This window comes from Lontra canadensis, unplaced genomic scaffold, assembly GCF_010015895.1.
Source record: "Lontra canadensis isolate GAN:19392208 unplaced genomic scaffold, GSC_riverotter_1.0 scaffold36, whole genome shotgun sequence".
Taxonomy (NCBI): Eukaryota; Metazoa; Chordata; class Mammalia; order Carnivora; family Mustelidae; genus Lontra; species Lontra canadensis.
The window spans coordinates 1,288,702-1,360,790 of NW_022631030.1; the positions used below are offsets into that span (position 1 = coordinate 1,288,702).

General features: G+C 45.8%; 1 long non-coding RNA gene across 1 annotated transcript; it reads left to right on the forward strand.

The window, feature by feature from the left end:
- The first annotated feature begins 23,164 nt into the window (after window positions 1-23,164).
- Window positions 23,165-38,059, forward strand: LOC116874343. The gene is made up of 3 exons (XR_004383970.1): window positions 23,165-23,176; window positions 27,159-27,162; window positions 37,986-38,059. It is a non-coding gene; the product is annotated as an uncharacterized LOC116874343 (long non-coding RNA).
- The last annotated feature ends 34,030 nt before the right edge of the window (window positions 38,060-72,089 follow it).

Consider the following 72,089-nt stretch of genomic DNA (forward strand, 5'->3'; position numbering starts at 1 on the left):
CTCCTCCCAGCAGCTTGAATCCACTCTTCACAAGGTCTCCAGGTGCTAACATCTGGCCCTCTTAGATAACTCCCTCCACCAGCTGGCATTTACTCTACCTGGCACCTGGGTCTTACCTGTTCACCCTGTCCCTGGCTGATCCTTCTCCTGAAGTGTACTGTGCAGTTGGATCCACGCTGTCTTGACCCACGGGACCCACGGGACCCACGGGACCCATGGGCCTTCTTTTTGCTGGCTTGAACTCTGACATTTCTGCAATAAAGGCTGCTCCTTCAGCCCTGCCATGTGATGCTGTAATGTCTACCTTCTCCCACCATGACCCCACCTCAAAGTTCATTTTCTTGCCTTTCTTGGTGGTGAGACACCATCAGCAGGTCCACTCCTGGGGAGTTATCAAGATCAAAACAGAGCTCCCTCTCACTTTCGTCTTGAACTTGCCCGTCTCCTAAAGGACCGTTGGCTTTCCAGGATGTCTCCTACAGGTCCCTTTCTGAGCACTGCCCTCAGATAACCAGAGATCTCCAGGAGAGAGCTTTCCAGGGTGAAGGTGACCGCGGTGGACAGGGAGAAGCCTCTAGAATGTGCATCTCTTCTCTCAAACACCCCCCACTCTAGTGCTCCCCACTCTATACAGTTGACTACTTGCATATTCTCAACCATACGATAATCACTGAAAAAGCAGGGACAGTACTTTGTCCATTGCTGTACAGTAGAATAGTCCAAAGTCATTCCAATGGCCTATGAAGTCCCACCCACGTGGCCACCCCTTCCCCTTTACCTCTCTGGCCTCACTCCTTCCCCTGACTGACCCTCTCCCTGCTCCAGACTTCCCACCGTTTTCTGAATATTGCAGGCCCACCACTGCGTCAGGGGCTCTGCCCTTGCTGTTCCACCTGCTTAAATGCACTTCCCCCAGAGATCACTAGGGTTTGCTGCCTCCCTTCCTACTGGGCCTCTATCAAACGTCACTCTTCACAAAAGACCATTTCTGATCACCCATTAAAAATACTACCAAACATACTCCCTGCCTCACTTACCCAATTTCTTTCTTTCTCTTAGGCACTTACCCACTGACATGAAAAATAGTTTTCCTCTCTCTCTGCTAGAATGCAGGCTTTACGCAAGTAGGAATTTTTTGTCTGTTTTCTTAACCACCCTATCCTACTGCCCAGAACAGTGCCTGGCACATAGTGGGCATTGAATCAACATTGGTTGAATAAATGCATCAATCGCCCTAAGAATTACGGCAGGCACCAGCTCTCACTCCTATCTCGGCTTACTTTTCCGGGGTTTAGGGAACTGGAGGAGCAAGTCTTGCCATGGAAGACTGCAGTTGGGTGTTTTTCTTTTTCCTCACTTTGGTTTCCTTTCCTTTCTTACCAAACCACCTAAATAAGCTTGTATGATTAAGAAGTGCCTTCCTTCCCAGCATCATTTAGTTCAGAAAAATATTTATCTGGGTCTGATGTTGGCAATACATCAAAATCCAATAATCATACCATAGTGCAATGCATTGAGGCTATGAGGTCCGTAACATAATAACATGTAATCTGCGCATCAGGATCACACAAGCGAATCTATAATTTCGTTTTATTTATTTTCTTAAGATGTGACAACCCCACGTGTCGCTCAGAACGATGGAAGTTGGGACCAGCAGAAATGCAGGAGATGTATGAGGCATGTCTGCCAAGTCCTGGGGATTCCCTTGGTCCGTGCTTGGAAGATAGGCCTGAGCGATTTCCCCTTTTCCTGCAGCAATATCTTACCTGCCTTCGGGAGAAAGACCCCACCTGTAAACGGATGAGCAGGTCTGTCTCTTTATGAGTGTGCGAATCTCCCATAGCGTGCCTCTCTGGGGTCTTGGGAACTGGTTTCTTAGCAGGAGCTGTTTTGAGGCTTGGATCGAGCAACCTGCGATCGAGAAAGCTCTAGCGTGGTCTGTGCCATGTGCGGGGCGGGGCGCAGTCTGGGAGATTTGAAACAGCAGCGGACTTTCCTCACTGAACAGTGGGCAGGAGCCTGCTGAAATGAAAGAATGCAAAGCAATTTCAAAGGCCTGCGAGTTGTGGTCTCAGGGTCAGGGCTGGACAGACCTGAACCTATTTCAGAGTCTTCAAGCCCCAAGGGAAGCTTCACCTGTCTCTTCCCCAAGGGATCCACTCCATCTTGTCACTGTTCTGAGTTGGCTGTCCCTGGACAAGTGGCTTCATGTTAAAGGCGACGATGACCATTGTTTATTAACACATGGCAGAAACTCTCTAGCGCCATCTCATTAACCCACAAGGCAGGGGCGCAGTTCCAGATCTGTCCAGCAGGAGCCTGAGATTCAAAGAGTTGAAATGATGAGGAAAATGAGTGTCGGAGCTAGGATGTGAGCCCACACCTGTGTGGCCCTCAAGCCTCTGCTCCTTCTACTTCATTGTGTTACAGTGCCCAGACTCGTCATCAGCACTGTCTTTAGCCCTGTGCAACCAGGGTTCCAGCACTGGCCTTCATCCTGCCCTTCTGTCCCCACATCTTTGGCACCCACAAGACATGACCACCGGGATTTCACACCCCTCATTTAAGCCAAGTTCTGGGTGCTCAGGGCACCTTACATAGTCCCGATCCCACTTCTGGGGGTTCATGGTCCTCTTTCCAAGGTCTGTTGGTGCCCACCCTTTGGCTCAAGGGTAGCCACAGGCTGCCATTTTGAAGGTAGGGCAAGTGAATGGAATTGGACATGTGGTCTGGGGTCTTCAACACATAGCACTCAAGGCTTCTTGTTGTCTAGGCTGGACCCAAGTATGGGAGGAAGAGATGGGTGGGTCCCCGTCAGTCTGCCCTCTTGCTGCAGGGACCACACACGCCATGCCTGCACCATCATGGTGCGCTGAGTGCATACAGCCTCTGCATGGTTGTCATGGTGCCCATTACATCCCGGGAGGGTCACCACAGCTCCAGGACACTGGAGGAGTCGGAGGATGAGGGAGAATCCACAGGTGGTAATCAACCCCAGGTGTGTCCTCAGAACCCCTCTCTGCCCCCTGATCTCTGTCCCTTGCCTGCCCTGGTCTGCCATGCTTTGTGGTCCCTCCTCCTTTCCAGAATGCTCCTCGCACAAACCCTGAAATTGACCTATACTTCAGGGACCAGCTTTTTGTACCCTGTAGGTTGCCCTACAACCTGCCCTCTAGTTTAGCTAACCTGACAGACATATTCCCGACAACATGGAGACCTCAGGGGGTTTTTCTCCAGGAGCAGGCTCTGGACTGTCTGTTATTTGCTGGTCAGATGACAGGGAAAGACTGTCCGCGGTAACTAAACATGGAGCATCTTCTCACTGCCCTTTGCTCTCCAACCATCCCTTACTGGATCCACGTTGACCTGGGCATTTATGAAGCTGTAGCACCTGGCTGCAAAAACGTCCTCTGAAGCTTGGAGCGGGCGCCTCTTGGGATAAAAGAACTTGTTCAGTGTGTGGGGTGTGGAGCTGCATTCGAAATCAGCTGACGACTCAGGTTCTCCCCTGGCGCCTCCCTCCTACCTCTCCACCTGCACCTTCCACCACTCCCCTAGTTAAACTCAGCCCCAGTTAGACTGGTTTCTTCCTAGACCAGTCCACACACTCAAAATATGTGTCTTGCTTGTGCCATTGTCCTGCTGCAAATGTCCATTCTTACATCTCTCATTTTGTGAGTATTTTGCCCATTTCTCAAAGTCCTCGTCAGTGGCAAGCCACACCCTATGAGATGTGGTTGAAGAAACTACAGTTGTTTAGTCAAGAAAAGAAGACAAGAAGACATCAAAGCTGGTGTGAAACCAGAGAATGGTCTTCTGGAAGAGGAGGCGGGTCTGGTACCTGGGACCCCACGAGTCCAGATCAGAGCCACCAGGAAAATAGCTCAGCTCAATGTAAGAAAGATCCTCCGGGCAGTGAAAGAAACCAAAATATGGAGCAGAATGACCCGAATAGTGTTGAGTTTCTGGGCAGGTACTGACGATGTTTACTGGGGGGTGGTGCTTTGGGGCTAAGGAAGACAAAATTTCATCACCAAGAGTAGGCTGGTCTACACAACTGTAAAGGTCCCCCAATCCCTGAGATCCAAAAGTCTTTAGTGTCTTACCCGCTCTGGGAGTTCTTCTTTAACCACTGCTGGCTTCGGACAGATCCATTTCTCTGGACGACTTAGAACTGAGACTCTTACGTTTAGTCATTATGAATGACCTTGTCTACTATTAGTTACACTAAGTAGGCTAAAAACTCCTTGAAGTTAGGGACCATTTCTTTGAATAGTTGCTCCTCCTGAATATAGTGGGGCTGTTCAATATGTGTGTCCCTTTACAAGGATCACCTCTTCTGACTGTAAAATAGGTTTGTACTCATTGAGGAGAGTTCAGAAGCTATAAAATATCAGGAAGAATACGGAAACTATCTCTAATCCCATCCTCCAGGAATAACCACTGACAAGCAGGCTTGTGTACTTCCTCCCAGTCTCTAACACATACTTACTTTTTGAAACGAGGAGGACAAACTTATGGGGGAACTTTGTGTTTTTCAGACTCACAAGCAAGTGGTAGCCAAGAAACTCCGTCAGACCTCTGGGATGGTAGATTTCGATCTGTCCAGAGCTTTCTGCTCTTTGTGCCTCCTCTGAAGCAGGGGAAGGGAGGAGCTCTGAGCTCACCCTGGGCTGCTGTCTGTTCCAGGTGAAGCGCCCAAGAGTTACTCAGTCTTTTTTGCAGCCTTTGCCTCCCTTTCGGCCCAAGGATGCTCCTCATGGTCAAAGGCACGCTCTCATCCTCCATAGTTACCCGGGGTGTCCAAGGGGAGGATTAGCCTGGCTGGAGGGGTATGTGTGTGTGTGTGTGTGTGTGTGTGTTTTCCTTTCTCCCTAACTCACTGAGAGCTTGGCAAGGCCAGGAGAGAGGCGCCTGATTATTTTTAGCCCCTTGTTCCTCAGAATGGATTGTGCATAACAAAAGAATGCTAATGCTCAGTGTCTTTATGAAAGCACTCGAGTTCATCAGCTTTGCAAAGAAGTGAAATTAAATCAAGATTTAATTGGGATATGCATGTTTTATTCATGCTACTAACCACAGGAGAAGCCAGCAAGCTGAAGGTAAAAAAGAGGGGAAAAAATCTTTTGAAAAGTTGTTTCTCTCTGATTAAATAGAGATAGTTTCCAACTTCAAAGGGAGCAGGCCTTTAATGTATTTTAAATGCTCAACTACGCTTGGCCTGGCCAACTCTGTGGCTGGTGGGCGACAGCAAACCGGGCATGACCTGCTCCTGCCTTCGTGTCTGGCTTCTGGAAACATCTACACGGCTCTGGGTCCCACCCTCTGTGCTTCGGTCTGAGGCCCTACAAACCGCTGTCCCAGAACCCTGGGAAGAGGTGGGCTCGGCTCAGAGGATCTAGAGTTACGCCTTGGATGGCAAGTACCCAAGTCAGAAGGACAAATAACACCAGAGAATAAGACTTACCACCCAAGTCAGAAGGACAAATAACACCAGAGAATAAGACTTTTCCCCTTCATTAGACATTTCTTCCCTGGTCGGGGACACATTGAGTACCTAGCTAGCTGTGTCATGTACAAAGATAAAGCGGTCCCAGCCTGAGCCTCTTGCACCTAACAATATAGGACGAGAGATTAAACAAAGACCTTAAATAACATGGAAAAAAGAGAGAAAAGGCAAAGGTTGCCGGAAAGGTTTCAGATGCTTTGAGAGATCAAAGAAAGGAACAACTCCACAGCGAGAGCAAAGAGAGCTTTATGGAGGAGGTGGTGTTTGAGCCGGGCTAGAGGAATGTCTCGAATTCCTGTGTGTGCAGATGGGGAGAAAGTGTTCCAAACAGTGTGACTGAGTCAAGTTGGTGGTGATGGAAAGTTTGAAGGGTGTTTCGGGGGCGGACAAAGGGTCTAATTGGCCATGGCTTGTGAGACGTGTGGTGTAGCCGTGGGAGAATCTGGGAATACAGTTTGGGACAAAAGCATGGGGAGCCTTAAACTCAGGCTGAGCCATTTATAGAATGAGAGGAGTGGCTCAAGTTTAGGGGGTAGATGGCTCTTCCAGAATCACCAGTTCAGAGGTGCATAGAATTGGAAGATTTTCAGGATCATCTGGTCCAAAGGTGGCCGCTCCCATGGCTCACTACCTCGTGTGACTGTGGCCGGCATCACTCACCCATCTTGCCCCCTCCTTCTTTTGAAATCAGAGGAAGTCTTTTTTTGGGGGGTGGGTGGTGAGCAAACTGGTTGCCACTGCTGGATTCTGGCTCTCTGAATTTTTTCCCTGCCACTCTTTGATATTTCATACCCCCAAAACATCTACATGAAGTGGGTGGGACAGGTTTTTTTAGTTTTCCATAAAAGTGGGCTAGGTTATTTGGCTTTAATTACCCACTGAGAAAAAAACTTTGAGTCCTCTTAAAGTATCAAACAGATAACAAGATAGCATGGAATTAGCAAGAAATTTAATTAAGGGAAGACATGAGAGGCAAAGGCAAAACAGATGACATTTTTCCTTTAAGAACATTGACCAGTTTGGGGAATTTTGAACTTTTGTTTGAAATTCTTATGGATGAAAGATAACAGAAATCAAAATCCAAGGCTGTACAAGATTTGAAGTCTATTAGCTAACATGTTCCACAACAAGCTGGTATAAATATGAACCAGAAGCAACCCAGCCCTCTTGCCGATTTGTAGATCTGTTTCCCATCTCCAGGGTGGTTCAGGGAGCTTCAGGGCATGTACTTGGTATGGGATATCCCTATACTGGTAGATTCTTGGCACTTGGAAGAAGCAATGCAAGTTGTCTCCACTTTTTCTGTGGCCTCGAATTTTACAGATAATTATTTAAAGTCCAACAAGTATCATAGAATCAGAGATAACCAAGTCGCAAGAGAAAAAACCACAGTGGGTGCGAAGAAGAGAAACAAAAAACAACAGAAATGTATCTACAGGGACTTTAGTATTAGAATGACCAGACATACATTTTTATTTATTTACTTTTTTAATAATATTTTTTATTATGTTATGTTAGTCTCCATACAGTACATTATTAGTTTTTGATGTAGTGTTCCATAATTCATTGTTTGCATATAACACTGAGTGTTCCATACAATACGTGCCCTCCTTAATACCCATCACTGACTCACCCATCCCCCCACCCCTAAAACCCTCAGTTTGTTTCCCAGAGTCCATAGTCTCTCATGGTTCGTCCCCCCTTTGAATTCCCCCTCTTCATTTTTCCCTTCCTTCTCCTAATGCCCTCCACGCTATTCCTTATGTTCCACAAATAAGTGAAATCATATGATAATTATCTTTCTCTGTTTGAGTTATTTCACTTAGCATAATCCCCTCCCGTCCCGTCCATGTTGATACAAAAGTTGGGTGTTCATCCTTTCTGATGGAGGCATCATACTCCATTGTATATATGACCATACCTTCTTTATCCATTCATCTGTTGAAGGGCATCTTGGCTCCTTCCACAGTTTAGCTATTGTGGCCATTGCTGCTATGAACATCGGGGTGCATGTGGCCCTTCTTTTCACTATATCTGTATCTTTGGGGTAAATATCTAGTAGTGCAATTGCTGGGTCACAAGGTTTTTTAACTTTTTGAGGAACTGCCACACTGTTTTCCAAAGTGACTGCACCAACTTGCATTCCCACCAGCAGTGTAGGAGGGTTCCCTTTTCTCCACAACCTCTCCAACTTCTGTTGTTTCCTATCTTATCAATTTTTGCCCTTCTAACTAGTGTGATGTGGTATCTCAATGTGATTATGATTTGAATTTCCGAGATTGCTAATGATGTTGAATATTTTTCATGTATTTGCTAGCCATTTATATGTTCTTTTTGGAGAAGTGTCTGTTTATGTCTTCTCCCCATTTTTTGACTTATTTGTTTTTTGGGTGTTGAGTTTGAGAAGTTCTTTATAGATCTTGGATACCAGCCCTTTATCTGTAGTGCCATTTACAAATATCTTCTCCTATTCCATGGGTTGCCTCTTTGCTTTGCTGTGCAGAAGTTTGTTTGTTTGTTTCTTTTTAAGATTTATTTATTTGAAATAAAGAGACAGTGCACGTACACACACAAGCAGGGGGGCAAGGCAGAGCAAGAGTGAGAAGCAGGCTCCCCGCAGAGCAGGGAGCTCAACATGCAGCTTGATCCTAGGACGCTGGGATCATGACCTGAGCTGAAAGCAGTCACTTAACCCAGGCACCCCAGACATACGTTATAAAGCAATTATGTTTCTTCTGGGTTGGAGCTTGGATTCCCAGGGAAGCTGGGTTGACTCTGAGACAGACATTAAAGATCAGAAGGTTTTTCTGAGCATCAACATCTAATGGAGAAAGGAAAGAAATTAGGACTTGGGGGAGGGAGAAGTCAGGCTGGTCTTGGCCCCTAGCAGGAGGAGCTGTGAAGCTAAGATGGTTCATTAGAGATGCCCTGAGTTAGAGATAGGGAGTCAGGTCTGTAAATTCTCATGACAACCAGTCTGTAGCTATGGATCACCTCTGGAAGGAACCTCTTTCCAACTGAGGCAGTAAATTTCAAAGAGACTGTCAGGCAGTAAGATTCCCACAGGCTGAGTAAATTAATTCTTTATTCCTGAAATAAGATGGACACTGCAGCACAGCATCCATGGCACTGTTTAAGGAAATAAGAACAAGTGTAACTAAAATTTGTAGGACCAGGAAATGATAAAGATTATCATTAGATAATTTTTTGTTTGTTTGCTTGTTTTTTAAAAAAGAACTTCTGGGGCACTTCATGGTGCAGTTGGTTAGGCTTCCAATTCTTGGTTTTGGCTCAGGTCATGATCTCTGGTTTGTGAGATTGGGCTCCACACTCAGTGGAGAGTCTGTTTAAAGTTTCTCTCTCCCCTTCTCTCTGCACTCCCTGTTCTCTCCCTCTCTCAAATAAATAAATCTTAAAAAAAAAAGAAAGAAAGAAAAACTTCTGAAAATGAAAAATCTGACTATCAAAATTAAAAATCCAAAGGATGAATATAACTGTGAATTAAATAAAGTTAAAGAAAGAATTAGTAAATTGGAAAATATGTTAGAAGAAAACAGTATGTATGTCATGAAGAGACAGGTAAGTATGAAATGCAGAAAAGTGTTTAAGTAGTACACAGGATAGAAGAAGAATGTCTAATGTACATTTAATCTGAATCCCAAGAGAGGAGAGAATAAATAGAGCAGAAATAATATGTCAAGAGACGATGGGTAAAAATTTTCAGGACCAATGAACCTTGTGAATCTACAAATTCAAAAATCCTTGTAAATCTCAATTCAGACAAAGGAAACGCTTAGATATATCATAAAACACCAGAGAAAAAGAGGGACTCTTAATAGTGGTCATAAAAGAAAGGCAGATTGTTTTCAAATGAATGAGTTTGACAGTTGCTGACTTCTCAACAATCATAAAGGAGGCTAAATAGCAGAAATATCATGGCTTCAATATCCTGACAAAAGTTAATAGCTAATGAAAAATTCTATACCCAGTAAAAATATCTTTCAATAAGGAGGACAAATTAGGACATTTTTAGGTAAGCAAAACAGAGTTGTCCTCAACAGACCCTCAGTAAAAGACATTCCAAATGGTTTTCAGATTCCAAAATGTATTTCAGGCAGAAAGAAAATTATTCTAGGTGGAAGGTATGAGATACAGAAGGGAATTGAGAGAGGAAGTTTGTAAATAAGTGGGTAAAGTCACATGATCATTGAATGTACAAAACAATAGCAATGTAGTCTTGCAGTTTAAATTTAAAAACTATAGAATTAACAGAGTGTTAGTGTTCTCAGATTTTTGTATTGCCTGATATACAAGTCAAGATATTCACTTTTGGATTTGAAAAATTAAGGACACATCTTGTATTCTCTAGAATCTATTGGTCATGACTCAGCAGAGGAAAACAGAAGTAAAGCTTTTCAAGAAGAAAATAATTTCCATAATAATATTCTTTGCTATGAAATCCATTTTGTGTGATATTAATATAAGCACTCAAGCTTTTTGTAACCAGTGGTAGTATAGTATGTCTTTCCCCATCCTTTAACTTTATATAAAACTTACTATCCATTCATGATGACAAGAAAACACTTAGCAAAGTAGGAATGGAGCGAATCTTTTTCTTTTGATAAAATATATTTACCAAAACCTATAACATTGTCATACTTAACAGGGAAGGTCTGAAAGCTTTCCTTTTGAGGACAAGAACAACGCAAGGAATTACACAACAGCCACTTCCATCAATTCAACATTGACTAGAAGCTTTGGTCAGCACAAAAAGAACTTTCCCTCTCCTTGCCCCCTAGAAATGATTGAGAAGGAAAACAAAAGTTCATCACTTAAAAATGATATAACTATGCACATAGAAAATCTCCCTACTCCCCACCAAATCCATAGATGCATTTTAAAATTGAATCAGAGAGTTTTAACAAGTTTGCTGGCTGTAAAAGAAATATAAAACATTTGTTAGAATATTTGCATTGCTGTGTATGAAGACTTACTATAAAGATATGATACTTAAGTGTGTGCTGTGTTAGTGCAGGGATAGTTACAACAGAGCAATGACACAGAATAGCAAGCCAAGCAGTAGACTCTTGGTACAGCAGAGAAGGAGCACCATAGAGCATTGGATGAGAGACACACTTTCAAAAATGGTGCCAAGACAATTGGATATCCCTATGAGAGAAAAAGAAATTAGATATCTGTCTCTCATCATACACTAAAATCAATTTCAGATAGATCAAAGACCTGGTTATGAAGTCAAAATTATATTGCTTCCTGGAATTTCAGTTCCAGAACAAGATACTATAGATTGACTTTTTCCAGCTCCTCCTCTCCAAATATAACTAAATACCCAGAAATTATTAAACAGGAAATGATAAGAAGAACTCTGAAACCTTGAAATAAAAAGGCAGACTGGCTAGAGACCCTGGGACTTGAGGAATGACAATGTGATAAAGTCTCTGGTTTTCTTTTTATTTCTCACGTACCTTTGAACTGGGCACCAGAGAAGACTACCACTCCAGAACCATCGTCAGGTGTACACAGGAAGAAGAAGAAGGAGGAAGAGGAGAAGGAGGAGGAGGAGGAGGAGAAGAGAGAAGAGGAGAAGAAGGAGGAGAAGGAGAAGAAGAAGGAGAAGAAGAAGGAGGAGAGGTGGGAGGAGGAGGAGGAAAGCCTTCTGTCTTTAGCAAAGAACCAAGAAAAGGGAAGCCCAACGGAGATCTAGTAAAGAATCTCAATCCTTGCTCCATACATGAGGGCCCGGCAGTGGCAGCAGTAAAAACAGCCACCTCAATACCTTCTCCACAACTGGGACCCTGAGGGGTGGTTCCATTTGCTTGCAACAGCAGCAGGAAACCCCCAGACTATCCAGGCCCTGTTCCATGAACCAGGCTCAGTGGGTGGTCTAATCCAGGTGCATCAGTGAAGCCCTAGGCTGCCCCATTCCCCACTGCACAATGGAGGCACCAGTGGGTTATGCCCTCCAACAAGGCCAACAGTGAATCCTTTTGTCTCTCTGCCTCCAACCTAGTGACCAAAGACCCCCAGGCCCAAGATTTTTCTCTTCTCCACCAAATGTCTCCCAGTAACAGCAGGTGGCTTAAGGAAGTACCTTCTCCCACTCCAGACAGTGCTAGGCATTGAGTGTGTGTCCCAACAGCACAAGAAGAAACAGAACAAGCTAAAGGACTTTTAGATTTTACATTGCAGGACTCAGAAAACTAAACTTTCATTAGAACTAAAGCCACAAAAGCAGGGCAGAATCCATATGTGAAACTTTAAAAGGGTAACTGTCTGCTAAAATCAATTTAGATACTATCAAGAGTCCCTTAACATAATATCCAAAATGTCTGGAATACAACAACAACAAAATGATTATTCATACTAAGAAACCAGCAGAACACAACTTGAAAGAGAAAAAGATAATCAGCAGATGTTAATCCCAAGATATTGGAATTATCTGACAAGAGTTTTAAAGCGATTCCCATAAAACTACTCCAATAATCAATTATAAATTATCTTGAAGTAATAAAAAAGATAGAAAATCTCAGCAAAGAAATAGAAGTTATAAAAAAGAACCAAACAGAAATTATAAAACTCAAAAATACAATAACTTAAAAAAAAAAAAAAAACAACAAAAACCTTGCTGGATAGAATCAAATACAGAGTAAAGATGACAAAGCACAAAATCCATGAACTTGAAGACAAATCAATAGAATTTGTTCAATCTGAACAATCAAGAGAAAACAGGCTGGGGAAAATAAAAAGAGTAGTCTCGGGGATCTATTTAACAAATGGCTAACATTCATATTATTGGAGTTCCAGAAGAAATAATAGCTGACAACTTTCCAAATTGGTAAAAGACAAAACAACAACAACAACAACAACAACAACAACTACAGATCCATGAAGTTGATTGAACCCCAAATAGGATAAACCAAAAGAAATCCATAAAAGACACATCATAATTAAACTTCTGAAAACTAATGAAGAAGAAAAAATCTTAAAAACATCCAGAGAGAAATGACATATTATCTATAAAAGACCACCAATTTGAATGGCAGAGGATTTGTCATTTTTCAGTTTTTAAAAGAAATGTTAACCTTGAATCTGGTAACGGCAAGTCGTTTTTTTGTTTGTTTGGTTTTTTTTTGTGTGTGTTGTTGGTGTTGTTGTTGTTTTTGTAGACATAGACAAGCTCATTTTAAAATATTTATGGAAAGAGAAAGGCTCTAGACTAGCCAAAACAATTTTGAAAAAGAACAATAAAGTGGGAGAGACCCTCTCCCTAAGGTTGTCTTATTATATGGGTAGGGTATTCAAGAAATGGTATACTAATGTAGGGATAGACACATACATCAATATCACAGAACAGAGAACCCAGAAATAGATCTACACAAATATATCCAACGAATTTTTAACAAAGCAAAAGCAACTAATGAGGGGCGCCTGGGCGGCTCAGTGGGTTAAGCCTCTGCCTTCGGCTCAGGTCATGATCTCAGGGTGCTGGGATCGAGCCCTGCATTGGGCTTTCTGCTCAGCAGGGAGCCTGCTTCCTCCTCTCTCTCTGCCTGCCTCTCTGCCTACTTGTGATCTCTGTCTGTCCAATAAATAAATAAAATCTTAAAATAAAATAAAATAAAATAAAACTTCAAAAAAAAAAGCAACTAATGAAAAAGGGATAGCCTTTTCAATAAATGGTGCTGGGGCTATTCTCCACATAAGGTGGAGCTTGACATAAGCCACACATCTCCTATATAGATATCAACTCAAAATGGATCATGGACCAAGTTCTAGGAAGAAAAGCAAAGTTGAAAAACTTTGGGTTCTAAAACTTGACAAAGAGTTCTTAGATTCGACATCAAAAGCAAAATCCACAAAAGGAAAGGATAATCAATCGACCTGATTAAAATGAATAACTTTTGTTCTGCAAAAGACTTTATTAAGTGGACAAAAAGATAAATCAGACGGGAAGAAAATATTTGCAAAGCACGTGGCTAACAAAGAACTTGTATCCAGAATACATAAATAACCATCAAAACTCAACATTAAAAAAAAATCCAGTTAGAAAATGGGCAAAATACATGAACAGACATTTAATCAAAGAGCACACACAGATGACAAATAAGAACACAATGTCAGACATTATTAGCCATTAGAGAAATGCAAATTAAAACCATGAGATAATGTTACACACCTATCAAACTGTCTAAAGCAAAGAATAGTGTTAACACCCAATACTGGCATGGATGTAGAGAAACTGGTTCACATGTATATTGTTGGTGGGAATGTAAAATGGTGCAGCCATTTTGGAAAAGAATTTGACATTCCCTTTTAAAAAATAGACTTGTAACAAGTGTACACTTAGGCAGTTATTCCAGAGAACTGAAAACTCATTTTCACACAGAAGCTTGTACAAGAATATTCAAAGTAGCTTTATCTGTAATAGCCCCAAACTAAGAACTACCCAGTATCCTTCACCAAGTGGAAGATTAAATAAACCATGGTACATTTATATCATGGGTTACTACACAGCAGTGAAAAGGAGTGAACTTGATAATGTAGCATCTTGGATGACCCTCAGGGAAATTATGTTGAGTTTACAAAGCCACTGTTAAAAGAACATGAGGTGGGGCACCTAGGTGCCTCAGTGGGTTAAAGCCTCTGCCTTCAGCTCAGGTCATGATCCCAGGGTCCTGGGATCGAGCCCTGCATCAGGCTCTCTGCTCAGCAAGGAGCTTGCTTCCTCATCTCTCTCTCTGCCTGCCTCTCTGCCTACTTGTGATTGCTGTCTGTCAAGTAAATAAATAAAATCTAAAAAAAAAAAAATCATGTGCTGCATCATTCCAGTTATATCACATTCATGAAATAACATACTTACAGAGATAGAGAACAGATTAGCAGTTGCCCAGAGATAAGGACCAAGGGAGATGGGGAAGCTCTAAAAGGACAGCACTAAGTAGTCTTGTGATGATGACAGTTACGTATACTGTTATGGTGGTTGCTCCAGGGAGCTACACGTGTGATAATATTGCATAGAGGGACACAAACACACACCCATGCACACATAGGTGCCTACATGAGTGCCTGTGACACTAGTATAATCTGAGTAGGTCGTACAGATGGTAGCAATGTCTATTTCCTAGTTGTAATATTGAACTCTTGCCATGCAAGATGCTAATATTGGGAGAGGCTGGATGAAAGACTTGCCCATCCATTTTTTAGCCACTTCCTGTGACTACAATTATTTCAAAATAAAAAGTTTTAAAAATTAGATTTCTCTTAGATGATGAAATAGAATATCCTCATGGTCCCAAGGTAGGGAAGAAGTTTTGTTTTTGTTTTTGTTTTTTTAACAAGATACAAAAGGTACTAGGTATAAAGGATATTTCCTCAGTGTTCAATCTAACTCAGATTCCTTGTGGAATGTGATATTATTATTTATCAGGAAATCTCATTCTGAAATTATTTTCTCACTTGCCTTCTACATTACTTAAACTTATCCAAATTTTCCTTTCATCTCTTGGACTTCTTTATTCATTTGATAAACAAACACTGAGCACTTACTATGGGCCAGGAACTCCCTTAAGTTTCACAGTAGTGAACGAAACAGATTTTTCAAATTGATAGGCTTTATGTCCTGACAGGGCTTACGGTTTAGTGCTAGTTGGTGGATGAGAAGACAAAAAAATGTGCAAGTAGTTAAGTAAAAAATAGCATGTCAGTGATGAGTGTTATAGAAAAAAAAATCGTGGTTGGGAAATAAGATGCTGGGGAGAGAAATGTGGTCAGTTTTAAGTAGGATGGTCAGGGAGGTCCTCACAGAGGAATTTTTGGACAAAGAATTAAAGGAAAAGACTGTGCCATGAGGCTATGTTGGGGGAAGAGTGCTCAGAACAAAGCAGGAGAAAATCTCCAGTGCCTGGCCTCCTCGAGGACAGGCGAGGAGCCACCGTGCACGCGCCTGGGTCCCACCCCTTATCCACCGAATTGCAAACTCTAGAAGTAGGGAGAGCAATCTGTGTTTTCACCACCCCTCAGGAGATTCCGATGTCCACTAGTTTAAGAAACACTGCTCTAAATGATGTGCAAACCATCTGAGAGTCTGAGCAAAAAAATGACACGATCTGATTTACCTCTTGGCTTCTGCATTGGAAATACTTCATAGGAAGGGCAAGGGTGAACCTGGTCTCACCAGTCAAAAGGCTGTTGAGATGACCCGCAGGAGAGATGACAGTCTAGAGCCATCGTGGTGGAGGTGGGAGGGGGTTGCAATCACAGATTCCCAAAGGCTCAGCTCCAGAGGAATTGTTTTCTTTGGAGCTGGGTCACATGGTTTCACACGCAACTCCCACAGAGAAGATGTTCAGATGCATGAGTTCGCACTTTGCAGAGCTCCAGGATATTTTGTAAGGAAATACCACCACACTCTCGCTTCGCGGGACCACTCTGCCTACTTCAGTATCTGCGCTATATAAACTTATCCTGATTGAATCCCAAAGCAGTTTAACATTTTCATTTCTGGGCTCCCTGATCCCTCACAGGACCCATCAATCCCCTCATATCTAGGAAGAAGGTCACTCTGACTCCAAAGCCCATTTGGAAAAAAAAAGAAAGAAAGAAAGAAATTGTCATCTATTATCTCAAGAACAGAAGCCCTGGTTAGGAGGACAGATTCTGTCACTTTTCAATGGTGAGTTGCGCTTTCCCAAGAATGGCTGGACTTGGCATTTGTGGGATTGCTGCTGCCCATGCACCCACAAGCCTGGAACTGGTTTGGTTACAAATGTTGACAGGGATAGGTGATGAGGATGGAATGAACGTTTATAAGAATTACATGCATCTCAGAGTGTTTATTTATTTGATCTTTTTGAAATTAATCCTAGAGTGTCTACAACATGTAATGCTAAACACATGTCACTTACTTTGGACTTAACACAGTGCATGGAAATGTTTATCAGAATTAGAGGCACTCAAGAGTCTGTCACGGGGATAGACTATTGATACAATCTGCTTATGCCTTCTGAAACTTGCTTTTAGTCACGGACAACTATTTGTTGCTCTTTTAAGGGTTCGAGCGCTGAAATCGTTGTTGCGTTGTCTAAGAAGAATGAAATCGTTAATTGTGTTTACAATAAAATATGTGAATAAATAAACGGAGTACGTTAATATTTTATTAGAACTGTTAAGATTTGCCAGAGCTCCATTCATTCCACTGGGTACAACTAGTAGATTCTAAATCTCATGTCCAGTCCTACTGATTGTTAATGACTGCTTGGAGCTCCGTGAGAATTCGAAGACTGAGTCTGGCTATAGCACGAAAGAATCATGTTTAGTGGGAATTATCTGCTGTTGGCGGGAGCCCCACGGAAGGGGGTGGTTCTGCAGCCCCATAATATCCAACACTTCCATGGAAACAAGACTCAACTTAATTAAGATAAAGTCAGAATTTCCAAGACGAGATGTCTCTCTTGGCTTGCCACTCGGAACTTTCTCAGCATTCTCTACTATGTACTTGGCAGATGCCTCACTGTTTTCTAGTTGTCATTGTGTCTCTATAAAATACTCTGTTTGGCTTTCAGGGTCCTTGGGCTCTGTCTTGGCCTGCCCCCATGCATATTATACCCCCAGGTCTTCTGTGTTTACCCTTCATTTTAGTTAGTCTGGCTTCCTTGTTGTCCCATACAGAAATAATGATAATTTTGTCTCTGACTACTTGTCTAAAGTGACCAAGCAGCCTGAAATGTCCACCATCCTCCTCTCTGTCTGTTAAATCTCTATCCATCTTTTAAGATGTGGTACTATAGACTATGGAGTCTTTCCCGATTACCCTGATCCCTCTTCCCTGACATTCCTATTCTTGATTTCCTAGAAACTTTGGGTTAACCATGAGAGAGAGAAACCACAATATTTTCCTTAGAGCAAAAAAAAAAAAAAAAAAAAAAGATGAACTATCGAAAATTGAGTAGTGTTGAAAAGTCTGGGGGAGCATGCTCTAGACTGGGTTTCGAGAAAGACTTGTAAAATATTGCAGAATTTATCCACCTGGGAAGTTGCTTCCAATGCCCAATCTTAAAGGTAAGGAATCGAGATAAAACCCTAGAACACGTGGGTTAGGGACATGCCATTTTAGGTCAAATCCAGGAATTCAGCGTGTTACTTCCACTATAGCTATTATCACAAGAGCCACAGCAATCCTACTAGAACACACTAGAAAAAAAAAAAATAAGGGACATCCTGTGTGCCCTATATCTCAGCATCCAGGAAGCTAGTGCCTGGATTCTGAATCATGCTGCACAAATGTCATAATACCCCACTGACCTGCCTGCCAGCAGAAGATCGCAGATACCTGCAGAGGGGTCCTGCCTTTGCCTTCCAGATCTTGCATGAGTAGACATATTGTCTGAACCCAAATCATAAAATCCAGCTGAAAGAGCCTGGGAAATGTAGTTTTTCTTACTCTACCCTTTACAACACAGGAAGGCACACCAGAGAGAGGGGGGGATGGATGGGGACACCTCTCTGCCGTATTTGTCACGTTCATCACAAATTACTATATTTAAAAGCTGCAAAGCCAGTCCTGCCATTTCCCTGTTTAAAACCACTCATTGCCTCTTAATAGCCTACAGCATGAAGCCCTAATTCCTTAGCACTGCATAGAAGGCTCTCTGCTGCTCTCTATTGTAGAGGACAGCCTGTAATGCAGTATGCGGGGGAATTCAGAGTCAGGGGTGATTTTCTAGGTATTCATCGGATATTTTTTTTTTTTTTAAGAAGATGGTCATAGAAATGAAACTGTTTTCCTTTCCCCCTTAACTCCTCCAATCCAAAGAACCTAGCCACTAAGATATCACAACCGAGGAGCCAAGGAAAAGATCTATAATAAAAGTCGAAATCACGGAGTCCTGATGAGCATGAGAGTGAGGGAGGAGGTCAGAAGAATCATATCTCAAAACGCAGGGTATAAGAAAGCCAGGGTTTTGATTACTTTGCAAAACAACAGAGCAGGGGAGCTCTAGTGGCCTGAAGCTAGAAAAACCATCCTAGTCATCCCTCCATCAAAAGCCCTATTTTACATTTGTAGGGTTTTCTGATACCTTGGGTCACATCATGGGAACAGATGCGCAAGATAAACGGAGATGAAGCCCAGGCGCTCACAGACACGGTTCAAAGCTATGGCAGCTTGAGGCTGACCTGCTAGTGACCTTGTGCGTGCGGTGGGGAGGGACCCTCTGTGCTCGCGGCTCATGCTGCCGCCCGTGAAACAAATGCGAGGCACTATTTTTGCTTTTTGCCTTTATTGTGAAAGCACAACTCCCCTTTGGATTTCTTTCAGTTGGCGAAAACAGGTACCCATGTAGGTTTTTCATAAAACAGTGGCCCCATGCAACCTTTTAAGAAGTGGGGATCCTTGCCTCTACTGTTCTCTATAGCTGGTTATGACCCTGTAGCTCATGGTTAGGACTTCTTTGTCTTTTACCCATTTCATATATCCCTTGACTTTCGTTAGCGCCTGCACTAGTTGGGAATCTGTTTGGGGTGTGGGGCTGCTTTTACCCCATGCCTTCCTTTTGGAAGGAACTGAGCTGTTGACTCTGCCAGTAGAGATGCAGACAGACCTTCCTGAACTTTCACTGTTGCTGTTGAAGCCACACCAGCGCCATCTCAGGAAAGCCCCTGAGCTGACTCCTTTCTCTTCCCTCCTCCTCCTGTACAGAGGCAACCTCATTTTTTCTCCATACTGAGGATTAACCATCCATCTAACACTGCACAATTATTATTTTTTTTTTGGCATCTTCTCCCAAGAGTACAAGAACCCCGAAACATCCAGGAGGCAATCACGACTTCCGATTGGGTGGAATAATGTTTGTGTTTCTCCATGGACACGTTCCTCCATCCAGAGGTCACGCAGCATAGCGGGAAAGGGCAGGAGACCTGGATTTAAATCACACGTGCTCCGATTCCAGCCCCACCATGTACATCTCTGTGCTCAGTCTCCTCATGCACAAAATATGGACAGGATAGTTTACTCACAGAGCTGTTATGAGGACTGATAGCTGTCATAAGTATGCGGTATTCCATGTAGATCATAGGACGGAATGCCTGGCACGCGAGTGTTTGTTATTAGCTGCTGTCAGTGAGTGCTCGACAAGAGGAACACAGTTACGAGGACCGGAAGCAAACAAAAAACAATCAAGAGGCTCACTAGAGAGATCTGTGAGCCTTGCACAAGCCCTCCCCACTCCAAGCTCCAAGGTGTGTCACTTCTCCTCCAGCCCGAGTATTATATCAGTGAAGGAAATAGAATGAGGTACTGGTTGCTTATTGAAAGCAAAATGTTAGTGCAATCTCCCAAGATTATTCCACAACTGGGACAGATTTTTACAAAAGTCCACATCCTTATTTTTTCAGGCCATCTCTTTCTGGTTGATGGTGGCATGATAAGACAATGAATCCATAGGTATCGGCCCATTGTCTTCATTCTTTTCTGTGAGTTATTTGATAAGAAATAATGTGGGGACTGTCGTGATGACATCAAATGCATTATTTAGGTCACAGATGATATGGGGCAAAATCAGGTTGAGAAAAAGGAAATCCTAGTCCAGAGTAACTTTCTCTTCCAATTGGGGGGATGGTGGTGGGAAATCATTGTCCTTTCATAATGGACGGGTGTGTCATCAACCCACCAACACGAGGCTATATGGTCACCTTGAAATACGGTGCTCTATCACATGACAGGGTTGCTGGCTGTTGTTTCTACAAATGGATGGAAAAGCCCTTATTCTTAGTCTTTGTTCTGGCCAGCTTCTGTTTACATGGCTACATGGATCTGCTGTTTCATGCGTGAAATACTTCTATTATATTGTTCACTTCTTCAGAACATAGAGTATTCTCTGAAGAATGGAATCCCAACACAGACTTGCTTTGCTCATGAGGATTTGAGCAATGTTTTAACTTTCGGTTGTTGCCATAAAAAATTACCACACATTCAAAGTCCTAAAACAACACAAATTTATAATCTCACATTTTTGTAGGTTGGAAGTCTGACATGGATCTCATGTCACTAAAATGAGTGTCAGCCAGGCTGCATTTCTTTCTAGAAGCTCTGAGGAGAATCCGTTTCCTTGCTCATTCAGGCTGTTGACAGAATTCAGTCCCTTGAGGTTGTGGGGGCTCACTTCCTTGCTGGTTGTTGGCTGAGGGCTGGTCTCGGCATTTAGAGGGCCTTGCATTGCTTAGCTCATGCCCCAGTTTATCCATTTTCAAAGCTAGCAATTGTGGGTTGAGTTCCTTCCACACTTTTAATCTCTTCCGCCTCTTCTGTTGTATCCCTAAGACACTTCATCCAGAAAGTACTCTCCACATTTAAGGACTCTTTTGACTAAATCAGGTCTACCAGGATAATATGGGATAATCTTCCCAACTCAAGATCCAAAACCTCGACCACGCCTGCAAAGTACTTTTTGCTAAGTCACATAACGTACTCACAGGCTGCAGTGGTGAAGGCAAAGGCATGGGCATCTCCGGAAGGCCATTGTTTTGTCTACCACAAGCGGGCCCCACAGTGGCAAATGCTGGAGAAGAAAGCTGATTGACTGATGTTTATCTAATGCTCTGCAGCAGGAAGCTTCGATGGCTCTTTACATGGAACACAATATTTTACCAACCCTCCGATTTTTCTCCTTCCAACTCTCTAACTGGATAAGCTATTAGCAAGGACCCAGATCCTTAACTCAGTTCATCTCTCTTTCTAGGCAAAGTGGAAAATGAGATGTACTGGTCAAAGGCGAGTTAAGACATTTCTGAGAAAGTCATAAAGGTGTATACTTGTCCCATCAACTGAAAGAAAATTGCTTCTAGTGTCCTCCATTTGTTGGAAATTGCAGAGAGAAAAAAAAAAGCATTTGTCGGATTAATAACTTCATACTCAATACCGAGGCTGTACTGATTCGTTCTAATAAGGAGACTATGAAAGGAAAGGCAGCTGCAGTTAGAGGTATATATTTTTTTTTTTTTAGAGTTATACATTTTTAAGCTCACAACATCCACTGTCGGGGTTCATCTATCCTGGGCAGGATGAAACCAAAGACCCGAATGGGTCTGTGAATTAGAATAATCAATCTTATATTTTTCCAGATATTTGATGGTGACACTGATTTCCATGATGTTCCTAAGGGTGTGGTTTCTATTCTGATGTATTACTTTGGTAGGAAGCAGAGCAGGTAGAGAATTTCCTCTTGTCCCCTCCTGCCATGATATCTCTTCCTCCATCAGCAAAGGGGACTGAAGGAGGACCTCTGCTAGGTATATCCATTCCTTTAACTGCCATGGGTTTTAATTCCCATTGGTCCTACTACATAAAGTGACACAGGTCAAAACTCTGTTTGTCACTTGTCTTGCATAAGCCTCCATTCAGACCGTTAGATCACTGTGGTGTTCTGAGTACCTGAGCAATAATAGTCTAAGTTTATACCTGATGTCTAATACACATAAAGGATTTAGATACTTACCTTTCTCAGAGAGTAAATATCCATAAGTACCTTTGAAGGAGGGTAGGAGGAAAGATTTTAAGTATGCACTTAATATTTTCACAGGATCTTTCCTCAAGTGTATCCAGTCTTCTTTTTATTCAAGGGTTTCTGTGACTTTGAACTTGAGTTTAGTTGTGAAGGGGTGAAGGGTTGTGACCACCCTAACATAAAAAAAGGCTCTGCTTACTCAGTTATAGTCATCAAATAAGACTTTTGCAGGCCTGGCAGAGAGAGTAATGCCCACAAATATTCTACCTGGTCTATCCATTTCCCTGCCCCTTGTAGGTAAGTGGTGCCACGGGACCAGATTTGTTCAGTAGGCTGTGAGCAGAAGTTAACATGTTTAACTTCTGGCTGAAGCCTAAGAGATCAGGTATTAGTTCCCCATGTAGTCTCTTTGCTTATCATGGAAACTGTGAAATCAGATTACAAGAATGAAGCCGGCTCTGCCTCTGCGTCACTGCATGGTCAATAGCTCTGAAGAGTCACTCAGGCTGGTACCAGCCTCGGTATAAACGGGAAATAGACTTTTAAGTGCTGAGCCACTGACACTTGGGGGTCATTTTATTAGCACAGCATATCCTAATTCACTAGGGACCCCATCCTTACAGTCAAAGGACCCATGAGCAATCAACCACCATCAATGATCTTGCGGGTGCCACCGTTCTATTATCCATGATGGTACTTCTTTCTGTTATGGCAATCAAGCTCATCTGCCTCTACCAAAGAAGTTCTCTGCTTGTTTTTTTTCTATCCTGTAATCTTTCCATCATGTGAAAACCAGGGAACCTATTTTAACTACAGCACCTTCCTTAGCATCTCTGGAGTATGTAGAAGAACCACCAAAATATTTCTCAAAGATGCCATCACTTCCTTCATTAAGGTCTACCTCAAGGCTTCATTGAGGGGAGATTTTTCTGGGTCCTCTCTAGCAACTTAGGGAGTGGGTGGTACATTGTGATGAAACTACTTCAGACTTCCTACCCTCCCAGATTAAAATTCCTTTATCTACCTTAGGCCAAAATGTTTCTGGTGCCTCAATTTTATTTAGTGAGGCTCAACACCAAACACAGGTACGTATTAACTAATTACACAAACTGTTAGAACCCTTACCACTGAGCACACAAAAAACGGGATGGTTGGTAAGTTCATCCATATCGAAAATTTAGTCCAATATAAAGTTATGTTTTGTCCAATTTGATGAGGCCCCTCTAAATTCATTCCCACACATATTCCAAAGACTTTTGTAGATATAAGTCAAGAAAATCCTGCAATTCTTTTGGGGTAAGTTTCTTTCTTCCTTGATTTGATTTACTGTTTTCTCCTTAGAGTGTGCTTGGATCTGATTTGATTACATGTTCGGAGAAAAGAAGGGGTTAAAATAGAGGTAGAGAGGGTAGATCAAAAGGGAAATTGGCTTGTTATTTTAAGGCAACTCTCTTGGACATTGGACCCAGGAAGGTTGTTTCCAGGGGTATGGGGAGCTCAGTGACAGGTAGGGGTCCTGGGTACCAGGATGCCTCCAAATTCTGCCACATGCATCTAATCCTGTGTTTCAAAGTCGTCTTCTTTCCCGAGCAGGGGCCCAACTGAAGAGAGAAGTTGTTTAATTCAACAGATGTCATAATTTGGTAATTGGAAGGGGAAAAAGCTGGTTTTCACTTATCTTAATCCTACAGAGGAGACGAAAAAGAGATCCTTTCATACTTCCCCATAGAAAGCCTGAGATTTCAGAAGTTTAGGTGCATTGTTTTCTTTAAAAGAACAAAACAAAAAACAAAACAAAACATCAAATGCCAATATAAGTACTTTTCTTCCCCCTGTAGTTCTTGAATTTCCTTGGGCCTTGCCCTCCTTGAACACTTCATTTCAGATGACTAGAGTAATATTTCAATTAATTATTTTGCTACCGTGTACCATAAATGAGAATTCTATCCTGGAGTGGTAATAGAACTCACATTGCCTTCTGCCTCATCTAGCCTAGGTATCCAATCCCAGCTGGAGACGGATCAATTACAATGTGCTTACTACGAGCCAGGCACTGTTCTGAGAGGTTTTTGTGTCCGAACTTTTTAAGCATTGAAAGAACCCAAAGAGAATGGCACCGTGAATCATCCACGCTTAAGACTGAGAAACTGCTACACATGGAGTTTCGGTCACACAGCTGGTGAGTGGCAAAGCTGGTGATTCAAATCCAGGCCATCTAGCTCCCAAGACCATGTTTTTAACCGCTGTGTTTTGCTGCCTCTCGATTTGAAAGTGGGATTCTTATCAGTTGGTATGCTTTCGTTTGCAAGAAATAGAAACTAATTTTCACTATCTTAACAAAATGATGTTTTATTAGAAAGTCGTCAGAATTGACAGAAGCAGACTAGAATAACAAACAGGAATCGAGGTCCCTATAGTGGGCCAAGGAAGTACGATAACGGTTTTGTAGGGAAAGTCTGGCCAGGACAAGTTGTCGTTGTAAGTATTGCTACATCACCATTAACTTCATGAAAGTGTTCAAACCTCTCCGTCATCATCTTGCCACTCACTCAGTGTCAGAATCTGGGACAGAAGCCTCTGATTTGCTGAGTCTGTTCATTTGCCAGTGCTGTGGCTGCCAAGGAATGGACAGAGGAGGACTGGATCTTTGTGGCTTCCCTGGTGGAAGAGAGGTGAAGCCCAGCTTTACAAAGACACTAAGTACAATTAAGGGAAACTCACAAAATAGTAAAGAGTTTTCTCAGTAGACATCAAAATGCTAACTGTTTGCCATAACTTGTAAAGATCTAAATCGATGGGAACCCCACAATTTCATTTGTGCCTGAACATGCAAGGAACAGATATGGTTCAGTCTTTCCATCCTCCAAATCCTTCCCAACTTCATTATATAACTGAATAGACCTCAACAAAGAGGGGAAAACTAACTATCTCCATTCCCACCCTGAAACACACCAGGCTAGATGCAAATTCTAGCCTCAGTCCATCTAAAGAGGCTACTTTTTCCAACGACTTGGCAAACCCAGGACACACCCTAGACTATTCTGAGCTTAGAGCTTCTTCTCACATCCCTCTGTGGTACTGGTTGCCCATAGCCCTAGCTGTTCCAGCCCAAGTCCCAAACCACCAAACTCAGCCCATCTGGATTTCAGATAAATTCTGATGTGCTGGAGTCAGCAACCAGCTTTTAAGATATTCTGGGCTGGCCAAGATGTCAGAATAGGCCAACCCCCTGGATTCCTTGTACTCTTTCCCCTGTTTCCAATCAACCTGGTAGCACCATCAACTTGGGTGAGGCTATAGACAGACAAAATAAAAAAATAACTGAGAAGGTTCTGCTCTTTTTTCTTTTTACCATTGTCTTGGAAAACTCTTGCCCAATACCTATGGCTACTCACAGCTCTGGTCCAGTTATTCCCAGAAGTGAAATCAAAGCCCGTGCCTACAGAAGAAGCTTTGCCTGTAAGGAGCTGATAAAAGAACTCTGCCCGTCAATCTGTCTTTCTAGGGCCCAACTATGGATGTGAGAATGGGGTTTCTGAAACCTATACCAGCTTACTAAACCAATGGACAGAGTTCTTCATTCATAAATATTGATTGACAGTCACTAGACACATGATTACAGTCTATGAAGGAAGGTTCAAGGCAGACAAGGAGAACTGACCATCGATGAAACAGAGATGACGAAAAGGAGTAGAACAGAACTGTCTATACACTAGAGAAATCTTTGCAACCATAAAACAACGTTATCAAAAAACAAAAAGCGGTGGGGGTGGGGGCACCTGGGTGGCACAGTCGGTTAAGCTGTTGACTCATGATTTCAGCTCAGGCCATGATCTCAGGGTCATGAGATCAAGTCTTGTGTCATGCTCTGTGCTCAGTGAGGAGTCCCCTTGAGGATTCTGTCTCTCTCTTTCTCCTTCTGCCCCTATGACCCCACTCTCTCTCTCTGTCTCTATAATAAATAAATCTTCAAGAAATAAACAAAAAAGAGGAAACTGGGAAATCTCTATTATTATTCTTAACTTAGAAAAATCAACAAACCAGTTAATAACAAAATGCACGCAGTTCCTCTGGACCCGGGAGAGCATTAATCTGGTTTTTATCAGTAGATATGTTTTGTCTGTTCTTTTATACCACTTTGTGTCTGCCTTTTTCTGCTCAGCATAGTATCTTTGAGATCATCTGTATATAGTGCTGTGCATACGAGAAGCTTGTTCCTTTCTATTGCCGAGTAGCATCCCATTGTATAAATATACCACGATAATTTACCTATTGATAGGCACTTAGGATACTTTCATTTTTTGCAATAATGAATAAAGCAGCTATAAACGTTCATGGACAAACTTTCTCACAGAGACATGTTTTCATTTCTCTTATATCAATACCTAGCATTGCATTATATTGCCTGAGCTTCCTACCTTCAAGAATCAGATCAGTTACTTTCACATAAACCATCTCATCTAACTCTCTCCAGCTGCTCAGTGCAGGCGCTGACACCGGGACCCCTCTTGGTGACATTGAGCTGGTCCTCTTCCCACCACACTCGCTGTACCTTCCTCTTCTCCAGCAGCGTGCAAGCCCAGACCTCCTGAGCCGCCTTAACTCGGCTCCAGCAAAAAGAGCCACTTTGACATTGGCCCATTCCAGGGCGGGAGTGGAAACCAGAGGAGTGCAGGGAGCTGCCTGGGAGGACAGAGGTGTGCAGGCGGCGTGCCTGGCGCAATTAGAGGCGGATTAAGATGGAAACAGTGTGGGGGCCAGGCGTGATGTGTTTTTGCCGTCTTGTCTGGGATTAGTAGTAATATATCTGCTGGCGTGATGGACACATCTGCTTTCGTTTATTCTGAGTCCTGTCAAGCTCACAGGCCTGGATTAAAGCAAAATCACGCTGAGTGAACATTGCTAATTTAGCTCCTTTTTTTCCCTCTCTTTTTCTTCCCCATCTTCAAATTTTAATGTGAATGCAGCAAGAAGCCATTCCCTTCCGACATGATGATTTGGGAAAGGAGCCTCTAATTCCCACATCCTGAAGAGGAGGGGAGGGGTGGGGAGATGAGGAAGCCTGAGCCAAAAGATGAAGCCCCGGAGGGCAGGGGTATGTTGGGAAGGGAAGAAGAGAAGCAAGGAGAGAGAAAGGTGGCAGGAGGGAGTAGAGGAAATGTGAGTTTCCAGGGTACTGCCCGGGATGCTTAGCTCTGGAACATTTCCCCATGAAGCAACCAACAGCTTACATCCTTGGGGCTGGCTGCCGGCTTCCCGGGCCCCCTGACTGCTAGACCACTCCCTGCGCAAAAGTGCTTCAAGGCAGGGGGAGCACCTGCCCGTCACTTCACGTGCACCTGTCTCTTATCTGAGGGCGGGTTCTCGGCGAGTTTGTTTGCTGTGTTTCACAACTGGACATTCCTTTAACCCCACGTCTAGCTAACTCAGTCACGGCTTGCTGGCGGCTCAAGCTCTGCTTCTTCACTGTGAGTCAAAAGACTCCCGTCGCCGCCCCTGGAATCCCATTTTAGAGATTGTCTTCCCATGGTTTCCGCCCAGAGTCTCTTTATCAAAGTCATGTCTCCAGGCACTTTTTGTTGGTTGAGATAAGATCTTGAGATTTTCCCCTCTCTCCACCCCGCTGGGTTTTTTCTCGATAATACACTCCTTTTTGCTGTCCTCCGGCACTTAATAGTTTGTGGAGTTCATTCTTCTGGTTTCTCTCCAGTTTCTTATATTTTTTTCAACTTCCTTTTCCTTTTAACGTATTTGGGACAGCACCATCTTTGTTAACCGAGAAGAAACATGACAGAAAACACGTTTCGTTTCTTTTTTATTTTTTTTTGCTAAAACATTATAGCCAGTGGTAAAAATAATAATTACGGGCCAGGAGTAAATGTTGGGATGCCAGATGAAGGAGATTAAGGTATGAACGATTTCAAAAGAGAAATAAAATCAAGCAGAAGATCAACGTGGTGTCTTGGGACAAAGGGAGGAGGTGGCAAGGATGAGGCCAAGGTCAGGAGCACCGAGGGAGAAGTGAGAAGCAGAGCCCAGCCCAAACCATTCTCCCCAGGCCAGTCCAGCAGAGTGGGGGGCCATGGAGTGCGGCCGTCCCTCTGACTACTGCTCCACGCCCTCTCCAGGAAAATAAAATGCACTTGCAAAGGGCTAAATCAAATTCACCTTCAGGACCAGCAGAATCTGGCTAATACGATTTCAAGCTCCCGCTCCCCCTGCCTCCGAGCTCTGCACCTTCTTGCTGATGTCTCAGATTCTTTTAACAAGGGAAAGAATCTTTCACGCCACAATTAGGGATAAAAGACATAAAATGCAAACGCCTGGCTGAGCTCCAGTTGGAGAATAATCAATCAATCCTTGGAATATAAATTACTAATATCAGATTCTTTCCTGGTATGATACAGGGAAGAGGGCTAAAAGCGTAGATTATACTGACACCTGACATGGGGGTTGCCAAGAAGATGGGTGCCAAGGAGGGAACAAACCCTTCCAGGTGTATAACACCTTAAGGTCTGAAGTGTGTGCGTGTGTGTGTGAGTGCGCATGCGTGCATGTGTGTGTGGTGTGTACACTGTGTGTCACTTATCTTTCACAACTCTGGGAGGCAGGCATCTGTATTCTTACCATCATACAGAAGAAGAAACTGAGGCTTAGTTTGTCGGATAGTTGATCCCAGGGCCAAGCTAACTGGTGCCGATCTTCCTCGACTCACCATGGGGTTACATCCTGGTGAACCCATTGCCTGTCGAAAATATCCTGAATTGAAAATACATTCAATACACTCACCTACCGAACTTAATGGCTCAGCCTAGCCCACATGGAATGTGCACAGAACTCTTACATCAGCCTTCTGTTGGGCGAAATCATCGAACGGGAAGCCTATTTTATAAGGAAGGGTTGGATAGCTCATGCCTTCGGTCAACCGCTGTACCGAAAAGGACAAACAGTGTGGTGCATGGGTGCAGAATGGTTGAAAGTGGGTCGGTCATGGATGCCCAGCATCCCAACACAGGACAGTACCACATATTGCTAATCCAGGGGAAGATCACAATTTAAAATTCGAGGGATGGTCTCTACTGCATTCATATTGATTTTGCACCATTGCAAAGTCGGAAAATTTTAAGTCGAAGCATCGTTGGTGGGAGACCGTCTGCGTTTGAACCTGAGGTTCTGACGGCAAGCCCAGCAATTTTTAAAATATACCAAATGCTATGGAAAGAATCTGGCAACAAAAGAAATACCCTACAAACTTTTAGGATTCTGCCTCGGCTGAGATTTGTTTACTTTGAGATGGGAGAGGATGCCTGCATTGGTGGATGGAGTAATTTTAGTGTGGAGCTGCCAAAGCAAGCAGCCTGCTTTGCATGATTTATGAAGACTTTTAAAAAAATGAAGTTGAGTGTTGACTTTGTGAAACAGGAGCTTCATTTTCTGGGAATTTGTTATTTGAAGTACCTCCCCCCCCTTTTTTAGTGAATTTATCCTCTTCTCACAAAACCCCATTAACTTTTCCTTCCCAATCTCCTTAGTCTGGGACTTAAGCAATTTCTAGTTTGGTATGTATATTTATACTTATTTTTCTTTAATTTTTTTTTAAATTGAAGTCTAGCTCTTATACAGAAATATATATAAAACTTGTAACTATCGCTCCATAAATTACCATAAAACAAAGCCCTGCGAAGCCATCACCCAGACCGAGAGGTAAAACACCTCTCACAATCCCAAAATCCCCTTCCCACGCCCTCCTCCCATCGTCATTACCTTTTCTCTCCTCCCGAAAGATTACTCCTATCCCGGATTCTAAGATCATTGATTAGTAATGCTCAGTCTTGGACTTCATATAAACGGAATCTTACTATTATTTTGTGTGACTTACTTTGATTGGTATTAAATTATGTGAGAGTCATTCCTGTTTGGGCATGCACCTGTCATCTGTTTTCAATGTTGCATAGTGTGCCATGGTCCAAACCCACTGATTTATTTATCTAGTCTACTGTTGGTAGCATTTAGATTGTTTCCTCTTTGGGAATATCATGAATAACATCACTATGAACACCCTTGCTCAGGTACTTGGATAATATGTGTCTATATTTTCTGGGTATGTACTTGGGATTGAACCTGCCCTGTTGGAGAGTTTGTTTTGGAGCTAACAGAACGCTGTTTTCTAAGTGATCATACAGAGGTACGGTCCTATCGATGACATGAGTGTACTTAACTGCTTGACATCCTGACCAACACTTGCTAGTGCCAATCTTTGTAATTTCAATCATTCTGGTGGGGGTAATAGTATTTCATTATGGTTTTAGTCTTTATTTCCTTGACTACTAATAAGGTTGGCCATTTTCATATGTCAACTGGCCTTTTTTTTTAATCAAGTACATTTCTCGCCCATCTTTCTATTGTGTTGTCTTTTTTTTTTATTGACTTGTAAGAGGTATATATATATATATATATATATATATTTGAGGGTTTTTTTTTTTTATTGAGTCCTTTGTTGGTTTATGTGGATTACAAATAACTTCTCTGGCTTTGTGCCTGCCTTTTCCCTCTTAATGGGTCTTTTGAATAGAAGTTCCTAACTTTGATGTAGAACAGTTTATCAGTCTTTCCGTTCATGGTTGGTGTTTTCGTGTCCTTTTAAAGAATTCTTTTTTTTCTCCCAGGTTCATAGAGATAATGTCTTATAGTGTCTTATAGGAAGCTGTGTGGTCTTGCCTTTCACTTTTAAATATATAAACCAACTGAAATTGATTTTTGTATATGCTGTGATATAAAGGTCAAGTTTTATTGTGTTCCATATGAATATGAAAGTGCCCCAAACCATTCAGAGAAGAGATGGTCCCGTCTCCACCATCCTGCCATGTCAGACCCAATGCCCATTTGCATGGTATCTTCTTCTGCTGCATTGGTCTATCTGACTATCATTTTGCTAATATCACACTACCTTAATTATTGTAGCTTAATGATATATCCCTCTACCTTTTTGTTCTTTGTTAAGAAGGTCAGCTTCTTGAACTTTTGCACTTCCATATAAATTTTGAATAAGATTTTCAATTTCAAAAGGGAAAAAAGGAAGAAAGGAATATCCATTGACATTTTGATTGGGATCGAACTGAATATACGGCTAGATGGGGGATAATGAATATCTTTGCAATATTTGGTTGCACACACTTTTTTTCAAATAATATTTTACAGGGTATTTTTCTGTTTGTTCGCTCTTATTTTTGTTTTGCTATATGCACAGAACTTTTTCATATCTTTCATTACATTTATTCCTAGGTATTTTATACTTGCTGATGTTATTTTGAATGTGTTATGATTATCTAAAGAATAATCTGTATTCTCTTTGCTGATATTATGCAAACCTCCTTGATTTTTGTATTTTGACCTTGTATCCAGCAGCCTCTTTGAATCATTTAAAAATTCTGATTACTGGGACACCTGGGTGGCTCGGTGGGTTAAGCCTCTGCCTCCGGCTCAGGTCATGATCTCAGGGTCCTGGGATCGAGTCCCACATCGGGTTCCCTGCTGAGCAGGGAGCCTGCTTCCCCCTCTCCCTTTGCTTCTCCCCTTGCTTGTGCTCTCGCTCCTTCTCTCACTCTCTGTCAAATCAAGAAATTCTTTTAAAAAAATTCTGATTACTTATCTATATATTCTTTTGGATTTTCTATATACAAAATAATAATATATGTAAATACTGACGATTTTAGTTATCTCATTACAATTGTTACCTTTTTTAATTGTACTGGCTAGAATCAGTAGTACAACTTTGAACAGAAGTTATATCCTTGTCTTCTTTCCCTCTGCAAAGGCTTCAAAGGGAAAGCTTCAATATTCCCCGTTAAGAATAATGTTTGCAGGGGGCACCTGGGTGGCTCAGTGGGTTAAAGCCTCTGCCTTCGGCTCAGGTCATGATCCCAGGGTCCTGGGATTGAGCCCCATATCAGGCTCTCTGCTCAGCAGGTAGTCTGCTTTCTCCTCTCTCTCTCTCTCTGACTGCCTCTCTGCCTACTTGTAATCTCTGTCTGTCAAATAAATAAATAAAATCTTTAAAAAAAAAAAAAGAATAATGTTTGCAGACCCATCAACTCAGAGAACACATTGATGGATGCCACAGAGAAGGGGGGGATGGGTAAATAGGTAAAGGGGAATGAAAGGTACAGACTTCCAGTTATGGATGGGTAAGTCACGAAAGATACAGCATAAGGAATATAGTCAATGGCATAATTTTAACATTGTAAAAAAATGATATTCTGTTTTTTATAGTTATCTTTCTCATAAAATAATTCTTGTCTATTTCCATTTTGCTTAGAGCTTTTATCATCAGTAGATGTTGGGTTTTATTAATTGTCCTTCCTACTTCTGTTGAGAGGATCATCTTAAATTTCTTCTTTCTTCTGTTAATATGGTGGACTGAATTGTTTTCAAATATTAAGCTAACCTTGCTTTTTTGTAAGAAATTTTTCTCTCTTAATGGTCTCCAACACATATTCCTGAATTCTGTTCAATGATATTATGTTGAGGATGATATCATGTTAGGATTTTTGTACCCAGGTTTGTGAGTGAGATTGGTTGAGACTTTTCTCTTATAATATCCTTGTCAGCTTTTGGGCACCTAGGTGGCTCAGTCAGTTAAATGTCTGCCTTCCTCTCGGGTCATGATGCTAGGGTCCTGAGTTTGAGTCCCACCTTGTGGGGAGAGGGGTGTCCCTGCTCAGCAGGAAGGCTGCTTCTCTCCCTCCCTCTGCTCTGCTCCACTCGTGCTTTTTCTCTTAAGTAAATAAAAATAAGATCTTTTAAAAATACATCCTTGCCAGTTTTGATGTTAATGTTTGCTAACCCCTTAAGTGAGTTAGAGAGTTTGCCTTTTTTTAAGAACCTCTATAAAAGTTTTTTGTAAAATTGCTTCTATCTCTTAAATCTGGCAGATTTTACAACAGAAGCCACCTAGGCCTGAAGTGTGTGTGTGTGTGTGTGTGCACGTGCGTGCGCATCTGTGTTTGTGAACATTTTTAACAATAGGATTGATTTCTCCATTAAAGGGAAAACCAATTCTATTTTCTCTTTCACTTTGCATTAGTTTCAGTAAGTTCTGTGGGGTTTGTTTGTTTTTTTTTTTTTTTTAGCAATATGTCCATTACGTCTCGTTTCAAAGATATTGACGTAAGGTTGTTTATAATAGCTTCATGTTCTCTTGGTTCTGTAAACTCCATAGTCATATCACCTTTTCATCCCAAAAATCAAACACGTGTTCTTATACTTGGTCAGAAGAAGTGGATTTTCTCAGGTCTTGGGGCTTCATGGCTATGGAAATGCTGGTGCAGATGTCTTCCCACTGTGTTGCTACGCCCAGCACCTGTTCTAACCTGCTACCATCACCTTTGACACCAGCTCCAGGTGAAGAAAAGCAGAGGGAGTCTCCCTAAGTCCCATGGCCAGTTGTCAGCCATCCCTCATTTCTGCAACTGTCATTAGGTTGAGTTTTAGGTTGCAATTCTTACTCTTTTACTTTTATTTAAGTATAATATACCTTCATCGAAGTGTACATATCACACAACTCAGGGAGTTCTCAGAAACACATGTGTAATCGGCACATGCATACTAAAAAACGAAACGTTCCTAGAAGTCCTCCTCATGCTGCCTTTTGGTTATACCTGGGAGGGTAACCACCATTCAGACTTCAAAGAGCACAGACTGATTTTGCTTCATAGAAATATCCGTCTTCTTTCATTCCAAGTGATATCCTTGAGAATTTTTCTTCATCGTATGCAGTAGTGGAATCCTCATTCTTGTATCTGTTGGACCCTACTACTGGACCATCATTTATGCTAGTGGACCGTCATTTCTTTATCTATTTCACTAGTGATGGGCATTGGGCTACTTTCCAGATTGGTATGATTACAAACGGTTCTACTGTGAACACTCCTGTGCGTATCTTTTGTGGAACAGATGTGTGCATGTCTCTTGGGTTTATACTTAGGGGAAGTCATATGGTTTGCGTATGCTCCGCAGCAGGGTAAACAACATACTGCCAGAAAGTTTTAAAAGTGATTCTATGAGTTCATTCTTTGCTAGCAATGCAGGAGAGTTACATTTGTTCCGTGTAACCATGCCAACACGTACCATTGGGTGATGTGTGGGTCATGGCATTGCACTGTCATTGTAAATGGGACGTTCCGGCTGTTTAATGAAGGTGGGCATCTTTTCCTACGCTTACTGGCTACTTGGATATCTTCTTCTGTGTTTACTCAAGGCTTTTGCTCATTTTGCTATTGGGTTAATAGTTACTTTTTATCATTCTAAAAATAATGTACATTCACGAGAGACGATGCGGAAAACACGGAAGAGCTCAAAAACAAAATAAAAGAAAATCACCTATGATTCCACTGACCTATAAATAACTAAACATCATGCTACCACATTAGAGCATGTGATATGGTAGTTATAGCTGTGACGTGGTCAGAAGAGGGTACAGTAGTTATGCTTGTATTGGTCAAAGCGACCACATGGTCCCCCATTTTAATTAGGGGCTTCCAAAACATACACACTGGAAATAAAGGGAAGTCTTTTTAAGATGTTCAACCTTCAAGGGAGTTGAGGACTTCAGTCCCCAGATCTCATGCCTGATCAGAGGGGCCCCACAGGGTGGCTCCAGGCTCAAGCCCGTTCCCGGCTTCTCTGTGATCCGAAGCATGCGCCATTGGGGATCCTTTGTGCCCCGTTTGTGACCTCCAGGTTTGTGCCATCCCCACCCGCCCTTTATCCTGAGCCAGACACCAAGTCGACTCCTCCTTCTTTATTTCAAGAAACTAAATTTTCACCAAAGTGAAACCTTTCCTTCCCCAATGTCGGTTCCCTAATTGGAGCCTCATCTGTCTTCTGAATTACGCCCGTCCTTCTTAACTGACATCATTGCCTCTATTCTTATCCTGATCCCCACCTCCGGCCCCGTCCCAGCCCATTCTTCATACCGCGGGCAGCCATACTAAACTGCAAGACTAACCATGACTCACCCGGCTTCTCTGCCTTGGCAAAATCCTCTGCACATTTTCAAGGCCTGGGTCAAGTGCCATCCTGAGGCTCCCAGACAGGATTAATCTGCTCTCTCCCTGCTGGTGTACAAGCCACTCAGCTCACTGACTGACTCTAGTTTCTTTGTACCCTGGCCACACAATGTACACCTCATATCTTTACCTCATGCATCCCCGGTACTCGGCACAAGGCCTGGCACATAATCAGTGTTAAATACACACTAAAGGAACGGCTAAGGGGATTAATAAAAAGTAGAAAGAAAAGGGGACCGGCATCTGTTAAGAACTTGCCCTGAACCAGACACTTCATCTATGTTATTACCTCTTTTAAACTTCTCAACGGCCCCGTGAAATTTGGTGGTGTTACTCCTGTTTTTATAAACAAGAAAATGAAGGCAAAGAGACACGTAATCATTTGCTCAAGGTCACACCGCCAATAAACGGCAGAGTTGGGATTGAACTCTAAGTCCGGAAACAAACCTGGTTGTTGAGCCTTAAACGGATGATTGCTGTAGTGAGGGCTAACGGCAAAGATAACCTCATGCCTGGACTCAGAACACGGTCCCAGCCGTTTACATGAGTGTTCCCCCGTCCCTCGCCGTGACTCGAGCCTCAGCACAAACACGCGAGGCTGGCAGAATCATCCTCCAGCTCTAGGGGATGAAGAAAATGAAGTTTGAGCATGAAAGTGCCTTGAGGAAGGTCGCCCTCTCGCAACACACAGCCGGCCCTGCTGCTCGCCCTAGGTCCAGCGGGGGCCGGCGGGGAGGACAGAATCCCCAGAGAAGAAGTGCTTTGAAATAATAAGCTGGCTGCTAACTCTGGCAAACCTCCTTTCCATTCCCCGCGTGGGTCTGCTTGGAGCCATAGCAGCTTCTAGGAGGTGGAAAGAAATCAGAGGCTGAAGCTCTCCACCATTTCTGGAAGATGGGGAATTCTTTGCATGAGAGCCATTGTTTGCCTTAGTAAAAAAAAAAAAAAAAAAATTAAAATTAAAAAAAAATGAAATAAAAGGAAGCAAAACCCATATATACATATATATTTCACAAAGCTCCGCGGGGACCAGAGCAGGACAGCAAACAAAGAGCTCTCTTGGGCCGCTGCCCTGTACCAGCCACCCCCAGGTGACCCCCTGTCGGCACTGCCCACTGGGCCTGCCTGGGGAATCTCCAACCTCGGCGAAGAAAAGGATAAAACAACACAAATTCTCCAGGAGCCTCATTATTCAAGCAGTTCCAGAAGCAGCAAGAGGACAGCGGTGACTTTGGGAGAAGCACAATCTTATCTCCAGGGTGAATAGGACCATTTGTTGTTTATGTCCAGGAAAGCAGGGCAGCGCAGAAAGCACAGGAGAACTCAGACGAGAAGGGCGCCAAAAGCCAGCCGCTGATCTAAAAATCCTCTGCAGAAACAATGGCTTCTCCCGGGATGAGCTGCAGCCCCTTCTGGAAACAAAAGCTCTCGCGGAGGAAATTGGTCTTTTGTGGTTCTGGCGAGAAGCAAGCCAGATAAAGCTAGCCTGGCCTGACCCTCTCCCTTCGAGCAGAGGAGACACAGAACTTGTCGGGAAGTGGGAGCCGCGGGGCGAGGCTTCCTCAACTTCCAACTGGCCTTCCAGTTCCCCAGGCGCTCCACGGAGACCTTCGCTCCCTGGGCCCAGGCCCTGCTGGTGACCCGCCGCCGAGTCCCCTGGCAGGGTCCCTCTGTCCCCTGTGGTCTGCCCCTCTCTTGTTCCAGCCAAAACCAAAAGCCACTGCTGGGCCTGGAGGCCTCTGAAGTTTTTCTGACAGTTTTGGAGCTTGGGCTAAAAATAAAGACCGCCCTGGGGCTTTGAAGCGAACCCAAGCCATGCCCTGACTTGAACTGCTTTGGCCTTCTCCACCTGCCAGCCAAAGCCCCCGGATTTCAGAAAGAGGACAGCCGGACACAATGCAGGGCCAGCCAGCAGCGCCCCCTCCTGCTAGATCACCGGGGTCCCTCTGACGTCTCGGTTCCCCTGCACCCGAGCCAGGGGAGCCATTTAAGCTGACTTTGCAGAGTTATTTTTTATGGTCGTTGGCAAATGTGTATGTGGGTGGGACTTGGGAGGGGTAATTTGGTTTCAAAACCGTCCTGGGGAATTGGTCTTGAGAATATGTTTGTATAGTCAAGGGAGTTGCTTGGATTTTAGATTACAGGTTTCATTGGGGTGGTCCGTGGGGAGAAGGGATGGAGATTGCTAGAGAGGGCGGAGGGCCCCAGAGCCTCTCCAAGCCACCCCTCTGCCCTTGCTGCTAGCAAAGGACCCATCAGAGGCTGGGAGGAGAGACCACAGCCAGGAGCAGACTAGAATTAATTCCACCCACAGTCTGGGGTGGGGTGGGGGTGCCGGAAAGCCAGGCTATTTCTAAGGCTCACTTTGGAAAGGGTTCGGGCAATCTCCAGCAGAAGGTGGTCTTTGATGACTAGGCCAGCTTTGAAGAAGGGAGAGAATCATTTCCAGAGTTGCTGCTGGAAGTCCCCCGATGTGCCCTGGTGATGTGGAGGAGAAGCCACGGTGGGGACCGCAGCTGGGCGTGTCTGGCTGGCGTACGCCCCGGCAACAAGACAGAGACCAGACTTGATCTACTAGTGGTAGTTAACAGTCACCAGCACGCACCTTCTCCTTCGGAATTAACCACGTGCTTCCGTGGAGCTCATGTTACATAGTTCTTGCAACAAGAATGTGAGATCAGTTATATCGGTACAAGCTGTCTCTTACTGAGCACCTGCCGTGTGCCAGGCCCAGGGTCCGTGCTTCGTACAACAGGGTTTTGCAGCGTAGAGGTCTTTAGAGCCCAAACTGAGGTCTCCATGAAGTGTTGAAATTCCAGAAACATTTTACATTTATGCATGACTGAGCTTTTTTCCGGAGTGAAAGGCCATGACTTTCATCCAGTTTTTAAGGCATTTAGGAGCTATAAAATGTTCAGAACTATAAAATGTTCTCCATCGGTCTGACACCAGGGTCATTCCCCAGGCTGGCAGATTTCATACCTGATCCCCAGTCTCACTTTGCACTTTGAAAATACCCTCATTGGAACTATTATAAAGTGCTATTGTATTTTTAAGGGGTTTTTTGGAACCCTCCCCACTCCCCATCCTTCACTAGACTTTAAACCCTCTGGGGGCAGGCATTGTGTCTTACCCACGATTTTATCTCTGGCCTATAAGTTCTAGTGCTTCCTAGGTGCTCCATACATTTTTTTTTTTTTGCACAAATGAATGAACTAATATAAAGCCTCCTTATAGTAAAAATTAATCCTGTTCAACTATGTGAATGTGTAGGAGAGAGAATGTGCGTGTGTGTGTGTGTGTGTGTGTGTGTGTGTGTGGCAGAAGGTGGGCCCTCTCTGCAATGCGGTGGGGGATCTGTGTATGGAGAGACTCAGGGCTGGTTTGCGGGAAAGCAGAGGCAGGCTGAGTGTTGGGCACAGAGCCAGAGGAAGCCATGTTCTCCTGTCCTGGTGGCACTCGGATTTGGCTCTGGACCGGCACATCTCCAGCATGCCTCTCCCTGCCAGCACCCCTGTGCCTTCCCTTTCCATGGCATCTATTAATGATAAAAGTCCCCGTGGTTTATAATTATCAGTTTGACAAGTTCAGGAGTTCTCTGTTAATTATTATAATTAGCTTTCACTCAGTGAGGCTTCGGGAGTTTAACGACAATATTAACAACAGGAGGACGACGATCAGGAATTGACTACAAAGAATTGACTGGAAAGACTTCCTTCTGCTGTCAGGGAAACTTATTAATGAAGGCAAAACCTGCACAGCAGCTCCCCTCTGTCTGCCTTAACTCAGCAATTGGGTCTAAATCTGCCTTGGGGAATTGGAAACAACCGTTGCGGCCAGTGTGCACAAAGCCGGAGTTTCAAACCAACCAGAGAAGAAGGAAGGAGCCACTAGCCTGACAGCTGTGGGCTCCTCCTTGACCAGAAATCGAGCAGCGGCAGCAGCCGGGGAGGAACGTGGGAGCCGAGCCTGCCAGCTATGGCCCCAGACCGGGCTTTTGGGGAGGGCAGACAAGCATGAGGAATCAGAGGTGGATGGAGGCAGGGGAGGGCGGACCGGTCCCTGGGGGCAGCCAGCCCTTCCTGAAACTGTGAAGCAGATGGTCATTTTTTTCTGCCCGTCCCCCACGTTACAGCTCTCGGCTTGGCCTCATCTGGGCTCTTGGCCTCCTCTCCATTCTCCAGCAGCACTCCAGACCTGCCGCATTACCCTTCCTGCGGGACAGCTCTGATGACCGCATCCTCTCCTCTAAAGCCTTCCGTGGCTCCCAGTGGCTCACTAAGTACAGTCTGGAGTCCTCATTCTGGCACTCCAGTCCACCCAGCCCAGGCCGCACCGGTCTTTCCAGCACTGTTTTCTACGCATCCTTGTTCTCGTTCTTGGCTCGGACAATAAACACCCACGGGGCCCTGCTCAGCACCAGACAGGGTTTCAGAAGCTGCACCTTCAGCAGCCAGCAAGACAGACACGTTCCTGCCCTCACGCAGTTTTAATTCTAGCAGGGAACTCCGAAAATAAGCTCACAAACTAATAAATAATACCATCCACAGAAATGAGGAATCCTCTAGCATCATCACAACCAAAACCAGTTTAAAGGCAGAGGGTAGGAAGCGGAAGGCCTGTCTAGGAGGTGACCTTGAGACGAGAACGGCATGATGAGGAGCTGGTCTCCCAGAGAACATTGCAGCCAGAGGAACAGCATGTGCAACATTCCCAGGCAGGAACTTCTTGATACATGTGAGTGCACAAGGGGGGCCAGAGGAAGGGACAAGTGAACGGGGCCAAGTGGCTATTGTCAGAGACGCTGGCAGACGCAGGTCCCCAGACCCTGCTGAGCCATGGAAGGAAGTCGGTCTCTGTTCTGGACGTGGTCAGAAACCCTCTGGAGGGTTCAAACGGGATTCTTCTCCTTTGGGTAAAATGGACTCGTGCTGAGCTGAGCATTCCAGTCTCTGGGGATCCCTGCCGGCCACAGCTTTCCCCAGAGGAACCAAGGCTCTTGATCTTGTGAGAATAAAGCCCCTTCAAGTTTATTTTTCTTTGACAAACCCTCAGCTCTTCCTTGGCTCTCGGATGCGAGCAGATGATCTTGGCTGGGCTCGCCTGGCTCCCCGGGACTCCAGATTTCAGATCGTCCCACGTGTCTTCATTCTGGGGCCAGCTGAAGATCAAGTGCTTCCCAGGGCAAGTCCTTCTTACGGCAGGTCGAAGCACACCTAGAGGCCAAGTCTGGGAAATGGAAGAGAGGCTCAGGGTCCATCGTTCGACCTACCATGCTCCCATTACATTTGCATTTTTGCAGACCTCTTGAAAACATTGTCTGAATTGATTCTTTTGGTGGAAATTCTAGGGACTTGTGGGGAGTACTCTGGGTCTCCGAAAAGGTACTTTATGCCTCTTAAAACCTTTCTTGGGTAGCCACAGATGCACAGAGCAGTATCTGCATGGCAGAAAACAGGAAGGAAGGAAGCCAACATTTATTCAACACCTGTTTTGGGCCAGACATGATAATTGTCCTTTGAGGGAGTTACAGCAACTTTAGGTTAAACAGGTGCTTTTCTAATCCCCTCCCTATCACCCTTCCATGAACATCAAAGGATAAAAAAGGAAGAAACCCCTGGAGACAAAGGAAGCAAAAAAGTCGGGTGGTAGAACAAAGAACAAGAGACATCAATAATCCTTTGGGCAATGGGAAGCAGACTCGAGTGTTAATGATGGAGCAGACTGAGAAGAGCTGGAATCCGAGGGTGTGTGGAGGGCTCCTCATGATGGGGTAAGGGCAGTCTTGGAAGTCTTCAGGAGCTGGGAGGACCACGGTCTTCAGTGGCGTGGATGAGGAGCGAGGCTGCAAGCAGGGAGAGTGGGTGGAAGTCTGTTAAGGAGCACCTGGGCCCCCAGATCTTCTCCATCCTGTGTAGCCAATGGCTACATATCCCCCACCCTGGCAAGACGGTTTGCTCCCTGGAGAGATTCAGTGAGGAAGGATCTAGAGGTAGGGACATGAGGCTCAGGTGAGGGTTAAGGGAAGCAGATGCAGCAGGGAGAAAAGTTACCAAGTGAAAGTACCTTCTGGGGGAACTTCTCCACCCCTTCCCTCCACTAGGCCTGCCAGTGTCCTCCAGGCGGGAGGTGGGAGGGAGGGCGCCCTCTGGAGAGGACCACCTCCGGAGAAAAGACCCATGGATGCTGACATTTGGGAATCCCCAAACCCATGGCTGGGCCTTGTCCTACAGACCAGTGGATCCTAATGCCTGATGAGCCCTTATGCAGAGAATCCCCAGTCAGGTTTTTGTGCCTCGTTCTAAAGGATCACCAAGGATCACCAGACATTTGGACAAATCACAAAGGCAGTGCCTAAGCCATCAGGGAAGAAAATTCTAAGGAAAAGAAAGCAACAATAGGGAACAGAAGAAAACAAGAGAAAAGAAATCCCTGTAAAAATCTGCAGTAAGAGAAGAAATGCCAACAAAAAAAAAAAAAAAAAAAAGAGAGAGAGAGAGAGAAGAAATGCCCCCAAGAAACACAAACAGAATGATCTTTTTTTTTTTTCTTTTGATAGGAACAATAAAATAACAAGAAAGAGCTCTTGGGAGTTACAGCAATTGAGACCAGAACTAACTACCCAACTTAGTCCATCAATCAAGGAAAGATTTGTGAAGGGCTTGTGTCTCTCTCAGGAAGTGAAAGCAAAAGACAAAGGGAGCCATGCATGAGAAAGAAAGAGCATATTCAAAGTGACTGTGTTTTCCTGAGTCATTAGAAGAACTGTATAAGGAAGGTCTAATTTCCCCTATTTTACCAAAAACAAACTAAGACTCTGGGGAGCTTACGTAGCCTTCCCAAGCACAGTGAAATGGCAGAACTAGGATTGGACCCAAGTCTTCTTAGTCCGAAGCCACATGGTTTCCACCCAGCCATGCTCTGAGGACAGCAGACCCAGCAGAGCTTGCCTGGAAGATGTGCGGTACATGGGGGCGGGGGGCGCAGCTCTCCGGGTCCGGGAGTCATCGTATTTTCACCTTCACACGTGATAACCACACGCACATGCTTTCCATCTTCCAAAGCTTTTTGGGATGACACAAGAGAGAGATGTCCCATAGACTGTATGGGGCATCGAACCCGGGTTCTTTTCTCTCTAATCTGCAGTGGGCCTGAAATCCCAGTCATTCTTTGTCCTGAGATCTTATTTGATAAAGTTGTGAACGTTCAAAACACAAAGTGGTCCCTAGCGGGGCATTTCCATCAAGCAGTGGGGGGGATGGAGGAGACGGTTGGACGTCAGACATTGCCTGCCCGGCCAGGACAGGCCATGCCAGACACGGCAGGTCAAGGGAACATGTGGTGTCAGAGGGAACCTGGCCAACAACGCCCAGGATGGGACGGGCTTCTGCTGAAAGGGCCTCAGCTCAGCTCAGCTGCTAAGCATGGGCAGAGGAAGGAGACACGACCCCCCTGCAGACCTGTTTCCCAGTGGAGAAGGGAAGGGGAACAGAGAGGGGCAGGGCCTCATGTGGACCCAACTCGGCCTGCCAGTGAGCCCGCCACAGCTCCAACTGTCTCACGGGCCTTCCCGGCTGCCGTGGGATCAAAATGCAACACTGTCCTGAAAAGGAATCACGAGCCCTTCCTACTGTAGGTGTTGTTCCAGGAAAGACCAATATGGCGACTACTCAAGGCTCCAGGCCTTCTCCTCCCTAGACCCGCCCACTGCTCCACCTCCCCCGCAGGCCCTTCTTGGCTCGGCTCCACGGAGACGCTCAGGAGAAGCCCCCATGGCCACAGGCCTGACCTTCTCTGTTCTGTCCCCTCCCCTGCCTCTTAGTGCCTGGTACCTTTGGCAACAGGCAGCAACCCACCCAGCCACAACCAAAAAGAAAGAGGGAGAAGAAATATAGAGATTAAAAAAAATCCCCCAAACAAAAACCATATCCTGCACCTTTTGCTCAGAAACGGCATAGCCTGGGAGGTCTTAAGACACAGTGATTAACTTTCTCTGAAAGCCAGCACACCTGGGAATACACTGCAAGACACAATTGGCTGAACAAATATTAGACAAATATCGCTTTTCTGCATTGCCCACTTTGCTGGAGATGAATGGATTGACTTCTCAAACACTACAAGAGTGAACAGCCAGCCTGGATTCAAAATCAACATGGCTTGCCTTTCTTTCCTTTCTACCCCTCCCTCCTTTTTACATTTCTACAGCAAAAGCGGACACAATATTTATCTGAAATAGAGGCACACAGAAAAGCAAGCTGCGCAAATAATTAATGATCAGTAGCCACTGCGTGCCTGATGCGGGAGGCCCCGCTCTCTGTTTTTCGGCCGACACCCATGTTGGTCCCAAGCTGGACTTGCCATGTCCCAACCCCTGAGGAAGCCTCATGGCATTGCCGTGGTTCAAAGGTGATGCTCTCTGGAGCCCTCTGATGACTCCAGGCAGGGATAGCGTGACAGGGGTGGGACACGGTGAGCTTAGAAGTGTGCACTCCCTCAAGAAGGAGCTAGGCATCTGTCAGTGGGCTCAGGTCAAACGTGAGAAACGTTTTCTAGCGGGCACTGCTTGAAGCTGAAATAAGGCCCAGAGAGGTAAAGGGGCTTTTCTGGTGTCACACAGCAAGGAGGTGGTGAGGCTGGGACTGCAGGCTTGTCCTGAACCATCACCTACCTGGCTGAGCCCTCATCTCCTGGGCTTGCTCCTTCTGGGCTCAGAGAGCGCTGAGTCCCCAGCACAGGCTGGTCGTGCAGTGACATACGGGGCACCTGGGTCATGAGCAGCCCTGCAGCCCGGGTCCCCGGACGGATGCCCCACCTCCAGCCTCACGTCACCCTCTGCCCACACATCTCCCTGAGTGTGGAGGTTCTAGCTGTTTCCACATAGTCCCTCAGTGTCCCAGCCCTGACCGTCCACAGAACTGGCATCTTGCCCCTTCCCGCTGCCTACGGCACAGGTCCCAGCATGCCCTTCTGAGTCTGCCCACATTAGAACAAAATGGGCGGAAGCCGGGTTTTCTCATGACTCCGGGCCCCATAGGATGGTGGACACTGGGATGTGACTTTCTCATTCTTCCTGCAGGAGGAAGAGGGATTTTTATCTTCTCTCTGGAAGAGGGAATGACAGGAAAGCCACTGCAGCCAGGGCTCGGAGACAGACTGTGGTTTCTCATCATTAGAAAAATTAAAGTATACAGACAGAAATGTGGTTTTGCTTCATAACTGTATCCTGTCAACTAAATATTTCATTTAGACCTAATGCCTGAGCCAAATGAGAATCTCGAGCAAAACTGCACTATTAGAATACACTTAATTATTGATTCAGCCAGGCAAAAAATAAAAAAATAAAGAAACGGGCGGTGCTCTAATTCCTCTTATCAAGCATCTTGAGTGCTAATACGCACTTGAACAGCTGCTATTATCCTGGGGAGCCAGCCCACTGCCTTCAGCCGTAAAATGTGCAGCCTCTCACGAGCCACATGGAGCCAGACTGGAGGCCGGGAAACGCGTCCTCTCTTCCCAGCCTCAGGGAGGGGTGCGGGCGGAGGTCCCAGGGCAGCACCGAGGGTGGAGCCTCCCCCCTACACCTCTTTCCAACCTCCTACCTCACTGTGTGGAAGATACCAGATTGTTGCACTGATCCCCAACCTGGAAACACTCCCCAAATATCATTCTTGTGCTATCCAAATATCTTGAATTTCTTCACTTTTTTTAACAAAGTAACAAAGACAGTGGTTTATGATCCTAGCACTGAAAGGGACTCCGAGCACCCACTGATTCCACCCTCTCTTTGAACCGGACAGAATCATTGAGACTTTGAAGGCTGGAGTGCCATGCCCAAGGTCACAGCGTGTTGGTGCGAATGACAGAAGGAAAACTCGAGTTTCACCTAAAAATTTGGGGGGTGGCGGGGGATGACAGGAGAGCATAGAGGAGTCGGAGAGAAAGGAGGGAGTGTCTGTAACCACTGGTGGGCAAGCCTGTGGCTGGGAGATGTGGTGTGATGAACGTGTCTCTCGCCTGTGGGAATGGCGGGTTGTGCCATCTTGCCCAGGACCCAGGCAAGTCCCCAGCAAACTGTCCAGCTGGTCACCCGATTCCCTTTGTATACATGGCTCCTTCTAGCTGGGTTGTAATTTCTCGCGTCTGTCTGTACACATCCTTCATAGCTCAAGTCCTAACCCCTCCATGGAGATTTACCTAGCTGTTTTTCCTTCTTTAAAATTTCATTGCAATTAGAGGCCCTGCCCAGTCACTTGGGTGTCTCGAGCAAAGTGGCGTCGGCCAGTCTTCTTTATTAGTTCCTGTGCATCACTGCGGGATCTCAGCAGAGACAGAAAACAGCTTTTCCACCAGCAGCGATCTTTCTTCAACATGAAGTCAATAACGAAAACCCCTCCCAGACCTCTTGCCCTTTCTTCTTCGTGTGTATCCCCCCTTGGTCTGTCCTCCCACGTACTTCTCTTTCATACGGTCCCTTGCTTTCCTTTCCATTCTTCAGACTGGACGTGCATCTGAAGGCAGACTGGCCAAGGTGGTGGCTGCCTTGAGCCCAGGGGGCGGCTCGCTGGCCGGGGTGGGGGACTGACAAGCTTTATCGTGCAACCGTGGAACAGGGAGGAGGCCGGGGAGGTGCAAGCAGAGCACTCTGTCTTTCAGGGCTGGCAGCCAAGGACCCAGCTTTTCTCGGGGAGATCCCCATGTCCTGTCACTGGCAGGGCCTGTGATCACTGGCCTGGCCCTGACACTCACCTTGGCTGCCCCGGGGAGGGCTGCAGCTTCTTTGTGCGCTGATGTCAAAGAAAATGCCCATGGAGGACTGAGGGACACACAAAGAAACACTGACCACTTGTGGTGTTCAGGAAACCAGCCCTGGAGAGTCAGAGGGCAGCGAGTAGGAAATCGATGGCATGTGATGACTGCGCCGAGCAGTTAGGAACGGGAGCCTGCTCTTGCCGGTGGCTGCTGAGTTAGTAGGAGCCGTGGCTGGATATGTATGCTGGTATGGCTCTGGGGAGACAGCATATTCCTGGGGCAACCGTGGAGGCAGGCTGGGTTATGGGAGGCGGCTGAGCTGTTTGCAAAAATGGCGACCATGTTTCTGCCTCCTGCACCCATGCCTCTTACAATATGACCCTGAAGCTCTTCTCATCACCAGGAGTCTCTTTTCTTACCCCTTAAATCTGCACTGATTTCCATCCTTGTTTGCCAAATAAATGCAGCAAAGGTGACAGTGTGCCAGTTGCAAGCCTGGAACCCAGGAGCTTTGGTGTGGTTCTGCCCATCCCCCTCACCACCACCCTCAGACCCCCGTCCTTGGAGAAGGCATCGCCAGGTCTAAAGCCTGATCTGGCCTGCAGGATGAGGACAAACGCACGATTGCCACAGCTGGAAGTCATTCTCCAGACACAGCGGTGAGCCATCTTACACAGGCCAGCCTTCCCATCAGCAGCCCACAGTCCCACCAGTGACCCCAGGCGGGATCAGCTGAGCCCCGCCCAGAGCGCCAGGACCATTCAGGGGACTTACCTGTTTGTGAGCAATGATCTCTGCTGATTGTTCGAAGCCGCTGAGTTCTGGGGTAGCTTGCTTTGCGGCAGGGGATAGCAATGCCTCAGGGATTTTGTAAGGGTGCAGGGAATAGGCGCTGTTTTCTAGATCTTAAGGAGTTAGCAAGAATCCAGTTCTGGATTGCTTATAGGACCCTTCACAACCAGGACCCTTCTTATTTCCTGGGCTGTAGTGCCAGGCCGCAGAACCTCCTTGGCTCCCCTGCTCCCGCACACATGCAAACTCCAGCCTGGCTGGGTTCCTGGGAACAGGTTGAACTCTGGCCTTGACTACTACGCTCCTCCGTTCCTGGGACATTGTCTCTTTGTCTGCCTCCTTTCCCGTTCCCTAGCTGATTCCCACTCCAGTCTCTGGCTTCAGCTGGCCCGCCACTTCCCTCTACCTGTACCTCCCCTGGGTTCGCTAGCTCTCTTTATCTCCAACGTTTGCCGCGTTGCACAGAGATCTGAACGCCCCTTCTCCCTTCAAGGGTCATTGTTCCCCGATGCAAAAAATACTAATGCCTAGCTCCTAACTCAGACTGATTCAATCATGGGATCGGACATCTGTCTGTTTCACAGCACCCAGGCGATTCTACAGCGTGGTCAGGACTGAGAAGGACCCACATCCAGTCTATTTGGGAAGAGGCATGTTTGAGGGGAAGGGACTCCCTGACAGCCCACCTGTAGTGACTTCTCTGTATACCCTCAGCTCCCCTCAGAGCCTCTGCTCCCTCTGTGACCGACCGTGACCTGAAACTCTGGGGTTACTCTCCTCTCTTGGTGCCATGTTCTGCTAGCATTCTGGTCTCAACAGAGAAGTGATGGGGTTTCTTTTGTTATCCTGTCTGACAGTGCACACAAAACCACAGAGAAATGCTACTTTCCTATAACACTTGACCAAAAGTGTAGAGGGCAAGGAGGAGGGAGAGCAGAGGACTTAGAATGAATCTCGCCTGGTTTGAAAAGTTCCTGGGATGGTCCCACCACCGTCAACTTCTCTGACCTTTGCCTCTTTGTGCTGATGCATTCGGTTTTCCTGATTTCTCTTCACTCCTGCCTCTTTATTCCTCCCACTCAAATTACCTCTTTATAACCCGAAGCGGTCCTTTGATTCACGCCTCCTGCAAGCCTGTCTCTGGGGCCTGACTTTTTGTCACAAATGGCCCATCAGAGATGTATTACAAAACAGAAGACAACTCTTTATTCTCAAGAATTCTAAAATTCTGTCTCAAGCTTTCACGTTAAGAGTTGTTTTTTTTTTTTTTCCTCTGTGACCAGTAATTTTTCTTGTTTGTCTGTCTGCCCAGTAGACGGTGGGCAACATAGAGGTTGGTTCTGTTCGATTACGCTCTTCAATGCCTTCTCGGGGCCAAGCGAACCCACGGAGGAGGCACTCAACACATATTTGTTGGATGAACGATGCCTCCATCAAGAGTACCGGGGTCCTAAGATCCAGTAGGAAGCTGCGGCAAGGAGAGTGTCTGAGCCCAACAGAAAGGGAAAACCTTGAAGTGGGGGGACGGCGTGGGGAATCCTTGCAGAATGCTAAGGGTCAAAACTGGGGAAGTGCAGTTCAGTTGCCCAGTCTATTAGGAGAAAATTTGGTTTAAGACAAACAGCCCAAAGAGCCCTAAGGAGAAGAGCCCAGAACGAAGTAAGGGCAGGAGCAAGAGAGTGGGACAAAGCTCAAGAGAGGCCCGGGAACCGTGGGATCTGTAAGTCATGGGCCCCATTACCACGAGCAGAAGCAGGGGGTTCCTAGAACACAGCTAAGGGGGCAATGGTTGCAGTGCCCCCCAAATTCCTATTTCAGAATCATGCCCCTCTCCCTTGGTACAAACTTGGATGTGTGTATACTTACACACACACATTCACACACACTTGAGCATGGACCGCCGGGCTCCGATTTTTCAGATCAGGTGTGAAAATGCCAGCTATGTCCCAATGCAGCTGATGGTAAGAAAGTTCTTGTCTCCTGTACAGAAGATGGGATGGGCAGCTTCCCAGGACTGAGCTCCGGAGTCAGACCCCAGGACACGAGCTCGAGCTCTCAGCAGCTGTAGGGCCTTGGAGTCCTTAGGTCTAATATCAGCATCTAATGCACAGGCTTACCAGGACCATAAAGTAAAATAAAATGCGTAAAGCTCTTGGCATAGTCCCTGGCGCTCGATCAGATGAAGGTATGTTCCACAAATACTCTCAGACCGCCGATCTGTCCCATGCCTTGCTAGGCTGGATGGTCACAAAGAACAAGGCTGTACTCATGCGACTTGGTGACACCTGAGCGTGGTTCTCTTATCCTTACCGTCTGAGGCCAGGAGGTAGCCACTGGGGTGTACCTGAGTGCTGTATCCAAGCATCTAAAAACTAAGTCTCTGGGCCCAGAGAAGGAAAAGGCACCACCTTCATGAGCTGCCCCCTAGAAAATCATCTATGGGACAGCTCATTCAGCCGTATCCCAGGTTTTCCTCGGAGATTTTCCCACCGTCCAAAACCCAATGAGGTCTGACCTCGCAAGATGGGATGAGCTCCCAGCCCAGAGCTGTATGACTCCGACTAGAGCTGGGGACGGGCTCATTCATAACACAGGCACAAACAGACCCGTTAGCGACATTGCTGCGGGCGGGCTATTACTTACAATACAGTTAGTGTCACTTAGCCAAAAATGGATGGATACAGTTTGGGAGAAGAGCCCTCAATCTGACCAAGAGGAAAGTAAGTTATGGCCGTGGCGGGCTGGGCTAGGGAAGCAGGTGACAGGGGTTGCTGTTGAAGGAATACAATTGTCCCCCCCCCCGCCTTTTTTAAAGTGAGTATCCAAGATGAAAGCTCCCAGAAAAGGATCTGAGGAAGGGTTAAATCTTTGCTTGGAGAAAAGTGGACAGGGCTGCAGCAAAAGTTTGGGATAGTGCAAGCCTGGTCATGGGGAGGTGGAGTGCAAGGTGGAACAATTTGGAGATTTTTCTAAAGCCTTATGCCCACAGAGCTAGTCTAGCTGTACACCTTAACGGTGTCCTCTGCAGTCTTCAAACTTCAGACCATCCTTTCCTAAAAATCATCAAAAGACAACCCTGGCTGTCCCCGCTGAGATTTTTTTCAGACTGTCAAGTCCTAAACCCAAACATGATTTTTTTTCCCGTATGCAATCGTTTTGCCCATGGGGACCACCTACGAATTCTAGAAAGATACAGGTAGATAAAATTTCCCATTCTCCCCCCCACCTTGTGCTCTTTCTACAGTCCTTGGAGATCATCAGGAATGTCAAAGGCACAAGAAAGCTTATGTGAGTCTTTGCTCCTTAGAAGTGTTTTGTGGCCAGTCTCCAGATAGAACATCCCAGTAGACCTTGGAATTCTAATGCCCAGCTTGAGTCCTACCTCTCCAGTGATGTGTTCCACAAACTACTCTGACCCATACTGCCTTCTCCTGAACTTGCGAGGTGAGGGATGTAGTCATTATAGACCTTGAAGGCATGGCCCAAGGTGAGAGAAACCAGCTCCGGCCCTAGGTCTGTAATCTTCGAGATATGTGTACTAAGTACTTAGCACTGAGAGACTAAGTAACACTAAAGAGAGTTCTTTTTCTTTATTTCTTCACTTTCAGAATTGGTAATCTTCAGAGAACTCTCTTGCAGAAGTCAAGGTTTGAGTTTTGGTGCCAATTTCATCACTCCACCAAGGCAGGGTGGCCTTGGTTGGGTCATTTTTTAATCTCTCAACTTTTTAATCCATAAAAGTGGGATGATAATGTCACAGATTTGCTATGAGGATGAAAAGATAAAATGGATGGAAAGGTATTTTAAAAGGCATCGAGGTGCAGGATACTGAAAATAGGTAGGTATCTGCTGAGACAGTTTTTAGGAAGCTTAGACAACCAACACTCTTTTTCCCCTCTACTTCCTTTCTTTCTTCTCTATGGCTTTGGGGCCAATCCCTTGAACCTTTCACAAAAGAACTATTTAAATGTCAATGGGATTCAGTGTGTGTTTGGTTAAGAAAAGGTAAGCTAGGTGGTATTCTGAATGGGTCCAGGAAGCCCCAGTCTTTGGTCTTCTGACAAAAATCAGCCCACACCCTCAGTTTGAAATAATTAAAAGTGAGGAAGAACCACTAGCTTGAGAGATAAAAAGCCGGTCCCCTCAATGCTTATCTCCCCAAAGCAATCACTAGAGATGCATTTGGAAGCTACGAGAGTTTCAAGCCCATTATATTCTGACCACCTTCCTTCCTGTTGATGCCCACTATTATTTCAAATATAGCGTTGAACTATATCGAACTGAACACAATTATCCCGACATGTGTGGACAGTTCAGTGCACAATATGTTGGGATTATTAACTCTATTACTCAGGACTACATTTCTATTAATGTTACATTAGTTTTGTTGAAAGTCATGTACCATACTATGACATAATGAGCTTACAGTCAACTAATCCCCTATGACTTTGTTTCACATGACTTTCTGGAAAACCAAGTCTTCTTTCATTCTGTACTTGCACAAAAAATTTTGGATCAAAGGGTGGGATCTTAAATGCAGCTCTGATCATTTTCATCGTGTGTGTTCTATCCCATCCTCCTAGCCTCCCTTTTGAATATAGATTTTGTCATCCCAAGTTATTAGCGATCCCTCCCAGCTGGGTGCCATCCGCAACGTCGATAAGCAAACTTTTCCCATGATTTAGGCAGACTTTGTGTTGCTCAAGTTTCAGCAGACTACTGTTCTGCATAGACTTTTATTAAAATGAACTTGTATCCCTTGGCACACATTATTCAATGAAAGGAAAATTAGTACCCTGGTCAGCCTACGGGGGAACTACTACCTGCAAGCAAGGTTACATGTAGAAAGTTTGAGTTGATTCTATTTTACGTTTTGCGTTTCTCCTGAAAGTTGGAAGGAAATATCAGGAAGTTTCTCTTTGGTGCTGGTTAACATTTTTTGCTCTTGTTGGAAGGCTAATAGATGTCTAAGAGGCGTATTAATCTTCAGATATCCAAAGCAAAACTCTCATTTTCCCACTCAAATCAGTTCTTCTCATAGTCCACTCCATTTCCGGAAGTGATGATTGCGTTCTTCTAGTTTCTCGGTCAACAAAAGATTGGTGTCGTCTCTGACTTTTGTTTGCTCTCCCATCCCAAATTGATGTCAACAGCAAATTATTCTGGCTTAATACCTTGAAGGTATCTAGGACCCAATCACTTTTCATCTTCCCAACTGCCACCACCCTGTCCAAGTCACCACTTTCTCTTGCCTGGGTTATTGCAGTAATCTCTTCACTTATACCTTATTTGCGTCCCTGCTCAACTATAGTCTGTTCCTTATCCAGCGGCCAAAGAGATCCTTTAGAAACTCTAAGTCACGGGTATTCCTCTGTTCCAAACCCTCAGTGGTTCCCAGCTCACTCACAATAAAGTCCAAATGACCTACAATTGTTTATAGCTTCCTAAATGACCAGGCCCCTCTGATCTCGAAGATCCTGTTCCAATATTCCCTTTCACTTGCTCCTTTCTGCAACAGCTCTGGCTGCTTCTAGAACATCCCAGACAAGAGCTTTTTCTGTCTGGTGTTCTCCCTTCTGGAATGTTCCATTCCTAGTTATTTGTATGGCTCATTCCTTTACTTCCTTCAGGTCTTCCTATGTCACCTTCTCCAGCAAGACCTTCTCTGACCGTCCCATGTAGAATAACACATCTTTTCCACCCCACATATTTTTTTCTCTTCTTATTCTATTTTATTATTATTTTTTTGATGGCCCATAGCCCTACCTGGCATAGAATACACTGGTTTCTGGCTTATTGTCTATCTTTTCTCACTAGAATATAAACTCTGTGATAAAGATAAGGGCTTTGTTTAGTTCAGTGCTAATACTCCAGGACCTAAGACAAACCTAGCATATAAAAAGTTCCCAATAAATATTTGTGGAATGAACAAGCAGATGACATTGTCATAGACATAAAGTTTTCCCTCTGGGCTCAGTTTTCCCAGCTATAATATAATGTATGTTCAGTGGATATCAAACTCTTCCACCCTCCAAGCTAGAGAACACTTCATTTCAGTGAATTCTTAAGTAGAAATAGACAATTTCAATCAGAAAACTCTACTTAGGGTCATATTAATTAACTATATTAAAGTGAGCTCTTCTGGTTAAAATGAAAGTGGAGAGTCAAAGCCCCAATCGCTGTGTATGCTCCAAAGTTCCCTCAGTGAGAAGGTTTGAAAAGCCACAAAGCCAAAATATCCTATAACTTGGTCACTAGGATGACTACGGGGTACTAGATTTCATTACTAAGAATAATTATGGTCATTATCACTTATTGGGGGCTTTAAAGGGGGAAGAAATTTTTTTACACATTTATTTGAGTTCAGTTTCCCCTTCCTCCAACCCCTTCCCAATACTGAGATGGGGAATGGACCTAATAATCGCTGAAAGTCCTTTTTCAGGATAGAGACCATATGACAAAACACAGAGCTGCTCCACCATATTGGGTGCTCCTGCCTGAGATGAGCGAAAGGAGCCGGAGAATTCAGGGAAAGGTGAAACTGAAATTTCTAATGTGACTCAGCCCATTTCTGAAACGGAGGAACATCGTCTTCAAAGTGAAATGCAGATTCAATTAGAAATTTCACTGAAATTTCAAATTACAACCATTTTCCCCCTTAAACGACAGAATTATACGGCGTCGCAGAGCAACTGACAGGTAATTTGGGAAACTAAAGGTTTTTTGGACTCTGTAGTTAATGGAGAGTTTAGCACCAATTCCTGCATAATTTGCACTTCTGAGAAGCAGAATTATTATAAAGTCAGACATCTCCAGCACTTTCAACTCTTGGATCTGCCAGGCTCTAAGATGACCAGGAATGTAGAAGGACTGAGGTCAGAGGTTGCCATTTCAATATCTGAGGCTGCCCAGCTCCCCCAAACTGGCATTTGAACTGAAGAGTCGAAAATTGGAGGTGACATTCAGAAGTCTCTGAAAATTATAACCCTGACTTCCTCCTTGAAAAGCTTATCTGAATCCTAGCTTATCCTTTGATGAGGTTACTGAAAAAGCACTGCTCTGAGCTCTTGAAAGATAACAGTCAGCACAAGTGAGGCCCGACTGTATCCCTTGGGGGAAAACAGTGGCAGATGTAACAAGCCCGGGGACACTAATTAAATGGTCTGGGCGCCTTTCGGGGGATGAGGGAGTCTGCCCGTCCGACCTTTCTCCCTGGGCTCCTCCAAGGAGTGATGCCCTGTGTGCATGGGGCCCTATTAATAGAGGACCCCCAACTTCTGCCCCAAGAAGAAGGCATTTGTGCCTAAAACAGGGTCGCTCAGGAGAGCGCGGCTTTCCCCCTACTCCTGCGGTGGCTGCTGTCCTCGTCTTTCTGTCCATCAGGGAGGAGAGGGAGACGAAGAGCCGCGGCCCCAAGTTACCTCCTCCCGGAGGTATCATCCAGGTCTCAGCAGTCCTGAAGACAAAAGCATCCTTAACGTTCCAATCGATGTTCCTGACCACCCCTGATGACTGCCACTCCGGGCTGGGCTACCCTTTTCCTGATGGTCACACCGCTTCAGGTCTTTCACACTTACTTTGTTTTTGTTTTTGTTTTTCCTGCTTATTTTGGTCCTTCTCAGGATTATTCAAATGTTGGCTCGCAGATACCAGAACTTCTCAGCAGGGCGGCAAGATCCGTGAAAGCAGAGGCCGTGTTCTCTACTTTCACCGTTCCCAAAGCTCCTTGTCTGTTGCCAAGTACAAAATAGGCACTCATTTAATACTTGGTTCGTTAGGCAAGTATTTCATATGACATGGCCATGGGATTCTGGACAGATGAGTTTACCCTGGTAGCCCCAGTTTCTTTACCTGACCTGAGGGAATAGAAAAGCTAGCCTCCACCGTTTTAGAGCACTGCTGTTACAAAGATTAAAGGATTCAGTTAATGCCCTTCATTGCTGGTCATCTTACTTTTGTTCATAGCACATAGGATTTCGTTTGGATTGTTAGCTACCTCTCTGGGCCTCAGTTTTTTTTTTAAATAATATTTATAATAATTTATAATTTTAAAACATATTTATTGTTCAGTAAATACAAAATGAGCACCCACTGTGTGTACATTAGTGTGCTATCAGGAATGGAAGTCTGACCCTGGGCCAGGACCCGTGCCCTACAATCTTATACCTTGGTGAAAAAGAGAAGGTTGGCAGACAACTTAACAGATACAATGAACGCTTCCTTATGTAAAGGATTACACACACACACACACACACACACACACACACACACACACATATATATATATTCTATTAAGTTATATCACTTATTACTATGCATTACATTTGAGTTGCATTAATTCTGCAAATATATACCTATAAGATTCCGGAGTGTCAAATAAACCATAAAAAAATGTGCCTCTTTACCTTGTGAAACACAGATCAACTTGATTTATAGGGTTTTGTTTTTTTTTTCCTATATCAAAATAAGCCGTTGTTTTGGGAACAAACAGAAACACCCTCCTTATGTATGGAGCCCTCATCTACATAGGAAAAAGAGGGTTTTCAGAGACCCACAGCTTGGTTCACAGGGAAAGGGGTAAGTGGACACCTCAAGTGATACCCAGACCCAACTCCAGTCCCGAAACAAATCCACTGCTTGTCATGGCAGAGGGTCGCATCAGATGAGCCATGGAGCAGGGGGCCATAAAAGGCTCCATGCTGAGGAAGGGAGTGGGGGATGGGAGGCGCCAAGAGGGCTTGTTCTGGAGCAAAGACACCTCTGAGCTGAGAGTCCAAGTTGAGCAGTAAACAATCATTGACTTTGCAAACAGTGCATTCTTTCCCAAACCAAAGAGTAATCTTCTTGTGTGCACAGTGTGGAAAGGACAGTTGGTCCCAGGATGGTCTTTTCAGCTACGGCCGCACACACCGATAACAGTTATTGTCAGTACTACCATTCTCTAAAATAAATGACAGATAAATAGTAATCTGGGTAGCACACACACAGACGCACGATCTTCATAAAGTCCTTGTGGAATATAAAAATTTAATAACCCAGGTCATAGGTATAGCAGGAAGAATCTGTAAGTAGTGTGTTACGACAAATGAACAGAAGTCTATGACAACTGTACCATTCATTCCCACCGCGTAAGTGTTGCTCTCTCTGTGTATACTATTAACCTTGTTCTTCCCCAAATGCCTGGAAAAGGGTCTGGAAATAGCAGGCATCAACAAATTGATTTTATAACAGTGTACCTAAATGTTGCAAAAGCAGAGAAATCAGTAGAGATATTAAGTTCCCTTATTCTTTTAAATATTGACCCATTGATCTGGCCATTTTATTTTCCTTTCCTTAGTTGGTTGGTTGGTTCCTAAGAAAGGTTGGTTGGTTCCTAAGAAAGAATTTTTTTCTGTTTTATTCACTAATGTAGTCTGAGTGCCTAGAACAGTGTTTGCATACAGTAGGCACCCAATAAGTATTTGGTTGGTGAATGATTGTATGAATAAAAGTTTATTGAGTGAGTGAAATGCTTTCAAGTCCTTGTCAACTAGTAAGGCAGCTTCTGTCCTAGTTCAGCTGAGATGCCTTCTAGTTATACAAGGCCAGTTCAGTTCCTTATTCCTTTATTCTCTCTGTTATGCATTCATTCAGACAACAATCCTGTAACATTGGCTATGTTCCGGTGATAGAAGGCACAGAGTAGGAGACGCAAAGCTGGAGAAGAAAGCCTCTGCACCATTAGAGAAGCCATAAGATGTCCATACCACAAAGAGTAGTGTGAACAAATGTAACAACTAGGTAAGGATTGAGTCAGAAAGATAACCCCTCAGGTTTCCTAAATGCCTAGATTCCACAATTCAGTGGTGAAAGTGCTGATTTCGGGTGGTTTCTATGATGTGTACAACCTGAAGTTACCACGATTTTGAAGTTCAACACTTCTAACGACAAACGTTTGTGAAATAGGAGTATTTAAGTGCATTGCTCTCTGAAGCTAGGTGATCATTGAGTTGCCTTGGGTTCTGAGCAGCCTCCAATTGTCAGATGGCATCTTCTGCTTTCTTCTCTGTATGGCAAGTTTAACACGTTAGTGTTAACAACACAAAAACTTGCGTTTTTTTTCTCGTGCTTCCTCCTTATCACTAAGCTTAAAAGATAAATATGAGACTTAAGGAAACACATTTATGGACTTAAATGTGTAGTTTGTAGGGCCATAAAGGACAGATAAATATTTGTTGGAAGATTACTGTGTAGTTAAAAATTGTTGCTTATTAAAATCTACAAACTTTAATGGTAAGACACAATTTAAAAAAAAACCACAACATTTTTCAAAATAGATTAGAATACAGGAAACATTTCATGAAACTACTGAGATACTAACAGGTTTATGGCTAATATTAAAGAATGAACAATCATTTAAATTGTACTTGCACTATATGTACACACAGCGGTCCAATGGGCCGGTGAAGTCCAGGAGGGCTTGGCCCCAGCATGGAGCCATCCTGCAGAACGGGTCTTACATAAACCTTCCCTCTGCTAAGTCACCATGGTTCTGCTTCTAAAACATGGAAGAGGTATATAAAAGTCATAGACAGGCTAGACTTGGAGAGGGTGACAGTTGCAACTCAAGGTCACAGAAGTTACCTTTAGCAGAATAATCCCTTCCGTTCCTATGGACCAGAGCAGGGTTCTCATACATCATCTCAGTGGCTCTTTTAGAGTATCTTTTTTTTTTTTTTACCCCCACATCCATTTTATTGAAGAGGCCACTGAGTCTTCAAGCGGGAATGGCACTCACTCAAGATAACATCATGGTAGTGTCTGTGGTAGAACTGGAGTATACTGTCCCTCCATGACGCCCACCATGTTGAATACTCAAAGTGTGGGCAGCAAGGGTCCTTTCTCTGCACAGAGTGACCTTCCCACTGTCCAAAGCTGGGAAAACAAAATAAGGCCATCGCTATGCTCTAAGACCCTCCTCAATCCCAGCACCAGACAACATTTGTCCTGATCACCAGTGTGGCATGGACCCACTGGGTCCCAGCAGTCCTGGCATCTGATGGCGGTGAGAGAGGTGCTCCATTTTTTCTGCCTGTTGACCTCATGAATGGATTGAGGTGTCAAGGGAAGACAGCATCAGGGAGACTTTGGGCCATAGCCAGGATGGGTGGGGTTGGGAGAGAAGTACCCTGCCTCGGTTATCTAGAGGAGTGGCCAATGCAGCATTCCTGCCCCAAATCATGCCAGGGGAGCTACTGTGAAGCAACCCAGTCCAGCTGTGCCATTTATCTTTCGAAGCCACCACTATGAAGGGCCACCTCAAAGACCATCGAGGGGAGGTGTCTAGAGGCTGAAATCCTGGATTCAAGCCCACCCCTATCCTTCATAGTTCTATGGTCTTGGGCAGGATACCACAGAGTATCTGTAAAATGGAGATCAAATATTACACCCCATCCACATCACTAGTTTTAAAAAGGATATAATAAGGGGCACCTGGATGGCTCAATGGGTTAAGCATCTGCTTTCACCTCAGGTCATGATCCCAGAGTCCTGGGATCGAGTCCCACATTGGGTTCCTAACTCAGCAGGGAGCCTGCTTCTCCTTCTGCCCCTGCTGCTCCTCCTTGCTTGTGCTCTTTTGCTCTGACAAATAAATAAATAAAATTTTCTTTTAAAAAAGAGGATACAAGGGCACCTGGGTGGCTCAGTGGGTTAAGCCTCTGCCCTCAGCTCAAGTCATGATCTCAGGGTCCTGGGATCGAGCCCTGCATCTGGCTCTCTGCTCAGCAGGGAGACTGCACCCACACCCCCTGCCTGCCTCTCTGCCTGCTTGTGATCTCTGCTTGTCAAATAAATAAATAAGATCTTTAGGGGAATAAAAGAGGATACAATAGAATAATATTTATGAAAATTCCTCGCAAACATTCATATAGTCCACTAACATGAGAATTTTCCCTAAGGCAGAAGGTCATGGTGAATTGTCCCCAAGCAGCCCCCATGCCCCCCCTCGCAGGGCCACTGGCGGGAAGATGGGCAGTAGCTCTGGTGAGTTACTGCTGAGAGTCCACTCCCAGCCTTCCCAGTTCTGGCTCATAAGCCAAGTGCTAGAGCCCCGACCAAGTGGGGCAAATTACAGGGGGACAGGTTTGGGCTTCACATTAATTAGTATAAAAATAACCAATATATATTGGATGTCTGCTCTGTGTAAAGACCTTTGTTAAGTTCTTTGCCTATACAAACTTCTTTCATGTGTTAAACAAAGTCACAGTCAATCATTTGATGAATATTTATTGAAAATGTACAATGTCTCATGTTCTAAAATGGGAGCACAACCACAAAAGTGAAAAGATGTAGGTTCTGTTCTTGAGAAGCTCATGGTCTGGTGGAGAGACACACTCACGGATGCAATGTAAGGTATTACAATTATATAATGGGAATAGATTTTAAAAGTTCAGGGGGGATAGAGGATCCATGTTTCCTAGAGGTCAGGCAAGGTCAAAAGGAAAGAATGTGTCCTTTCGAGGGACACGTTCATGACCAAGGCTAGAGCTGCTCATATGTGCAACATCGTCAGAAAAGTGCCCCTCAATCAGTAGGGAAATAAATATTGTTCTGTACTATGTGGGCTAAATTAGCTGCTCCAGGGGCCAGATAATGGCACAAATACACTTGTGCAAAGCAAGATATTATAATGTATTTCATAAGCTGTAGGGATATTTTTTGCAGCTCATGAAAAACAAGATAATGCCCATAAAAATAAGATATTATGGCAAAATCGGTATTAATTACTAGGAGCCAAAGTGCACTGCTTGAGGCTGTAAAACTTTTAATATTCCAGAAGAAAGCAGTTCAAGGAACTGGCTAACCACGATCGCTTAATCGCTTGGCAACTTCCCAGCCCATCTGAGTGAACAACACCGTGGAGGCAGCAGAATCAGCCCCAAACAAACAGCCCCATGCAGCATTGCTAACTCGGCTGAGATTACGGATGGGGTGAGGAGGAGAGCAGAAGAGTACCCTCTTTGCAATTTACCTTCTTACTAATGATGGACTGGGCTCAGCAGAAAGCTACCAGTTAGCCTCTTTGGGGCTTTTGAGCAGCGATGGGCCATTGGCTCCTTAAGACTAGGTTTTTTCAGTTGCTGTTGATACAGATGAATGAGACCAGGTCCTTGGCGGGGTGGGAGATGGTACAGTCTTCCCTGCCGTTGCCCTCCTTTGGTTGTAAACACATCACGCGTGCACAGGCATACACAGGCACACGCATGCTCGGTACACACAGCTTCTACTTAATGTAAAGGTTAAATATCTCACTGCTTCTAGTCCCACACTTTGAATGTGAGACCAATCTGACAACAGCGTCTCCTGTGCCATCAATGAGATAGAAACATATGCACATGCAGCGATAAAACAGATCTGAAATGACATCCCAGCCGCCTGTTGGGTGGCAGCTGAAATCAGATATCTTAATGTACGATATTATGGGAATTACCCACATTAAGATAAAATATCTGGATTTAAGTAACTGTCTTTTGCTCTGAATTAACTTGCAGACTGAACTCAGGGGAAAAAAAAAAAAAGCAAACGAATTGGGGTAAGGGATTCATTTCACAACCACCGAGCCCAGAGGCCACCCCCAGGGTGGCACCGTGCAGGAATGCCAATGGGAATGGGGGCTGCTTTGTCCCTGAGTCTCAGAACACGTAGCAGGGGCCCCAGCATAGAGTAGGTCCTTTAAAAATGTTTGCTGAGTGAATGATTTGGTATGACGAGTCCTTTCTCAACCACCAAGTACGTCCTCCGTTCCTTCTGCTTCCCCTTTCCCTTTCCTGTAACCTTTGTATCAGTGCGAACCTCTATCCCCCTCACCTGGCTGGCGCCCATACTGCACCGCCAAGCTTCGTGAGTCGGTCCAGGAAGGTTCCTTCTCTGAAGGAGTTTTGCAAGACTGTTCCTAGTCGCTAGGAGTCCCTTCCCTGGCAGTCTCCTTTGCAGGCTACAGATGCAGGTCTGAATAGGAAGACTGGGGTTCTTTTGTAAATGGGGGTGGGGGTGGGGGGGCAGCAAGCACGAATATCTCCAAGGATTCTCCCTGTAGTTTGGCCAAGGACTTCAGTCTCCTGGGCTGACCAGCTGGCGTCACTCCCCTGGGCTTCTGAACGGACTTGGTACCACCTCCCACCTGGTGGATGGTTATTCTTGCAGTGTTTGGCCCCATGCCCCTGAGTGTCTTAGATCTCCTTGGGGAAGACAGGTCAGGGCTTCCTGTTCCTTAGCGATGTCCTTTAGCCTCACCGACTCTGCCAGGCTGGCTTGGATGGGCCAGACAAAAGTACCCCGAGGTTAAGAACTAATGTATCCCAAAGGGCCCAAATGGTTGTGTTTTCCAAGATGGGCAAGTCCAATGAGATTTGAAGATCTAAATTGAATCTTTTAAACATGTATCCATTCTATCTACTGGGGATCTGGTACTGGGAGGTGTTGGGGTGGGGGGTGGGAGCACAGCGGGCAGCAAAGAAAAAAAGGAATGATGCTTGTTCACCGGAGTTAGCCTGGATGACATGAAGATACGTATGTGTGATCCAGGTATAGTGAATTGTAAATAAATGGCAGAGTTAAGAAATCAAACAAGGGGGAGGGAGAGAGAGAGAACTGGTAGACGGGGGAGCTCAGGGAAGAATTCACGGAGGGGAAGTCTTGAGGATTAGATGGGATCAAACTGTCACTGGAAGGGGTCATTGGGAAGGAGGAGGAGATGCTCGTGTGGAGGTTTAAGATATCATGGAATTGATACAGGCTGGGCTAATAGACCAATGAATCAGAATAGAGAGCGAGCCACAGCTCCACTCATACATGGAACCCTAACAGCTGGCGGTGGCCTTGCTGGTCACTGGGAAGAGGAGGGGCGAGTTGCCATTTGGCTGGAACTGTGGTCTGTGCTTAGGAAAAAACGTGTGAAACCGAATGCTAATTCATAAACTGTAAAATTAATTTCCTCATAAACTAAAGACTTAAATGTGAAAGGCCAAACTTTAAAGCCTTCAGAAGTAAATAAAAGAAGCTATCTTTGTGACTGTAAGATGTGGAAGATTTCTTAAACAAAAAGCATTCATAATGAATTAAAAGAAGGATCCATCGAACTACATTAACGTTAAGAAGGCATGTTGGCCAAAACAAGGGCATAAACAATGTGGAAAGGCAAACCACAGACAGAAAGAGTGTGTGATGAATGCAGTAAATAAATTCAGTAAAGGATTAATACCCCAAATATAAAGAATTCAGAAAGACCCTTAAGGAAAAGACGAAGAGTCCAACGGTTAAATGTGGGAAAAAAAAATACATGAAAAGGTGTTCCCTAGTACAGAGGATCAGGACTGGCCAATGGCCAAGAACTGAGTAGGAAACCCAGGGAGGCTGGGGACACAGGAGGGAAAGGGGCCAAGGTGTAGACATGGGGCTGGAGGCTGCCTGTGTTTTTTCCCATTATGCTCTCGAGGAGGCTCTACATTTAAGAGAGAGAGTAGGCATGGAGATTAGCAACAACATCTACTTCTTGAAACTCCCTCCAATAAATAGCCTGGCACTAAAAGCACGAGTTTCGTCCATCGCTGGAAGGTCATCGAAGAAGCTTCAAATGACTGGCTTGTAGGCAGTACAACAACACGATATGCCAGGACACCCCATCCGGCAAGCCACGTGTTGGGCCCCTTGTGTGACTGATCTGCCGCCTCGGGCCTTTGTGGAGACGGGGTAGGAAACGTGAACCAGAAGGGCGTGGGATTTGGTTAGACATGGCAGTTGCCTCTGTTCATGACCGTGGCTCCTGCTGTGGTCCCTATAGGGTGGGGTCCCCTGTTATTTTTCACTGAAAATAACAAGAGGACCGTTGATAAAACTCCTTCCTTTGGCTCCGGCAGCCAGCATCTCTAGGTGGAGGCCACTCTTAAGAAAACCTTCCGAAGGCCCCATTGCCTTGAGATGCTGTGCGCTATTTCTGTGGGCTCTTAAACGGAATAATTCATTAGTCAGTGAAGACCAATCAATATCACATTCTGACAATTACACACTGACTCTGTTTACCCAGTGGACCCTCTCTGATAATATTATTTATGATCCTAAATAACTCCATCAGTGTTCAATAGAGCTAGGGGTGCCTCTGGGACCAGGACACAATCGAATTATGAAGACATACGGTTTGCTCGGCCCTGGACACGTTCAGACGCATTTCTTTGATGTGAGTCTTAGACTCCTACCTTCTCCAGTCGGTTCTCTGGCTTCCCTAAAAGGTCTTGCAGGAGGGCCCTCCTCTTTGGGGCCGGGAGCCTGTGCCACATGAGGGAGATGGGGCTGCCAAGGGAATTTGCTGTGGCTGTTTAAGGATTGTCCAAAGTGAAAGGCATGGACAGCTCATGAACTAGAGCAGAAATTGGGATGTCGCTAGCCTTTGCCTGCAGGAGAGTATGGAACAAATGTGTCCATCTGGGAGAGGTTAGTGGGGCAGCAGAGAGAGGCTGATGAGAATGGGAGGCATGTGTGTGCAGGTGTGTAGGTGTGTGTTCGTAGATGGGAGTCCATAGTAGGCGGAGGGTTAGGTGAGAAGCAGAGTATTTGAGAGACTGGAGGGTCCCATATCTTGGGGTTCCAGCAGAAGGTGAGACTAGGCATTTAAAAACTCATCTCTTTATTATTTGACTTGTTACAATGAGCATGCATTATTTATGTAAATAAAAAATATACCGATGGTAAATCTCCCTCTTCCTTCTTCCTCTCCATCTCCCTCTTCCTCCCTCCACCTGCATCCTTCTCTCTCTGTCTTTCTCTCTCACACACACGCACACACCAGGCTCAAGAAGCAGCATCAAGACAGGTGTGGATGCCGCTTCAGGACAACCACAGGCTGAGTAACATGAAAATGAAGCGCCCTCCAGAGCACGCTGGGAGCCCACTTGGTAAGAAGATGTGTGAAGGCAGAGCATCTAGGAGGGCCAAGAGCGGAACTATGAAGGGGAACGACCGAAATCCCGTCAGTGACCTTTGTCTCCTGAGGAGAGTAGCCTGGACGTGAGGAGGGCTGTGGCTATCGTGAAGAGGAATGCACGGTCGAGGATCTCCCAGGTGTCTGCTCTGACCGCCGCCTGGTAGGGAAGCCTCCAGAGCTGAGAGAAAGAGCCCCGCCCTCCAGGACCGTGACAGCTTTGCACAGAGCGCTGACCTGCCCTTCCCACACACATTCCGTAACAACCCTGAGAGCAGCATGGAGAAGGCATGGCCACCCCCACGTACCAGAGGAGGTGACTGGGAGTTCCAAGCAGGTGTCCCTAGGCCTGGTGTCTGGAGCTCCAGACTCCCATGCAACAGTCCCCACACCAGCCCTGTAGCTTTCTTACCCATCTGACCTACGTGACCAATGGCCAGGGGCAGGTGGCAGCTTTCTTACCCATCTGACCTACGTGACCAATGGCCAGGGGCAGGTGCAGGTCTGGGCTGAAGGGCAGTCTGGAGCAAAGTGTTCAAAGAGCAGGAATTCCTTGCAGAATGTGGGAAGATGCCCTTCGATTCCAAAGCCATAATCTTCCGTTTCCACTAAGGGCCAATGATCTTTGCTGCACAGAATTCCCATGGATGCTCCAACCTTTCTTACATCCTTACTTCTTCCTATTTTTCTCTCCCTTTCTTCCTTCTACCTTCAAATATTTACTGAACACCTGCCATGATCCAAAACTCCAAAAATAAGGGCTTTAAGAGACAGATAAAGAAGACACTGTCTGCAAGGGGCTTCTAGTCTCCCACCCCAGCAGGAAATGTGCCCACAGTAACTGCACTGCACGTGAAGTTGGGAAATTCCATAATCGAGACACAGATCATGCCCTATGGGGCTGTCACCTGTACTTTGTACAAGCTTCACCTGTGATATGGAATCACAGAGCCTTATTGTTTTCTTTCCCACTGCCCATTTACATTTATTCAAAGGGGATGTTCTTCTACTCCTGGGTATAGACTTGGACAGATCCATGATTCTGATAAACACTTTCAGTAATAGAAAGCTCAATGACACTTTTTTTTTTTTTAAAGATTTATCTGCTTTAGAGAGAGGGAGCATGTGTGGATGAACAGGGGAGGGGCAGAGAAAGAGGGAGAGAGAATCCCCAGGCAGATTCCCGGCTGAGTGTGGAGCCCATCTCAGGGCTGATCTCATGAACCTGAGATCATGACCTGAGCCAAAACCAAGAGATGGAGGGCTAACCGACGGAGCCCCGCAGGCGCCCCTCAGTGATGCTTTAGACAACACTCAGACTCAGCTCAAGCTTGCCTGTTCATTCAGAGTAGCAGCTCTGTCCTCTCTGCCCAGCCAGGGTCTGCAGCAGGTGTCCCTCTGCCTGCCATCACAGGGAGAAAGTCGAGAGGTGGGTTTTTCTCCTGCTCTCCTTCCCCACCCTCTGTCTTCTGTGTAGGACTCTGGAGAACTAGGTAGCAGCAGGAGGGAAGAGAGGTGGGCGGGGCAGGAAAGCGTTCCTTGATGGACCTGTGATGGCTCACAGGAGTGTCCAGGGCTCTGCCATCTCAGGTTCTGGGCCCTGGCTTGGGAGGTTAGAACAGATCAAATCAAATAATCTCTCTGAGACTGAGCCTTAATGAGAAAACAGGGAGGACCTCCTGTTTCTTTGCACTTGGACGTCGCTTGGGTATTTTGGACAGTCTCTAGACTTTAATTCAGAGAGCCGAAAAACTTTGATTTTGGACTTTAATCTCTGTGGGATTTTAATCTCTAAATTCTCCCTAGGAATTTGGTAACGGGAAGAGCTTACATCCAAATTTGGGGAGTCTTATTTTGGCATTTATTATTGAAGAATCCTTATGCATTTTTTATTAGCTCTTTATGCATTTTATTATTGAAGTATCTTCACACTGCTATTAAATCTCATTACAGAAGCTCTGATGAGTTTATTGGGCCATGTGGCTGGACATAAATTTGGGTTGGAAAGAGAATGAGCTCTGAACTTCCAGCCTGGGGTACAACAGCGGCGCGTTGAGGTTGATCGAATTAACATACTGTTGAGACCCATTCCAGGGCCTCATGCAGGCAAAATCAACACTGTCTTATGAAGGTCGCAGGAAGAGAGATGAAGGGAGCAGAGGTGGGTACTGGCTGAATGGTGTCACGTAGCTGGGACAGTTTGTCCCCCGCCCTGGAAGCCGCACAACCATACATCTGGTTGACCAGAGGCTTACAAGTTAAGCCCAGTTGGTTAAGGAAAACCAAACACTGAGGAATTTTCCCTTATTCTCTGGTGTCCTCATGGAGTAACCCTCCTGGCCCCTTGCTGCCTCTCCCCCTCACTCAGCAAGGAGGAGTGATCTGTCACTTAGGAGTTTCTGTGCGACCCCCTTTCTTCCTTCCCATCCCTCCCTTTGGGGATGTTTCTGCTTTCCGAGGACATAAACTCTCTGTATTGGCCATGTGACAAGACAGTGGGGCAGACTCGGTCTCCTTCAGGGAACCTTCACATTTGGGAGAATTAGATCGGTTCGGGGGTACAGTAGCAAGTGACTTCGGTCAGTCACAAGCCGTACCCTACCATTTAATGGGATCAGTGATACAGGTGACGGTTGGATCTCCATCTCTCTGGCTCGCCCTCTATCTCTGAAGCAGCTCTGGGCCCAGAGAGGGGAGAGAGCGGCGTTACCCAGCTGCCCCCCCCCCCAAAACCTGCAAAGTAACCCCTTTGGACCAAGAGCCAAGTGATTTCTCAGCTGTGAACTAACAGTTTTCTTTTGGAATGAATGTGCGCTTTCAATTTTCCACTTCAAAAACACACACTTCAGCAGAAGTCACTTTACAGCAAATGAAAGAAGGAATTTCCCGGGGGAAGAGAGGGGTTTGATACTTAGCCGAGGGCAGAGGGTATGACTTAGGGACATCTATTTTTCCCCAACCGTGAAGTCACCAGGAGGTCTTTCAGCTCTCATTGTCCTCACAGCCAATAAGGGAGGGGTTTGCAAAACCCTCCTGTTGGAGAGGCCCTCGGGCTGAATGGCATCCTATAGTCCACAAGGCCTAGGGCGAGAACCCTGTGTGGCCAGAGTGTCTGGCTCACAGGGATGGAGGCGGTCCGGGGAGTCTCTTATCTTGACTTCCTGAGAGTGTCTGCTGCGTGGGGCTGCAGACAGAAGCGGGATGTTAAGAGGGCATGTGCTGTGCTGGGCCCACCAAGAGCCCTTCCAGCCTCAATTCAGAGCTCCTCCCTATCCCTCTCCAACCCTTCCTGTCATCTTGTCCCTTGCCCCCACCCCCATCATTATATTAGCACAGATCAAGCCCTTAACTACCTGCCTGGCACTGTGCCCTGTCCTTCCCATGCCTTATCTTCTCACAACGGCCCCCTGAAGTGGAAGCCAGCATGACCCCTCAATTCTGATGGGTAAACTGAGGCTGGGACAAGTGAAGCCAACAGACAGTAGAATCAGAATTCCAATTCAGATCAGTATGACTCCAGAATCTGGGCTCTTGGCAAGGATGCTCTGCAGTGCAGATGCCCACCTGGCGTCCTCTTGGATGCTCCCGGTGACGCGAAGCTCACTAGCTCCTAGTCTTTGACTGTCTGGAGCCTGGCAGCCACCAGGGAGACGCATCCTGGTATTCGAGGCCAGCGCGTGTGAGGGAGGCCGGGCCTGGTTAATGCTCCGAGGCTGAGCAGGGAGCCTGGGCTGCGCCGTGTCAGACTGACCTGCGGCCGTGGCATCTCACTGAATGCAGCAAGGCTTGAAATGGGTGTGCTGTGAACGGCAGGGCCTCGCCTTCCCGAGGGGGGCACCCCAAGGGGCAGCGGGTGGCCTGACAGCCTGTGGCCTTCTGCAGGGGCCGAAAGCTACATGCTGGGGCCGCGAGCTACACGCTGGGGCTGTGCCTTCTGCTCCGGGAGGCCCACGGCTCCCACATGCTGTTTGTGGCGGTTTCCATCTCCCTCTGCGAACCGTCCGGGAGCTCTGGCTGGCTGATGCTGTTCACATTCTGAATGCTTGTGTTTACCCACCTCTCCGCTGAACAAATTTACAAGGTAAACATTTTGGGATGTCGCAGAGATTAAAAAAAAAAAAAATCACAACACAAAACCAACACAACTGTGTTGTCCTCCCCCAACCCCTTGTTCCTAACTCATAAATCATAAGGTGGAATTAACCAAGATTCAAGCTCTTGGCACTGGGTCAATTTCGAGCTGATGCCTCCACCCTGTTCTCATCCCCAGACTTTCCCCTAACAGGTACCTGCAGCCTTGCTGCTCTGAGACGTCATGGCACACGGAACACGTGATGGTGGGTCACCCAGACCTGGCTCCAAATCCCAGCTCAGCCTCACGTTAGCTGTGTGATGATGGGCAAGCAACACACCCTCTCTGGGTTTGTTTTCCCATGGGAAACGATTACCCCTTTTGCGCTGCTGTGGTGACTTTTAGACCAAAAACCGGGGACCTGAGTAGTTTGGGTTGTTGGCTGACCATTCCAGGATTTCATCCTTTCAACCCTGACCAGTTCTGTGATCCGTAATTTTCATCAGTTACAACCGGATGATGGAGCGATGGGGTCCGGGGTTGGATTGGACAACTGCAGCACTCCAAGCACACACAGAGCTACCTTGGCCTCATCCCTGACGTTTGTGAACGTGCATTGCAACTCCGTCTGTTGAGTGGAGATCCCTTTTGCTGCCTCTTAGCAGAAAGATGTGAGGCTGAGATGGGAAGATGCGGGGAGGGGCTCAAAGGTCTGTTGCAAGGTAAGTAGCCCCTTAAGGTCCACAGGCACGGCTGCTTGCTCCTAATGATAGAAGACAGTGGGTCACCCCAGTGTGTCTACAGCAGTGGGTCATCCCAAACCTTCCTTAATAACCGCTGGCATCTCCCGCACAAAAGCCCTGTCTCTTGGGGTGTTGAGAACTTCTTCTCCCTATGACTGCAGCAGACCTCTGCAGCGTCGTCTCTGGGCCCCTTCTCTCATCCCAGGGACCGTGAGCATGCTGTACCCATTGGCTCCTTGGATCATCTACCCTTCTTGAAATGTCCCCCACTGACCCTCCCCAAACAAACATGTCTCACCATGTCAATTCCAGAGACCCTCAAGTCTTCCTCCGAAGTGGTCTCTGCTCCGTGTGGCTCTTCCCAACCTCCCTGCCTTTCCCCCCTTTCTGCTCCCAGCTCGGAAGGCAAAGCCTCTACCACGGCCATTGTGAGAAGAGAGAACTGTCTATCTCCATGCCAGCCTCCCCTAACAGATCTCGGGCAGGAGCCTCGTTCACTCTGCCCCCTGTCCTCGGGGGCCAGCACAGTGCCAGGCAAACGGCAAACAATATTAATAAACATTTGTTGTTGGACAGTATTCAGAGCTGCTCACTATGCTCTCCATCCCCCCTCCCTGCCCACAGCACGCTCCTGGCCTTCCCTTCCTACCCTGCTCTCTTGCTTTCTCCTCCCCTCTCTCCTCCTGGTCCCGTCACTGTCCCTGCAGGCCCCTAACTGAACTTCTCGGGGCAGTAACATGGCCAGAAATAACCTCGCAGAGCGACTACACCACCTGCAAATGACCAAGAGTGGCCACCGTTCTTGTAGGCGAGCACGATTTTGGGGTATCACTTATCTCCCCTTCTTCCCACGTGTCCAGCCCCGGGGTGGGTCGTGAAGGGGACAAAGCCAGCTCCTCTAATTTGGTGGCATCCAGCACAGAACCAAGCAGCTAACATCCCCCCTCCTGCCCCTCTTACCTCCGCAGGTTGCTCTGGGCAAATCAGTCAGTCTTCATTAGGACGAGGCGCACCTGTTACCTGCGCCAACTCTGCCCTCATCCCTGGTGGCAATTAGCCTGGTTCTGGCTGCTGGAGACGTGCTTGCTTCCCCAGCTCTCTCCATGAGACTGTCTCAGTGTACGGGCAATCAGACGCTCCTGCCCGGGGGTCCTGCTGGCCCTTATTACATGGCCGCCCTGCCTCGGAAGCCCCCTTTGGAGAGGAATTTTAATGTGTGCTGAAGACAGCTGCAGGAGTGGGGCGGGGGGTGGGGCACGGGGAGCCGCGGCCGGCCGGCCTCGGGTTTCTGGGCAGGTGAAGGGGGCCTGCGCTCGATTGTTTCAAACTTCAAAGAGCCCTGCATCTTTGCATTCCGTATCTCCAGTAACGGTGAGGATAGAATGACAATTCTCAAAGGGCCAGCCTGATGTTGGAACCCGAGCTGCCTGCGCCGCGGGGGTCTGAGTGGGGGAGAAGGAGAGGAGAGGAAATGTGCTTTGTTGAGGTCAGTGTGTCCATCCCCCTGCCTCCGTGGCCTTCTGATCCACGAAGACCTTTCCTCCCTCTGTCTCAAGCACAGACAGGAGTGGGCCGGGCCATTCACGGCCAACCCTCATTCTGTTCATGACCGGCGGGTTTTTTGGTTGTGTATCTTACCAATCCCGTGCGGAGCAGGACTCTGTCTGCAGTGTTCTGTTTCTGCAGCAAGTGCAGGGAGAGGGCTGCAGAGGGGCAGGGGTAGACCGCCCGCTGAGGGCCTGCCTACCAGGCGCCAGACATCACCTTTGATCATTTCATCCTCTGGGTCCTCCGAAGAAGTGGGTACCGCTCCCCCCGCTTTACAGATGCAGTAACTAAGACCCAGACACGCCGAGGATTTTCTCGAACATCATGCGACTGTGAACAGTGGAGGCAGTTCTCTCTGCCCCGGGGCTGCCAACCCCCAGCCCCTGTTCTTTTAAGGGACAGCAAGCTACTGCAGGAACTCCGGCACCGGAGCCGAGCACGGCCCCTCCCTTGGACCTCACTCTTCCCAGCTGAGGAGGGGGGTTCATGTGCTCTGCCCCAGCTAGTGCCCAGATCAGAGACCCTTTACTTCTCCTGATCTCATAGCAGCTTCGAGGCCTGCCTCCAAGGGAGGAGCCATGCAGTGCTGCCTGCCCCTGGCCTGGCCCTGGCTGGTCTCCATCCTGGGGGCTCCAAATGAGCGCGGAGGGTGCCGGCGTCTCTCCCGGAAGGCTGGTCAGCCCAGCCATCCTCCCACCGGTGTGGATGGGGCTCCGAAGTAACCTTTTGGATGTTCAGTATTCAAGGACAGAGGTCCCTGGCACTTCTGTGGGATAGAAGAGATACCCACTCCCCCACCGCATCCTTCTTAAAATCAGGGTGCGGGGGGCAGTGTCCAGCTCTGGCTCACCAGCTCCTCCTGTAGCTCCATTTGGCCCTAGAGGAGGCTGGGCCCAGATTCCCTCCCCTGCCCCTCCGTGCATAGCTCAAACCGCGTGCCTATCAGAGTCTGGTCGGTGGGTCTCCCTCCCCTCCAGAATTCATCCCCAGTGGATGGATGCCTTCTCTGTCCTGACGTCCTCATCTTGCTAACTGTTCTTCTAGAATCGTCCTCCCCTGCTCCCAGCCAGTGGGATGCCTTTAGCTGTCCTAAACCCCACGGGAGGCTGGCATCTCAGGCCAGACACCTAGCTCCTAACACTTCTACCTGCGTGACTGTATCTGTCTCTCTCCAGACTCGGTTTCCTCCCCTGGGAAGTAAGGATCTCGATGTTGATGTCACAGAAGAGTGTGAGTAATTAGTGAGGTGTGGGGGGGGGCATCTGTGAACCTTGGGAACCCAGGTTTGCATCCTGGCCCTGCCCCTATTAGCCCAGTTCTCTTGGACAGGACATTTTTTGGTGGTGGTATTGGTTTTCACTAAGCCTTTCTTTTTAAAGAACTGTTATCACAGTCTATTTTTTTAAGCTCATTTCCTGTAACTTTATTTTTAATGACAAAATAACATGTACTACTGCAGAAAAGTGGAAAATTTAGGCAGGAAACATAGGATCACCCTTATTTTAATACGTACAAACAAACACTCTGAACGTTTTGCCGTGATTACGTTCAGCTTCGGTTTATTTGTGATTATGTCAAAATTCCCCCAGCCATGTACCTAAACACAATCAGAATTTTTTTTAAAAAGATTTTATTTATTTATTTGACAGAGAGAGATCACAAGTAAGCAGAGAGGCAGGCAGAGAGAGAGAGGAAGGGAAGCAGACTCCCTGCTGAGCAGAGAGCCCGATGCAGGGCTCGATCCCAGGACCCTGGAATCATGACCTGAGCTGAAGGCAGAGGCTTTAACCCACTGAGCCACCCAGGTGCCCCCACAATCAGAATTTTTAAAGAGCGATGGTACATAAATCGGTTTGTACTCATGGTAAAATGCACATAACGAAATTTGCCATCTTAATCCTTTTTAAGTGGGCAGTTCGGTAGTGCTAAGTATATTCAAGATTATTGCGCAACAGATCTCCACAGCTTCAGCTGGCAGACAAACTCGATCCCCGTTGGAGCCCTCGGGCAGTGTGGGCGGGGTGCCAATCAGGGCTGCTGCTGTGGCGAGCAGTATGGAAGTTCCCCCAAAAATGAAAACTAGAGCTCCCCGACGATCCAGCTATCCCACTTCTGGGTATTTATCCCAAGAAAACAAA